Source organism: Petromyzon marinus, chromosome 42 (genome assembly GCF_048934315.1).
Source record: "Petromyzon marinus isolate PM22_M1 ecotype Great Lakes invasive population chromosome 42, UKy_Petmar_22M1.pri1.0, whole genome shotgun sequence".
NCBI classification, from domain to species: Eukaryota; Metazoa; Chordata; class Hyperoartia; order Petromyzontiformes; family Petromyzontidae; genus Petromyzon; species Petromyzon marinus.
This window is the reverse complement of record NC_133708.1, coordinates 12,051,265-12,123,353: the sequence shown is the minus strand read 5'-3', so window position 1 is coordinate 12,123,353 and position 72,089 is coordinate 12,051,265. Positions and strand designations below refer to the sequence as shown.

The window sequence follows — 72,089 nt, the reverse complement described above, 5'->3', positions numbered from 1 at the left end:
CAGAGCCTCCCTTAGGTCAGCTCTGCATTTAATGAGTGCCCTACTGCAGCGTGCGAACATCAGCACTGGGAGACAAAGGTGGCCAGGTCTATTGTATTAAAGCCATGCCGGCTCTAATAGAGTAGGTGCCTGCTAACAGCATTTGCCCCTGCGGTCATTTCACGAATCTTTCACGACCCGAGTTCGATTCCTGCTCACGGCCAACACCAGTGACGATTATCTGAACCGGTCCTGGGCCTCTCCTAGGTCCACTCAGCCTTAAATGGGTTTCTGGTATGGTGTGTAAACATTACCAGTGGGGAGACAAAGGCGGTCGGGCGTGGTACTGTCCACCGACCCCCTCGCGTTGGCCGTGTTGGCCTTAATAGGTTCTCGCTAACAACACTTGCTGCAAGTCAATTAACGGCTATGCGGGGGATTTTATCTTTGCATATGATTGTCCGTACGAAATATGTAAAAGTCGATTGACCTGATGAAAAATGGTGACGAACATGGGGGTACTGTGAGCCTATACGTGCGTGTGTATGCAGGTGTGTGTACACGTGCGTGTATGCAGGTGTGTATACGTGCGTGTGTATGTAGGTGTGTGTATACGTGTGTGTGTATGCAGGTGTGTGTATACGTGCGTGTGTATGCAGGTGTGTGTACGCGCGTGTGTATGTAGGTGTGTACACGCTGGGTCATGTAGCTCGCATGCCCAGCCACCGCATGCCGAAACAGCTTTTGTTCGGCCGGATCGAGGGTGCTAAACGGGCGCGGCACGGGCTAGAGAAGAGATGAAGTGATGTGGTACAAGAGGACGTGGAGCTGAGTGGACTTGCCGATGACTGGTACCAGCGGTGTCAAGATCGGCCTCTGTGGAGGAGGCTCGTGAAGGATGCTACTGGGCAGTTGGAGGCAGTCGCCCTCCAACAACAACGGAGGGCGGAGGAGCGACGCTTACAACAACGAGCGGAGCGCCGGGTGGCTAAAGCACAGCAGGTTGGTACAGTAGGGGGCACAGGTGGTGCATCAGCCAGTCATCTCAGTCATCTTAGTCAGTCGACCTGTGCCAGCGGGCGTTCGACACTTCACGTGGCCTCAAGGTGCACATGGCCTGGCACAAGCGTCGTGGTGACGTCACCGCCACTTAGTGGCGAATTGCGGTTGTTGTTGTGTACACGTGCGTGTGTATGCAGGTGTATGCACGTGCGTGTGTATGTAGGTGTGTATACGTGCGTGTGTATGTAGGAGATTGAATATCTACCCTCGGGGCTCCTCCAAAAACAGAACGCTCACTGTGGAGGAGAGGCTGCCACTCCTCTGTCGGGAGCTGGACCGGTACCGCCTGGATCTATGTGGCATTCAGGAGGTCCGGTGGACCAGCTCTGGCTCCTGCCACCATGAGGGGTGGACAGTCCTCTACTCGGGGCAGCAGACTGCCAAACAACAGGGTGTGGCTCTTCTTTTGAACAAAAGAATGAAGGGGGCTTGGGAGCGTGGCGGTGAGGTGTGGGAAGCTGTAAGCCCCAGGCTAATTTGGGCTCGCCTTCCCATCAACCGGAGGCAAGGAATGGTGGTCGTGGTTACTTATGCCCCCACCGAAGATGAACATCCGTGGAGGGATGCAGGCAAAGCCGATGAGTCAGATGCCTTCTATGACCTCCTGTCACAGGTGCTGGCTAAAGTGGCCCTCGGGATAGAGTCATCATGTTGGGTGACTTCAATGCCCGAGTTGGTCATGATACTGACACCTGGTCTGGAGTGATTGGAGGGCATGGGCCAGATCAGCTCAATAACAACGGTAGGAGGCTGCTAGATTTTTGTGCAGCCCATGGGCTTGTAATTACTAACACGCTGTTCCGGCATCGGCGCATCCACACAGCATCATGGATGCATGCCGGGTCCAAGCAAGAACATCTGCTGGACTACATAGTGACGGACCAGCGGATGCGAGCCCATGTCCTTGACAACAGGACCTACCGTGGAGCTGATCTGCCCTCTGACCATCGAATAGTCATCTGTAAGATGCGCCTGCCATTCTTCCACTCCGGTGGTGGGTGTACACCCAGGACCCCATTCCAACCTAAAATGGCCTGATCTCAGTTATCTGATGAAAGTTGCAAGCGAGAATTTCATCATCGCTTGCGGCTGGGATTGGCATCGTCCCCAACTCCTCCTGATGTCGAGGGTAAATGGGCGAGGTTTAGGACTGTGATTCATGCAGCTGCAATGGCTGCTTTGGGTACGCGGTCCAGACCTCCCCAGAGACCCTGGCTGACAGAGGAGGTGTTCAGGATGGTTGAGAAAAAGCGACAGGCCCACTGTCATTGGCTACAGAATCCCACGTCAGAGAATGAGGAGGCTTACCGCAGCCTTCGCTCGGAGGTTCGGAGAGCCGTGAGGCGCTGCAAGGATGGGTGGTGGTCGCGGGTTGCTGAGGAGATGGAGTCTGCCTCAGTGGCCCGTGATCACAAATCTCTATTTAACTCCATCAAAAAAGTAATCTGCAGCGCCACACCTATTACCATCATTAGGGGAAAAAACGGTGACCCAATCTCCAACCCCCAGGAACAGGTTTGCAGATTTGCTGAGCATTTCTGTGAGGTCCTGCGGGAGGGAAAATCCCTCAGCCAGGAAAACATCGTGGCACAAAGTGAGGATGACCCTACTGAGGCTGTGGTGCCTCAAATATTGGAAGAAGTCACCCCCTGTGAGTGGCTGGCTGAGGTGCCATCTGTTGAGGAAGTACTGAAGGCGATCCGGAGCCTGAGACCAGGAAAGGCAGCGGGCAGAGATGATCTCCCAAGCGAAATGCTGAGGGAGGGCGGCGTTTGTGCACAGACTGCCCTATATGACATCATAACAACAGTCTGGACCACTGGACGGGTTCCGCAGGATTGGAAAGATGCCCTGGTGGTCCCCCTTTTTAAGAAGGGGGACCGCACAGACTGTAACAACTACAGGGGCATCTCACTCCACGGTGTGCCGGGAAAGGTCCTGGCAAGGATTATTCAACATCGCCTTGCCAGGCACGCTGAGGATAGGCTTGTGGAGCCCCAATGCGGTTTCAGGAAAGGGCGGTCCTGCACAGATGCCATATTTTCTGTCCGTCTGCTACAGCAGAGGTATAGGGAATTCCAACAAGACCTACATCTCTGCTTTATTGACCTGGTCAAGGCCTATGATACCATCAGTAGGCCTGGGCTCTGGGTTGTTCTTCGTGCTTTTGGAGTACCTGACCCTCTGCTCACGATCATTAAGGACCTTCATGATGGTGAGCGGGCCTGGGTAAAACTACGTGGCCGGGAGTCAGAGCCATTCCCTGTACACCTTGGGGTGCGACAGGGATATCCTCTGGCTCCCACATTATTTAACATCTATTTTGACCACGTAGTTTGTGAAGCCTTCAATAGCTGTACCGGGGGAATCTCCATATGGTACAGATATAATGGGAGGCTGATCGATGCCCGGGTGCGGTCAAGGGATAGCTCCCTATTGCTCAACCACGTTATGTATGCTGATGATTTGGTAATAGCTGCTCATTCAGAGGAGGAGTTGGAGACGCTGCTGCTGAGACTGGAGCGTGCCACTAAGAGGTGGGACCTTACCATCAGCCCCACCAAAACTAAGCACCTGCCTGGGTATTTTGTACCATCGGACACTCCACCCCCACAACTCCCAATCGGTGATGGGGCAGTTGTGGAGAGAGTGGAGAGTTTCCCATACCTGGGCAGTGTGCTTATGACTGGCTCCAGTTTAACAGCAGAGGTCTCACTCCGAATCAGTCGAGCGGTAATATCTTTTCATCGGTTGCGTAACGCTGTGTGGAAGCTACCTGGTCTGTCGCTCCGCACTAAGCTTCAGGTCTTCTCGGCCACGGTCATTCCCTCCCTTCTCTACGCTTGCGAAACGTGGACCCCCCTAATGGACCATCTTCGCCGGTTAGAAACATTTAGGCTGGCCTGCCTACGATCCATCCTGGGTTTAACCAGACTGGATTGTGTGAGGAGCTCACAAATCCTTGAAAGATCTGGGCAAGGTCCCATCGGTGAGCTCCTCCGGCGGGGAAGGCTGCGATGGCTGGGTCATGTAGCCCGCATGCCCAGCCACCGCATGCCGAAACAGCTTTTGTTAGGCCGGATTGAGGGGGCTAAGCGGGCGCGGCACGGGCTAGAGAAGAGATGGAGTGATGTGGTAAAGGAGGACGTGGAGCTGAGTGGACTTGCCGATGACTGGTACCAGCGGTGTCAAGATCGGCCTCTGTGGAGGAGGCTCGTGAAGGACGCTACTGGGCAGTTGGAGACAGTCGCCCTCCAACAACAACGGAGGGCGGAGGAGCAACGCTCACAACAACGAGCGGAGCGCCAGGTGGCTAAAGCACAGCAGATTGCCATAGTAGGGGGCACAGGTGGTGCATCAGCCAGTCATCTCAGTCAGTCGACCCGTGGCACCTGGGTCTGCCCCGTGACCTCCTGCCAGCGGGCGTTCGACACTTCACGTGGCCTCAGGGTGCACATAGCCTGGCACAAGCGTCGTGGTGACGTCACCGCCACTTAGTGGCGAATGGCGGTTGTTGTTGTTGTACACGTGCGTGTGTATGCATGTGTGTGTACGTGCATGTGGATGTAGGTGTGTGTACGTGCGTGTGTATGCAGGTGTGTGTACGCATGTGTATGTAGGTGTGTGTGTACTGCGTGTCTATGCAGGTGTGTGTACGTGCGTGTGCATGCAGGTGTGTACACGTGCGTGTGTATGCAGGTGTGTGTGTACGTGCGTGTGTATGTAGGTGTGTATACGTGCGTGTGTATGTAGGTGTGTATACGTGCGTGTGTATGTAGGTGTGTGTACGCGCGTGTGTATGTAGGTGTGCATACGTGCGTGTGTATGTAGGTGTGTATACGTGCGTGTGTATGCAGGTGTGTGTACGCGCGTGTGTATGTAGGTGTGTATACGTGCGTGTGTATGTAGGTGTGTTTGTACGTGCGTGTGTATGCAGGTGTGTGTGTATACGTGCGTGTGTATGCAGGTGTGTGTACGCGCGTGTGTATGTAGGTGTGTGTATACGTGCGTGTGTATGTAGGTGTGTGTTTACGCGCGTGTGTATGTAGGTGTGTGTATACGTGCGTATGTATGCAGGTGTGTGTGTATACGTGCGTGTGTACGCGACCGTTTAGTGCGCACGCGCACGCGAAGCTCGCGTGCGGCCTCTCCTCTCGTGCCAAATGAACGATTGTCACGCTGCCCTGTAACGCGCACGCGACTGATTCAATGAACGCCTGGGCCTTCGGGCAGACTTTCCTCTGGTGACACGTGCGCGGATTTTACGACTGATCGCCACGCCCCTGCTGTTAACACATTTCATGCATGACCTTCTAACTGGGAGATTTCTTGTTTTAATGTATTATAGTGTTTTAGTAATTCATAGCCCATGGAGAAAATGTAATTCTGAAAAGTCACGCCCACGTATGGTAATTTCCAATGGCTCGCCCTCGAAAGGACAAATCTTTCGACATATCTGAGCACTGTGCAGGAAAAACAAGAGACCCTGGGAAGGTTTAATACTCATGCTAATCTTACGGTAATGAGTTTATAGTATCTACCTACAATCCCTCTGGGATATCAATAGCAGGAGCGCCACTTTGTGAAACACCCGGCCGAGGTAATTATTTTCGAGGAAAATCACAACACGTTCATCAATAGCACTGTGGACTTTAAAATCCAATACTGCGCATATAATGCACGACGGTTCAGGAAACGGCCCTTTTTCATAGCATTGTCAGAAACGCATGCATGGAATTCGTGTTTTTTTGTGTGCTCATTGTGCACCACTGCCAATGCAGCAGCAGTAGCAACAACACCACGAAATAACCTGTCGTTCTACAGATAGACGATCGCCGGCATGGGAATGTGGAATGTCCACCGTTGACTCGGGGACAATTAATTGCACCGGGCCATTTGGCTCGTGGCTCTCGGTGTGATTTCCTGTGCGGGAGGAAACCAGAGGTGCCCCGGAGAAAATCCACGCGTGTGAGTGGACGTAACCTCAAAGCCGCCCGTCGCAAATAGGTCGGCAACCTACTTGCTGTACTGTCACAATTCGCAGGATATGATGCATTTGGGGGGTGTGGGGGAGTTGGAAGGGGATGTGTGTATGTGTGGGAAGGGGGGGGGGTAATGGTTCTGTATACCCCCACCCCCCAACTCGAAAGATCTGCGGTATATTAAGCACGCAATGCGATATAAATTGCTAACGTTTAAGAACGGCCATCGATCAATGGAGGGGCGGATTCCAACCCAGGTCATTTGTATTATACGTTAAGCTGTCGCGTGTCCTTTATCCCCTTCGGCTACAGCTCCAATGTAACTTCGGCCGCCTTGCATCGGCCCCTTACACAGCGGTCCCAAGCCCCCTCCTCCTACCTCACCGAGTGCTCCTCCCCACTCGTACAACTGTGGCGCTGCAGTCGAATCAAGAACGGTTGGCATACAACACTCCTGGCAATGTTTCTAAACACAACGTTTCAAATATGAACTTTTTTTTTCATTCCATTTGCCCTCTCGGATCTTCGCACATCATTTCGGAAAAGCTGTGCACTCCTGCGGTGGCTTTTGGCTCAAAATGCCAATTGCGCAGATGGATTCGAGAAACACGTGAAGGGGGGTTGTGTGCGTGGGGAGGATTGGGGGGGGGGGTGAGGAAGATTTCAACAACACAACAAAAGCGGCTATGAAATGCTGACCAAACAGCACCCGGATGTTTCCGTGTGCTACAAATTTCTGTAGCAGTGAACAGAGCCCCAGGACTCAACCGTGAATCTTCTCCGTCCCCTGCATCGCAGATGGCCTCCCGATGTGAATTATGGCCCGCAACCCTACAAGCCTTAAGCCACACACACACACTACCCTGTTTCTCAAGATCGCGTCTATTTATCAAGATCGTATCGTTCTGGTGTCATCTTCGGTCCAGAGAGGACGTGTGCAATTGCACAACCGCAGTTGGAAGTCGCTGCTTCCAGTGAGCGAATTGTCGGGAAGAGGTTATCGCTGAGAAACGGCACAGCATGTCAAGCCGTCAGCCACCCCTTTAAAATAGTTAACGTTTAGTTAATTTATATTTGGTGATTTTTTTTACCCTTCCTATACATGGCACACCTGTCGTTTTGTTGTTGTTGTTGTTGCGTTGTTTGTTATTGTTGTTGTAACTTTCTGACCCGCCCCTAACTGTACATCTGTGAAAAAAAGAGCTTCATGGGCTAATCGGATTTCTCCAGGGTAGCGAAATATTCATGACTCTGATTATCCACGGACTACGACCAAAACACCCTGAATGTGCCCGTGTCTATTCATCTCACGAAGGCCCGGCGGCGTTTAGCCTGGTTAGTGTTTGGTGTTGGTAACTGCCCGGGGATAACTAGGCGCTGTAGGCTTGAGCTGCAAGGCGGCCAGGGGATACACAGTACAGCATGGCATTTTTTAAATATAACTGTGTGGAGCTTTGAGTGTTGCTTCTTCATACGTGTGATCGATTTTCTCAAGGATTTCTGGTTTCCTAAACACACAAAGCCAAACATTCGGTTTTGGAATCGGCCAAATATCCACATTTAGCAGCATTCTAAACATGAATGTTCATCCATAATAGAGGGTTATATCGCGTAAATATATAAATGTGTCGTTAAAACCCACCACAGCCATATAGTAAGGGTTGTCACGTAAACAGAACGTGGCCAATTCGTCACTAGTACAGCACACCGGTGTGTTGGAGAGCCAAGCCACAACAGTTACATTTTAAAATGGATGTTCATGTTTTTCCTGGATGAAGGGCATCATTAAATAAAAGGGCATTATTATTATAATCAATGTACAGTTCTCAGCAGAATACATTAAATGCCTGTCGGCATAAACAACACCTTTCAACCCCTCACTGTCTATACTCTTTGATGCTTTCGGTAAAGGCACGTAGGTGGAACATTAATAGATCACGACGTTTCGATCGCAACACAAGCAACCATTATCAGGCTCTCCTACGTCAGCAGTTCTCCTGCTATGTTTGTTTCACCTGATGATGGTTGCTTGTGTTGCGATCGAAACGTCGTGATCTATTAATGTTCCACCTACCGGACTTTACCGAAAGAACCAAAGTGTATGGATTCCTGCAAGTCACGAAAGCTTCAAATCAAGATTTAACTCCCACTGTCTGTTATAATCACCAGCTGTGCCATCCGTTAGAATTTTAGGTGAATAGAATTGTCAGTTGAAGTACAATGTAGCTGCCATCACAGCAACGGTATTGTTATGAATACAAAACAGCTTCATCAAGTCCTTATTTATCTCGGAAAACACACGCTTATTTCACGAAACATTTTTTTTAATTGGAGGGTCCTGCATTCGGTATGTTTGTCCATTTCCATTTCACGAGGAACGCGGAGAACCTGGAGAAAGGCCGCACGTGTAAGGCAGTGGCGGAGTAACGGCACAATCAGCTCAGGGGGTGTGGCAATCGATCAGGTGGAGCCCCAATGCTGCTAAAAACACATCTCATAGCGGCTGTCAAGGGCACCCTAACTCGTGGCTTTGGCCACCAGTGGGGGGGGAGAGGGGTCAAAGCACCCCCTGCCCCACGCTTGTCAGGCTTACTGGTACGAGGAAATAACAATCACAACTCCACACACGTGGATTCAAGAATCAATTCCCATGTTGCATCTCCTCTCTCCACCTCACAGCCCCAAGCCTACATGTAACACGTGATATGCCATCCATACACTAACCAGGCTCAACCTGCTTAACTTCTGAAGAGATCGGTGGTCATTCAAGGGTGATTTCGCCACGTGCAAAATCGCTTCAAACAATTGTTCTCTCGTGGGTGTTTTGGTTGTACCCCAAACTTTTTCGAAACTTCAGTTCCTGAAGAAGCTCCCAGTGCGTAAAACTAAACTCAACAATGTTTTCTTTAGCCACGTAAGTACCCACTGGGCTATTAGCTCATTTTCAGAAGCTATCTGACCAACAATGACAGTACAACGGAGAGGCTTATCACGTGCACGTTCATAGCAGCCACATACTCTGAACACACGTTGATTCTAAATGTGGAGGGTAAAAACTGGAGGAACTGGAGAAAAATGCACGTGACCACGGGGAGAACACGCAATCCCCAATACGTAGACAGTCGGCGTCAAGATTAACGTCGAACCCGTCTGGGCTTTTGCAAAATGACTTTTTTTTACGTGGGTGTGGTAAAGGTGATTTTTTTTATTAAGTTGTCAATTATAGCTCTAACTTGCTCATTACAACCTGTCCATTATAACTGATGGCACGTACGTCTGGCCGGGTGGTAATGTGGTGAGTAGAGGGATAAGGATGCATTGAGTAATTGTCGGATGTCCGTCGCTCTCAAGCTCACAGCGCATGCATCGAAATCGCGCGTCCAAGAATCAACGTGTCAGTTCAGTTATAGATATTGTATGTAATGGGTTTACTCATAGGGAGGGTGATAACCTGCCAAGGTTTGACCGGGGCAGTCCAGGAATTGGTCTCTGTGCTCGGTTGCCAGGATTTGGTTCGCACTGAGATCTTGATACCGTTATTGCGTTGAACTTCATTACCATAGACTGCGCATGGTTCACAGAGCCGGTGCTGACTGGGGAAATGTACTTTGGGTTCGCTTTTGTGAGAAATGTGGCAATGCCGTCCGCTTGAGTGCTGAATCCACTGGAGGGCCCGCTACAACAACCGCAGCGTTTATTGATTTGTGGATTGCTGGAAGAGCGTGGCCGCTGGAAATCGTTGTTGCAAATCTCACGTCTCGGGTTTATAGGGCGGAGCGCGCAATGAGTTCAATGCCTGGTCCGTGGTCAACTCAACCCATCATGCAGGTTTTTGGGTTCGCTCGCGTAAAAATATAATTAAATATGCATTTGTATTATGGGTGATATTGGTCGCGAAAGCCTACGTGTTAAACTCAACCCATCATCATCATTAGCCCTAGAAAATTGATAAAATGAGTACAACGTTGTGGAAGGGAAACGTGTTTATTATTTTTTAAAAAATAATTATTGCCGAAACGTCGTACTCTTAAACGCGCCAGTGTGCTGTACCAGTGTAGTGACTCAACGTGGACATAGTAAGACTTGGAGGCACTTACTTTAAGTAACGAGCACCATCGGGATAATACACAGCACCACGTGGTACACATTATTACTGTTGCTAGCCTTTACACAACTCTACGTGGGTACACACTATTACTGTTGCTAGCCTATACACAACACCACGTGGGTACACACTATCACTGTTGCTAGCCTATACACAGCACCACGTGGGTACACACTATTACTGTTGCTAGCCTACATACAACACTATGTGGGTACACAATATTACTGTTATATTCTTGGTTCTTTCGGTAAAGTCACGTAGAAGGGAAACAATAAAATATTAAAAATATATAAACAAAAAAAATCTCACGACGTTTCGACTGCAACACAAGCAATCATCATCAGGTGTGAAAACCACAGCAAGAAAATTTGAAAAAGTGGCGGTTTTTTAACGTTAGCACCACGGAGAGCGATTTGACAGTTTGTTCAGATGGACGAGTCCATCTATGTTCGAAAAAGAGGAGGGGGGAGACGAAAATAATGGATGCGGTCTGAAAGCCACCATAAGCGTGAACAATCAATTAAGACCCGAAATGGTTTATCAAATCCTTCCAATGATTGTTAAGCCACAATCCATCTTCTCGGTTGAAATTGTCTCTGTGTTTGTATATGTTGATAGCCTCATGAACGAATCTCTCATGGTAGCCAGATGGCTTGCAAAGAACCTCTGTCTTGAAAAGTCAATGTCATGTGAACCTACTGAATTATAACAGTGATCTGCCACGGCCGAGGTTTTGGTCCTACCGTGTTTTAGGTCTGCTTCGTGTTCACGAATGCGGTCCGAGACATGTTGTTTGGTTTCTCCAATGTAACTACTACCACAGAGGCATCTTAGTTTATAGACGCCAGGGTACTGTATGTCCGGAATCACATATTTTACAGACGGAACCAGATCACGGATTTTATGTAATGTGTTGAATCGGACCTGGATCTTGTGTTTATTCAAGATTTTGGAGATATTTTTTTGTGATCCCCGCAATGTAGGGTAAAGTGATGGTTTTGAAAGGCTCCTCAAGAGGGTCCTTCTTCATGGTTGGAGTGATAGCTTTGCGGATTGTGTAGTCGGAGTAACCATTAGCCCTAAGAGCTTGGTGTACGTGCTTGAGTTCACTGGCTATGTGTTCCTGGTCGGATATGCATTGGGCTCTATGGTGCAGGTGCCTTCTACACCGCGGTGCAGGAGATCCGGGAGTGAAAGGACCACGTGAGCAAAGACGTGTGCAAGAAGAAGAAGAAAATAAATCGAAGAGAAAGTGCATCCTCATGTAAATTAATGATGAGGGGATTCTTCTGGGATGGAAGCACCCATACGGATGCTTACCTGAAACCGGATTGCCACCACCAATCATCCCAGAAGAATTCCCCCGTCAAGACTCTGCACCATAGAGCCCGATGCATATCCGACCAGGAACACATAGCCAGTGAACTCAGGCACGTACACCAAGCTCTTAAGGCTAATGGTTACTCCGACTATACAATCCGCAAAGCTATCACTCCAACCATGAAGAAGGACCCTCTTGAGGAGCCATTCAAAACCATCACTTTACCCTACATTGCGGGGATCACAAAAAAGATCTCCAAAATCTTGAATGAACACAAGATCCAGGTCCGATTCAACACATTACATAAAATCCGTGATCTGGTTCTGTCTGTAAAAAGATGTGATTCTGGACATACAGTACCCTGGCGTCTACAAACTAAGTTGCGTTTGTGGAAGTAGTTACATTGGAGAAACCAAACGACATGTCTCGGACCGCATTCGTGAACACAAAGCAGACCTAAAACACGGTAGGACCAACACCTCGGCCGTGGCAGATCACTGTTATAATTCAGTAGGCTCACATGACATTGACTTCTCCAAGACAGAGGTTCTTTGTAAGCCATCTGGCTACCATGAGAGATTCGTTCATGCGGCTATCCACATATACAAACACAGAGACAATTTCCACCGAGAAAATGAATTCTGCCTTAGCAATCATTGGAAGGATTTGATAAACCATTTGGGGTCTTAATTGATTGTTCACGCTTATGGTGGCTTTCAGACCGCATCCATTATTTTCGTCTCACCCCTCCTCTTTTCCGAACATAGATGGACTCGTCCACCTGAACAAACTGCTAAATCGCTCTCCGTGGTGCTAACGTTAAAAACCGCCACTTTTTCAAATTTTCTTGCTGTGGTTTTCACACCTGATGATGATTGCTTGTGTTGTAGTCGAAACGTCGTGAGAATTTTATTGTTTTATATTTTTATTATTTTATTGTTTCCCTTCTACGTGACTTTACCGAAAGAACCAATAATTTGAATCCCTGCAGTCACGAAAGCTTTAAATCAAAACTATTACTGTTGCTAGCCTACACACAACACCAACCGTCTAACATTGACGGCGCTGAACGGAGACGGCCAACAACTATTAGCAGCGCAATATCGAGCAACGACGGTAGCGACGATGGCGACGAGACGGTAACGACGACGATCTTGAACGGCACGACGGGGATCCCACATCCAGCCACAGCCACGAGGTCCCGCACAGGGGCCCCTCTCACACTCCCAGCGTGGCCTCGCTCCGCCCGGGCCACGCCCCCTTTCTAGAACCTACTAGCGGGTTCCCGAGGCTTCCCGATGGGTCCCCCTCTGTGACCTTTACCCCCTAGATGTCCCCCTCTCGTGTCTGTCGTGGCCTGCTGACGTGGGTACTGCCATACATCGCGGTTACCCTTTTCTGTCAGCAGCCAGTGCTATGCCACTACACGAGTGACGAATTTGCACGTTTTGCTTACGTGATAAACCTTACTAATTGGCTGTGTCGGGAGGTGGCGGGCTTAACGACACATTTATATTTACGCGATCTAACCTAAAAACCTTTTATTATGGATAATATTGTTCGCGAGAGACTGTGTGCTATACTGTAAAAAAAATTTATAATTGACATCCCTTCGCATAAAGCCTCCTAAATTGTCCACGTCTGACCATACTTCACCAACCCGGGCAGTGCCGGTTGGTGAAATCGGGGGGGGAGGGGATTGAGGGGGGGGAGCTGTCCATTATCGTTTGCAACATCAGTGGGCAGTGATGTTCGCCGTGTTTGGGAATCGAATTCAGATCTCTTGGGCTCACAGCACAGCACGCTAACCATTGGGCCACCGCTCCACCCGGACGCGTGTGTGTGCGTAAACACGTGCGTGTGTGTGTGTGTAAATACGCGCGTGTGGGTTAGCGAATAAACGCATTCATTGTTTCGGTCATTTTCATTTGCAACGCTCTTCCTCCGTGCAGCGCGACGCTGGCTGGGAATGAATATCAATGGTTAGAAGAGTCCTCAGCTGCCCACAAAGGTGCGCTTCGCGTTTTAAGACTCTCAGCCTGCCTCTTGAGTCGTCCAACATCAAGAAGAGGGCTCCTTTCACCGTTCCCGTGGCTTGCATTTCAATTGCGCTCATGTTTAATGAATGTCACAATTATTCCAGAATTTAGGTCCATCACGCCGCGTAAAAATAAAGCTAAAGATGACTCGTATAGCCGCATGGACTGCAGGGTCAAAGTGCCCTTAGCTATCCAGCGTCAGTCGAGGCCGGAACTGCACGAGAGGGTGGTGTGGTCCGTATCACGCCTCGCCGCCTTTGTCTCCCCAATAAATGCTGATGTTCGCAGACTGCAAGGGGAGTTTAAATCTTTAAGGCTGAGTCAATTTGGCGGAGGCACAAAGCGGGGTCAGATGTCGCTCGTGACTGACATTGAGCGTAGCGGGGAAATCGAACTCGGGCTGCCGAGATTTCAGGGAACTTCCATACCACTGCTGAAAACATGCACATACGGGCATGCTTTTTCGTGTAGATATCAGCAGCAGGCATGGTCAATCTTCTGCTGGATGAAGCACCCACCCCCAATCCATCACCACCCTCTCATGGTTCTGCGATGCAAATAATCTGATCCACCCAGCGCCTACGCACCAACTTGATTCATCACTCCATCTCCTTCGTAGATATCCTCTCGGTCCCGTTCCGTTCCTCGGCTACCGCTCCAGTATTATTCTTGACCCATCGTTCGTTTTAGCCGTCATGCGTCCTGCCTAAGCCCCCTTACTTGTAGATGACGTCATTTCGCCACAGTGTTAACTCCCTTGCCTGGTATGCATGACGTCGTGGGTTCAATCCCGGCGCTGACACCCGCTGTATATTTTGGGTTTGCATGTCTCTCTCTCTCGCCCCGTGGTCGCGTGGAGTTTTCTCCGGGTCCTCCGATTTTTCCCTCCACATTAAGAATCAACGTCACGCGTTTAGAGTTTTTGGCTGCTATAAATGTCCACGTGACAAGCCACTTCGTTGAGCTATCATCTGTGATAGCCAGGTCACTTCTACAAGAGAGCTGTATAGCTCAGTGGGCCTTACCTGGTAAAATAAAATAAAATCTTTTTTTTTCACAGATTAAGCTGCGTGTGTTCTCCAATCCACCTGCTCCTCTTTCTGTTTATCGATGTTAATTCCAAGGGTGCATCTCTCCATGCTTTTTTGCACACATTTCAATATTCGTTTAATTATTTTCGATATATCTCAAGAGAACCATCTCGAAAAAACATTCAGCACCTATATTTCGAGAGAGTGCTGCGTTGGGATATTTGGTCAATCACTTCTTTTTTAATGAGATTTTGTTTTTAATCTGAAATGGGATTCCATCCCGACATGTAATCAGTCGCGATTGTTCAAATCCATCTCAGGAGTCTCGCTGGAACCCTTGCATCCACAACAGCTGCATAATGCATCTTAACGAGCAGAATTAAAAATCCGGAAGAAATGGATGAGGAGGAGGAGGAGGAATAGAACATCAACAATCGAGCTTGTTACGGTGGTTGATTACATCGTGAGAATAATGAATGTCTGTACTTTTGTTTATAAGCACAGTTGCCGAGCACAGCCTCAAGGGGCCCTGAAATGCCAAGCGGCCCAGCAACAAACAGCACAATGGAAGGCGTCGTAGATGAGAGTTAATTCAGTTCTGTGACGTGAGCGAGGTTGTTTTAGTGTAAGAACCGCTGGGAGGGAATTCCAAATTCGGCCAACACCAGTGACGATGATCTGAACCGGTCCTGGGCCTCTCCTTCGACTCAACCTCAAATGAGTACCCAGTGCAGTGGGTAAACATCACCGCTGGGCGGATAAAGGCGGTCGGGCATGGCGCTGGCCAACCACCCCCTCGTGTGCTGTGCCGGCCTTCATAGGTACTCGCTAACAGCACTTTCCTCAACAGTATTTTAAGGCTATACGGGAGGGAATCTTTGTCTTTGTGCTGTTTTGACCTGCAGTGTGTTGAACACAGTGTGGACGAGGCGGAGTGGTCTGGTAGACCGGCTCCTTAACACATGGAGCAGAAGACAAGGCCTGGAAGTCCGTGGGAACAGTAAACCATCGTCGTAGCGATAGAAGAGTGATAAGGAGGTGTGTAGCAGTGTGGGACGTGCACACCGAGGGGCTTGGAATCGAGAAGTTAAAACACAAGTTAAACATTTTACATTTGAGGGATGCTGGCAAGAGAGGGAAAGGATATCATTATAAAGCATGATCTTAATTTAACCAGAACAGCTTCATTGTGTCTAAAGACGTTATTTGTTTGCGTGTTGTCATTTGGAGACCCAGGACACTCTTGAAAACAAGACTCCGTCCTGGTCTCTGGAGTTCTGACCGGGTTAGACCTAAATAAACTTGACTTATTTAGGATAGTCCTGCAATTGGGACGTTTGACCCATTAACGAGTGATTATCATGTTGGCATGTTACATGGAAACCGGGGCACCTGCAGGAAACTCATGCATACTCAAACCCCTGCACAGACAGATTCAATAATCTCTTGATGGCCTGCCTATCTCCTGGCCACCACAAAACCCAAGCCTATAACACCTGGTATTCTCTAGGCAGTCTCCCATCCGTGTATGGTACTGCTAAACTCAACCATGATTCAAAGATCTTATAAGAATACGTGGTTTAATGTTGATTAAGTAAATGCATAAGAGATGTGGATGATGATGACGACAATGATCATGATGACGACGACACTGAATTGGGAAGGGAAAGTATATAATTTCGTAGTCACGGTGGCTGTCCCGCAAACTCAGTGCACCAAGTTCCAATCCCCCTCAATTCAGAGTTATTGAATCGACCTCCAAAAAGCGAAAAGTTGTCACAAGCGGGGATAAATTGGAGACGTGGCAATTGCATTGAAGAGCAGCAGAAGCACTCCAGAAAACTGAAGTTTTTTTTACTAGGTAAGTCCCACTAAGCTATATAGCTCTTCTTGAGAAATGACCTGGCCACAAATGAAAGCTCAACCAAGCATGAATGTTGAACTTATTTCTCACCGGACGGAGACAACCGTGCTAATCGGTGCGATGGTGAGCAAACCTACAACATTTACAATTGAGTATGACGTTTCGCTGGTGATTACAACCAGCTTCATCAGGCGATTTGCCAGAAGTGGCTGAAATAATAGCTAATTAGCACATTTTGTTAACGCGACAAACCTTTACCAATTGGCTGTGTCGGGTGGTGGTGGGTTAACGACACATTGATATGTACCCGATCTAACCCTAAATAAAACATTTATTTTGAATAATATTGATCTCGACAGCCTACGCGTTAAATCTGGATTGCAAATCACCGCGGCAGCGCCCCCGTGACTGTCGCGCTATAACATGGGCGACAACCGAAATAAATAAATACAAATATAACAAACGGCCACATCCACGCAGATCCTCTCATTTCCCTCGTCATCCCTCCCTTCAATTCCCCTTTTCGAGGTCAAACTCCGCATTAAAGATCGTCGGCAGGCATTCCCCCCCCACCGCCTCCACCCTCCCGTCGGCGTCTTGAGCCGCCTCGCCAAATTGTTCAACCCTCGCGGAGCGCGAAGGAGCCATTCCCTTGATTAGTGGCGGCGGCGGCAGTGTGGAGAGCCAAACGGCCGGGCAAGGGGACCTGGGTGGCACACAACTCTCTCTCTTTTCTCTCTCTCTCTCTCTTCCCGGGACCTGGCCCACCTACCGGACACAAAATGGAGAGAGCATGTCTCTCCCCTCATTGTGGCCGCCCCCCAGTGGAAACAAATGTACAAGTCACCCGTAGCCAAACGCTGCGGTGACCTCCAGTGGAGGTTGGCACACTGCACGTTGCCATCGGCCGTGTGGCTCAGCCGAATCTCGCCGGGGGTAACAGACTTGGTGCATCTCCTGCGGTGCCAGGGAGGATCTGCCCCACCGGTACTTACACTGCCAGCGGCTCAAACCAAGGTTCTGCCTTTTGGGGGACATATTCAGGAAACTGGGGGTGCCCTTCTACAACAGCAGCTTCGTATATGGGGTGGTGCCTTACCTGGCTAACAAGCGCCATGACCTCGCCAAATTCGCCTGTGCTCAGGCGAAGTTGGCGGTGTAAAGAACGAGGAAAAAGATGCTGGAAGGTGACACTGGCGGCTGCTCTGTGCTGCTTCCAGTGTTCAAGGGCCTGTTCAAGGCGCGGCTCCGGCTGGAGCACGCATACCACACATATGTCGGTGATGTGCACGTCTTCGAACGCTGGTGGGCCGGACAAGCCCTCTGTACCAGCGTGGACGGCACCCTCATGTTCACCTTCTGAAGCACTTGCTCGTCGCCGTGGCGCGCGCGATGACCACCACCACGTGATTTTTATTTTGTGTTGTGCGCAGTGCATTTTTCAGTTCAGTTCTGTTCCATTTATTTGGTATAGCCCTGTGAGCCATTCGGCTCTTGAATCGGGTGCAACCGCAACAAACAAAAAACAAAAACATGAACAAGAAAACATCTTAAAGTGACTACGTGTGACTGTGCAAACAGAAAATCCAGGAAAAAAACATCAAAATATTCCTGAAAAAGCACCGTACACAAACGCTGTGTGCAAAAATCCCAGTGGGATGCAAGTCAAACAACAACAAGAAAACTTAGATTAAGGCCATCAGTCTAACTCCGTACTACAACAAACAAAAACATGGCCAAACCAAAAAACGTTTTCGAAATCACCAAAAAATAAAGCCATAATTGCAACGTAACAGTGATCATAGGGACTGTGACCAAAATTTACAATAAACTACGTAAATAACATGTAACACCAAACCCTAGAGCCATAGCTGGCTGCATGAGTCACTCGACAACAACAGGAGCATCAGTCGGAGTATCGCATTTTTCAATGCACCTTTAAGATCACCACAGTGCGCGGATTTATAATGTTTGTTATTTGTTTGCTGGTGACTGTATTTCGTATCGGAATCACCTCCAGTGCTGTTGCTGCTGGCGGCAATAAAAGTTGTTTAAGAGTAAAAAATCTCTCTTCTCTCTCTCTCCTCTCTCGCGTGCGCGCCTGGTAATTGGTGGTCGCAGCGAGGTTGTGTTGTGGTTGGCCTGTGGTGTTGGCATGGAGCGGTGGAAGGGGCGGGGGCAAGGTGACTCGCAGGGGTTCACGCTGTGTTGCAGAGTTTCGAACAGACACTGCTGAGGTCCTGAGGTCAAATGCAGGATCCAGCAGCCAATTATTATTATCACCACTACTACTACTACCGTGTTCTGACCAAATCAAGATTCGGCCTGTTACCGAAACTTGCAGGAATGACTTGGGGCACCTCACTTGATGCACTGCCCTATCACTGGGGCGCCGTGGTGGCGAGATGTTAACTACCTCGCCCGGTATACAGGAGGTTGTAGGTTCAATGCCGACCCTGATGCCTGCTGTATATTTAGAGTTTGCATGGTCTCTCTCTCTCCCCGTAGTCATGTGGATTTTTCTCCGGGTCCTCCGGTTGTTCCCACGACATTTATTATCAACATGCATTTCGAGTATTTGGCTGCTATACATTTCCACATGATAAGCCACTTCGTTGCTTATTAATTATCACTTGTTTTCAGGTCGTTTCTGAAAAAGAGCTAAAGAGCTTAATGGGCCTTACCTGGCAAATGAAATAGATAGTTACTCAGTGGCAAAGTACTGCTCGCTTGAACCTGGTCCTGGAGCACGTACACCAAACAGCGAGATGCACAGCTGAATTAAAACTCGAGGAGCTTCATCAGCGGCACATTCAAAATGACACCAATCATCCGGACTCCCTGTTCTCGCGAACATTCTGTCACCAAATATCCAGGGAGACATCGCGCACACCGCAGAATAATTTACATATTTTCTTGCCAACGACAACCTACTCATCCGACAAGAGCCCAGGCAATGTTAAAGCCAATTTAAGCTCTACTCTAGTCTGTGCCATTACATCCAAAATAAATGCATTAAAAAAATGTGTTTTCCAATGTCGCACAATTCTTAACTCCCCCGGTCGTCTCGTCCACCGGGCGGTTTAAATCTGGTTCATAACGGCGCGATGATTGGCAAGCCGTGTGTGGTGTGGGTAAAAGTGCGGGTTGCTCCACATCTTCAAAGACGTCTGGCCAGCAGGAGGAAAGAGTAGACCAAGGTACCCACGTAGAGGGACTACCTCTAGAGCTCCCTCTGGCGGAGACCCTTCTTGCCAGTAGAGGCGTGAGCAGGTTTTACAGTGTTGCGTGTGTACGAATAGTATTCGTTACAAATACATCTGGCCACTTGCAAGGAAAATTATATATTTAAAGAAGACTCCAGCGACGTGTGGTAATGTGCTATTGTGTGTGATATGGGTGGGCGAAGCAAAAAAATATATGCAGGCGTTAATAGAACTTGAATGCAAGTGCAAAATCTGCCAAATGAGAAATATAATTGGAGGGAAAAATACAATGTTTTCCGTAATAATATGCAGAGATCTCAGTCACAAATCTTACGGGAACATTGTGATTATGAGAATATAAGTATTGCAATTACGTGCAATGTATGCGTTTATTGAGAATGACCTTTTGGCATAGGAATGTTCCGTTTCCACTGGTAGCATAGCAGAATCATTGGAAGTAAGCCACAATAATTATTTTGTGATAATCTATTTATTTTCTTACTGCTGCGCTGACCTACGCAGTTGTGTTGTGCAGCTCTCACATTCATTTATCGGTTATACAAGAACAAGTTCCCAGGATATGGAGCGAAACGTCGCACATCCTTCCCACCAACAACGCGTGGTGTAACCTGAACCACACATCGGAAATGATGAATTCGTCATCACTCTCATACGAAATGGGCTTTTGCAGTAATTGAATAAAATGCAGGTATTTCCATTGCAAGTTCGCTCACAGCAGCAGGCAGTGAGTCATTCGTGACGGTGTCACGAATTTTTATTTGTATTTATTTATCTAGCCTGGAGTCACTGCATAGTGGACTCTTATCCACACTTGGTGGGGTTTCGGTTTTGGTTCATGTTTCCCGGTATGGCAAATCCAACCGTTGTTGAGAGCCAGGTTTCATCGTCAAGTAGCTGGTTTTGGAGCCCAGCCTCTCGGCAGTGCTGGACGCAGCGTCTCTGACGGGGCAATTACGAGCCTTCGAAAGCCACTTGGCCAGCTGTTCTTCTTCCTCTTCTTTCTCTTCTTCTTCTTATTCAACCTCACCCCCCGTCACCGCTCCCACGAACTGCCCTATTAATTCGAGCGCAGTGGATTGTATTTGTCTCCGACAATCTACAAAAAAAGTTTGGGTGGTGGCGCACAAAAAAAGCATTTTTCAGGACTCACCGTTCACCGTGGTGGGCAACTCCCCCCCCATCGCCCCCAATCCCTCCCACACCCCCCACCTCAATCCCACCCGCAGAACATAAAACCGCGGGCGTTTTTTTTTAATCTACTCTCCAACAGCCCCCGTTGCCCTTTAAATCGCCGTTTCCAACTGTTGTGTTCGTTTCTTTTTGTGTGTGTGTGTGTACGTTTCTTCTCCCTTTTACAGAGGAGAGAATGTGTGGAGTACGGGGTGAGGTGGAGGGGGGGGGGGGTAGGGGAGAAATGGAGGGGGGGGGGGTGCCCAGGACATTTGTTGCAACGGTTCGGTTGTGAGAGCTACTGAGAGCAGAGCGGCGTGTTTGACATTCGCATTGACGACTTCTCGTGCCTCGCATCTCCCGTGGGGAACGCACGAGGAGGGGGGGGGGGGTGGTGGGAGTTCGGGAAGGGCGGGGGGGGGGGGGTCGGGGGGGGGCTCCCTCCACGGGAACGGGCGGGGGGGGGGGTCGGGGGGGGGCTCCCTCCACGCGTGCTTCGAGCGGTGCCCCCGCGTGTCGATTTCGGCCGGCGGACGGACAGCCCGGCGGACAGCCCGGCGGATGAAGGCGGTCGCTAAGTGCGGCGGGGGGGGGGGGGGGGAAAGGATCATTCGTGCAAATTGAATTCTGTCACGGATAGATATTCTTCACCCTCCTTTTATTTTATTTTCATTTGATTCATTTTTGTTTCTTTTGCCCTTTTAGTTTATTTTCCCCCTTTTCTTTTTCCACTTTTCCTTTTTCTGAATTTCCTTACTCATTTTCTTATCTTTTTAAAATCGTATTTTCTTTACGTTTATCCCCTTTTAATTTTTCCCCCTTTTCTTCATTTTTTCTTTCAGTTTTGCTTCCGTTTTTTCTTTCCTTTTGATTTTTTTTTCCAAATTTCTCCTTGTTTTTTCTTCCCCCCCCCCCCTTTTCTTCTTCCTGTTTCTCATCTATTTCTTTGTTTCTTTCCTTTTGCCTCTTTTTAGTTTTTCCCTTGTTTATTCATCGTTTGCCCCCTTTTTTCCCCCCTCTTCTTTTTTTTAAATCTTTTTCACAAACAAGAAATGCTGCGGTCGCTGCAGTCGCCGGAACCCATCGCTCACTGCCACCCGCGAAGGCGGCGGTTCGATCCCCGTGAAGGCGCATTTCAGAAGGCAGATCGTAACTTGTGTATCCGAACGGAGGACGCGTTGACATGAAACGACCACGGCGATCGAGAGGTTCTACAGCAGCCTGTGCCGATTCCGTAGGATCACTCCGCGATCCGCTTTCTTCCCACGCGCAAGGGTGCTCGGCACGGAATTGGCCAGACGTCAAAAGCGGGGACACCCTCCAGGGGTGGGGGGGGGGTGAAAACCCAAGTCACCCGTAACTCAATTATCTCAGCCAATTATGTGAATAGCGAGGAAGCCACGTGCACCGCAGGACCGACCTTCACCAATCTCTCTTTTATTGCGATTCCAAGCGGCCGCGCTTCGTGCGGCCAAAACGATCGCGGGGGGCGGGGGGGGGGGCGGGGGGGGGCGGGGGGGGGGGCGGGGGGGGGCGGGGGGGGGCGGGGGGGGGGGCGGGATTCCGCACTCGAAGCGCGCGCGGCACGGTAGCGGCGGAGCGCCGATGTGGATGTCATCCGGAAAAACAACAACAACAACGATGGTCGCGACTCGGCGCGTGTAAGGAAAGCGAATCGTAAACGACGATCGCGACTGTAACGCCGCGATGGGAAACAACTCAGAGGCTCGCGGGGAGGAAGCACAGCCAAAGCGGAAAAGGCAGCCAAATTCTAACCCTCCCCCGCCCCCCAGCCAACCCCAAGCCCACCCCCCCCCCACACACACTCACTCCCCCCCAGCTCTGTGGTCCTCTCTATATTAAGGCGTTCTCGGCCTATCGATTCACGTGTATACTCCGAATGTATAACGACATACAATTCCAACTCCCAACGCTCGCGCAGCCTGTTGAGTCTCGTAGCGAGGGAACGACTCGGAGCCGCGAGGAACCGCGGGCAAGCGAAGAAGACGCCGACCACTGCCCAAGGCTCTGCGGTCCTCGTGCGTGCCGAGTTATCGGCCAATTGATGAGTGAGGACATGCGGGAGGTGACTGGGGCACCTGGATAAAACCCCACGCACGTGAGGGAGTAACACTCTATCCCACATATGGAACAGGTGGAGTCCACATTTTACATCGGCACCTTCTCCTGGCGAGACGGGGCATGGCGCCTCCTCAACGCCCACGGGAAGGGAGTTTCACAACAGCGGTGTGATCCACCAACCCCCGCCTCCAGTGCTGGATTACAAGATGTGCGCTGGCTGTTAACGCGATTACTGCGGCGAGTTATTTCCTTGACTGCCGCGTTATAGGCTCTCACGAAATAAACCGGTCGTCAAACAGTGATTGCGTGAAGGAAATCCGCTGTGCATACCTACAATGTCAAAAAAAAATGAAGAGACTGCAAGAATAACGTTGGACTGCTTTCCACTTGAGAGTGGCAGTGCGTTTTTTGTGTCGCCAGACACCAAATAGGCTGCCATTAAAGGAACTTGCCTTCGCTGTGCCGGAAGACTGACCACGTGAAACGTTTCACCGGTGACCGAAGCACGCGAGTTCGACTCGTGAGTGGCGAGTAATACACGAAGCGTTCCTCGACAGCCCCGTTTGCAACCAACCCCCACCACCGATGACCACGCGGACAACTTAGATTTTTGTTTGTCCGTGTCAGGCGGAGGAGGGTGCACAAACACCGTTTGTTGTCCTTCCCCCGCACACCTCCGATTAGCACGGTTGGCGATGTACGGTGCGACGGAAGTTCAACGTACGTACGTGCGCACCATTTGCCTCGACCCCCTGGAAACTTGACGTACGAATCGCGGTGTTTGTTGGCGGATAAACCGACGCGTTAAGACGGACAGGGTTATAACGCGTGCGGAAAGTGCGGCGTGTGTGTGTGTGTGTTGCAGGCACAGTGCGAACGACACGGAGCTCGATGAATAACAAACCAACATTGCGCACCCCAGACACACAAACACCCCACTTGCTCCTCTCGGAAATGCATTTCGCGAAGCGTTATTGCGATTTGCTGGAAACCCCTTGTTAAATAAACCATGGCAATGGCATTGCAGCTCAGAAGCCCCCCCCCCCCCCCCCCTCCACGGGGGCGTCCTCTGTCCGCAGAGAATTGTTTCGTCCCATTCGGAGAGACCGACCGCTGCCTCACGACGATTGCTCGTCGTTACCTTCGGCCGGATTCTGCAATTGTTGCACGCTTGACGCCCGAGCTTCAGGGGCCACTCTTATTATTATTATTATTATACCTCTCTCCTTTTTCCACTGCGCACCCAGAGCCGCGTCGGAGCTGCGCCCCATGCCAACTCGGCGGCGGCGGCGGCGGCTCAGGAGGCACCAGGTTGTTTATTTTCCACTGTGAAAGCCGAGCCGAGCCGTGCCGCCGACTTCACGCGAAATGGACGACGGGTTGAGACGCGAGCAGACGACACACAAAGGTCCGCCCTGTCGTCCCGACGAACGAGTCATTCATAAGCCCTGCTCCTGGCCCAGATGTCTTTGGAGGCCAGCGTATCACGGGTTCGTTCTGGCTCGGCACGGTACTAAAGCCACCGCGCTGGCACAGCTGGAATGCGCCAGCGGAGGAGACGTATCTGCAATCCAACACAATCCGCCTTTTAGCCTTCCTCTTGGTCACCGACCTCTTGGGGCCCACTCCGATGACCGTCTCGGTTGCCTGCCCTCCTCCATCGCTGCCCGCTATCTATCGACTTCAGTGTCGCACTCCACGAGAGGTGAATTACTTTGCCTCACCGATAATAGAGGTCGTATTTTTGTCGGTTGCGTATCGTGACATTTTCAGCGGCTTCCTACATTGGTTTGAGTCTCTAGGCCATGCTTTGGGGCGGCCAAATTCAAGTATCACAATTTAAAACATTCTCTGGTTGTTAGCATAAACTCTGCTATATTTGTGCCAAAATGTCGCTCTCTCGCCCTTCCAGATCACAGTTCTAGTTTCCACCGGTTACTGGCTTAGTCACAATCGTCTGCATGCGTCCGATAAGGGCGGACTGAGAGCAAGTGTCGTTCTCCTGATGGAACATGTATTTTTTTAACCATTGCCATGTTTATCGTTCAAGTAAAAATACGAAAGCCAGATATAAACACGCACAAAAAACAAAGCTTACCATACAACATGCCACGAAATAATGTACACATCAATAATAGAATTATTATGAAAGTTCAAATAGAGATTATACCAATTATTCACAGAAATTCAGGATAATATTGCATTCAACAAACATCTTCCCCTCTTTTTATGTAATCATCTGCGACTTCCATTCAGTCCAAAATTTCAAAGTGTAAAAAAAAAGTACGTCAGACTCAAATGGAACAGTGACGAAGAAATAATTACTTAAAATACTGACTGAATTGAGTTTTTAACAATGAGGTTTATCACCTCTTTGGAATATCCAGATGGATATTGAATGACATTTTATGAGAACTTACCTGGCCACGTAATGAACGTTTCCATTACGTGGCCAAAATTCCTGACCAAGGTTCACGTTCTCATTCCCAGATTGCTATTCCCAACCATTCATTCACATCATCTCTCGTTGCAAAACGTTAATTCCCTTTCCCAGTCATTAATTCATCCAGTCAATACCGTCATTCTCCAAAAAACTCATTTGCTGATCCACAACTTTCATTCCTATCCATTCACAACCAATCTGTCATTCCCAACTTTTCATCGCATTCATCCCGGACGTCTCACTTTCATATCCATTCATTGATCTCCCCAATCTCTCAATATCCCGGTGTCGCCCATTCCTTAATTCCCAACCCGTGGGACTCCAAGGCGGCCCTCTCAAGCTGAACGCTGCTGGCCCAGAGGACTTTCAATGGCTCAAGACAAATGTGGCTCTGTGCTTTAGTATGTTGGACCATATATTATTTGTTTCGTCCAAAGGTATTTCCTATATATTTCCCAATCTCCCATCGCAAACCCCTATTCAATCTTCTCCATGTCGTCTTAACACGTCGGCTTTCGCGACCAATATTTTCCATAAGATATTTTTTTGGGTGAGATTGCGTAAATATAAATGTGTGAACTAATTGGCTGTGCTGGGTCGTGGCGGTTTTAATGACAAATCTCATATTTACGCGATCTAACGCAAAAAAAAAACATTTATGGTCATGTAATCTTTCCAAACCATTCATTAAAATCAATGTGTTCCAAATACCTCGATCCAAATATCCACTAACCTTCATTCCCTACCATTTTCTTCCAACGAGTGTGAATTTAGTCACGTTATTTTCTTATTTGAGTCATAGTCTGAGGTTCTCTAATAACGTTACTAAATTATCTTAATCTGCATCTTCATTTAGACGCGTTAATGTCGCCTGGACACAGTCAGTCATGCCTACGTATGTTGTGGGCAATGGTAGTCATAGCCATGCTTGAATACTTTATGCCGGTCATAGTCAAGTCACGTAGAATGGGAATAAAATAATAAATAATGAAACTATAAAATTTCTCACGACATTTCGGCCACAACACAAGTGGCCTTCTTCAGGTGCAGACAGGTCAAGCTCTGTCTTCCGGACAGACCTGTCTCTTCACCTGAAGAAGGCCACTTGTGTTGTGGCCGAAACGTCGTGAGAAATTTTATAGTTTTATTTTTTATTATTTTATTCCCATTCTACGTGACTTTACCGAAAGAACCAAGAAGATGAATCCTTGCAGTCAAGAAAGCTTTAAATCGATATCTATATATATTTTTTTTACAATGATGAATATTTTCACCCATGATCACGTAAAAAAGAAATATCACTGCTTCCAACCTCTCTATTCCTCATCCACTGACCTCTTCTGCTTGGCGATTCCCCATCCACTTATCGTGATCATTGACTAAAATAAAAAAATATATATGTAATAATAAAAACACACCCAATACATTTTCATCGCCAATTCCGTTCACATAACAGCACTGCTGTTAACCCCTCCCGGCAATCACGACCTTCGACCTCTCCCGCATGCTCCCGACCCTGACCCACAACACCGGTCCCTCCCATCCGCCGCCTCTCGAGGGCCCGCCAGCACCCCCCCCCCCCACCCGCTCATCAGAACTTCGTATCCACGTCCTCATAGATCTTCTCTCCGGCCGGAGCGGACGGCGCTTTGCTGTTCACAATGCGCTCGTACTCAGCCTTCCCTCCCTTATAGCGGCCGTCGCGGCGGTGGCTGACCAGGGGCCGCAGGCCAAGGTAGCTGTAGACGAGCGGCACCAGGAAGACGAGGTAGGCGATGTGGAGGCCTGAGTCGCGCAGCAGCATCTCGTTGCAGTGCGGAGGGGCCTTGGCACACACACCCGGAAACTCGTTTCCTGTCAGATAATTCACGTCTTTCTGCGTGTCCAGGTACCTGCAATTTGCTCCGTTGATTATTAATTTGTCTTGCGCAAGCCTCTTCAGGTACATTGTGTTGCAGTCGCACGTTAAATTCATCTCGATGGTTAGCTCCTTGAGACCGCCTAACAGTCTGTCGAGAGAGCCCACGGGGACGTTGGTTAGGCTGCTGTTGCGCAGAGTCAGGTGCGTGACAGTTTCGGGCAGCTCTGAGAGGTATGAGAACTCTGTGCAGGTGGCAGTGTTGCCTTTTGGTCCAAGTGTGCAGCCAGTTGGTAGGGCACCGACTGCCGTCGCGCAGCAAACGAGCAGTGCCAGGGCGAGCGACGGCTTCACCGACGCCATCGCGGCAAGACAAAGCGGTCGTCTGAAGGGTACAAGAGAAGAGAAAGGTCACAGTTATGGGCTACGGATGGCCTGAAATGAAACTAAAACAAGGACACGCCCGGGTCTCGAGCCTCGCCAGGAGTTGCGCTTTCCTTTCGTTGCGTCGCCGGCAACTGAAAGATCAAACGAACGTTGTCATGGAGCGGTGTTTCTTCACTCACTTTTTAGAACGGGGTGGGGGGTACTTTCGCCGATAGGACATCAGTGTGAGGGCAGCCACACATTTGAAACCATTGGGGTTTGACAGCAGCACGATGATTGGGGGTGTTGTTGTCACGTGTTGTGTATTGTCCATCTTGGCCTTTAGTGCGTCAGGAGCCGCACTAAAGGCCAAGATGGGCCACCAGTGGCAAGTGGGCCTCTTGCAGTGAAGAACACCATCACAGAGTATATGGCTAAAAACGTTGTTTTATAACAGAGATAAGAGTGAAAATAAATGCACATTGAGTTCACGCAGATACATTCGACAAGGTTCTCGGGCGCATTTTATCTCGTAAACAAAGCAGATTAATGGCGGCTGCCTGGCGATGCTGGTTGCAACTAGTGCACTTGCGGGGCATCCGTAACCAACTGTGATGGCTCTCCAACAACACCGGCTGGCCCTGCAGCTGATGCCGTAATAAGTTGGCCACGTTTGTACATCGCGTGACGGCTTCGTTCATTGGCTGCGTCGGGTGGCGGAGGGGTTCACGACACGCGTATTACATACGTGGCGATGTGACCCAAAAAAAACAATATCACGAATCATAAATACAGCCCATCGCGTAAAGTGATATACATTAACAAAACAATCTGGGGGAAAGACAACAAAACGTTGTGATGAACGGTGGGATGGTGGCAGAGTGTGGATATAAACAGTGAAGTCTAGGAACGACAGAGGAGAAGGAGCAATCACCCATTGACTGGTCGTGTCAAAAGGGGGTCTTCATATATATCATTAAATATACATAAAGAAAACTATGTAAAACTAAACTTTGTTTGTATTTTCGATTTAAAGCTTTCGTGACTGCAAGGATTAATCTTCTTTGGTTCTTTCGGTAAAGTCACGTAGAATGAGAATAAAATAATAAATTGATAAAATAAAATAACACAATAAAATTCTCACGACGTTTCGGCCACAACACAAGCGGCCTTCATCAGGTGAAGGGACGAGACTGTCTGGAGGACTCCAAATGCACGTTGATTCGCTCCAGCGCTGTCCTCCAGACAGTATCGTCCCTTTACCTGATGAAGGCCGCTTGTGTTGTGGCCGAAACGTCGTGAGATTTTTATTGTGTTATTTATTTTATCAATTTATTATTTTATTCTCATTGTACGTGACTTTACCGAAAGAACCAAAGAAGATTTGTTTGTATTTACCATGTAAAGCCCACTGAGCTACACAGCTCTTTTCAGAAGCGACATGGCTATCACGAATTATAGCTCAACGAAGTGGCTTGTCACGTGGATATTTATAGCAGCTAAATACTCCAAATGCACGTTGATTCTAAATGTGGAGGCAAAAACCGGAGGACCCGCAGAAAAATCCACACAACCATGCAACATCCAAATATACAGCAGCAGCAGGCGTCAGGGTCGCGATCGAACCCACGACCTCCTGTATACCAGGCGAGGTAGTTGACATCTCCTAGCCACCGTGGCACATATACAGGGTGCATAAAAAAATCTGTGAACGCCTCTTGAGAATTTGCAACAACACCGCAAGAAATGTGCCCCTCCGGGCTCTGGAGACCACCTGGAGAAGATTCCAGGCCACGTGTTGACAACGATGGCGCACAAGTGGGAGACTCTTTGACTTTTTGAAGCTATTAACATTACATTTGTGATCGTGTCGCAGTGTATTATCCGTTCTTTTTCGATTAAAAACGAAAGCCCTATACAAGTGTTAACATTTGTTTTGAAGTACCCTGTACAGATGGTGTGTATATATGTGATAGCTTCGCTGAATGAAGACGGAACGCTCGCAGGTGGGTTGGGGTGGGGGGGGCCTGGATACGTTTCTGGATTCGGCGCGGCAACAGCTGAACAACCCCGGGGCCCGGTGGCACGGCGAGCGGGATCTTTTTTTTTTAATCGGGGCAGCTTTACTTACTTCGCGCGCGGCGTACAAGTGGACAGGGTGGTCCGGATGTCTTGTGACCCCCCCCCCCACCACCGTTTAATTCTCTGAAACGTGTGTTTTTTGTCTTGTTGCAAACCGATGGGTGTGCAAACGTAAATGCACGTGTGTTGAACTTCGTTCGCACAGTACGTGGCCAACCGTGCGAATGAGAGGCGCGTAATTAGCAAAGGAAACAAATGTTAGCGGTCCTGATGTCTTGTGACACCCATTGATCTCTCTAAAACTTAAGATTTTTTTTATACCAGCGGGACGTGAAAACAGAAATGAATAAGCTAAGGGGGGGGGGGGGGGTGGGGTGGAAACATGGTAGGGGGCAATTAATTGGGGGAAGGGAGGGGTCACAAGACATCTGGACCACCCTGTACACGTGTACAGCTACTCTCGTCAGTCCACTGGGAGATGAGGGGCGCCACGAGCCATGCGGGAGTTGCTTGAGAAGGTGTAAAGTATAAATAGGAAAGGTCCACAACCATCATCATAAAGGATCTATCCACTGCTGGATGAAGACCTCCACAAGCCGTCACCATGCCACGTTGTCACGTGATGCAACAATCCATCTCGCCCCCTGCTATTTTTTTTATTTACTATTAAAATGTTTTTTTTATTTTACCAGGCAAGACCCACTAAGCTACGTAGCTCGTTTTCAGAAGCGACTTGGCCACAAACGAAGTGGCTTATTATCACGTGGACATTTACAGCAGCCAAATACTCTAAAACGCACGTTGAGTCTAATGCGGAGGGAAAATCTGCAGAAAAAACCACGAGACCACGGGGAGAGAGAGAGACGCAAACTCCAAATATACAGCAGCAGGCGTCAGGGTCTGGAACGAACCTACGACCTCCTGTATACCGGGCGAGGTAGTTAACATATCCTAGCCACCATGATGATGACGAGAGAGACACGCAAACTCCAAATATACAGCAGCAGGCGTCAGGGTCTGGATCGAACCCACAACCTCCTGTATACCGGGCGAGGTAATTAACATCTCCTAGCCACCATGATGATGATGAGAGAGACACGCAAACTCCAAATATACAGCAGCAGGCGTCAGGGTCTGGAACGAACCTACGACCTCCTGTATACCGGGCGAGGTAGTTAACATCTCCTAGCCACCATGATGATGATGAGAGAGACACGCAAACTCAAAATATACAGCAGCAGGCGTCAGGGTCTGGATCGAATCCACTAATTCCTCTATACCGGGCGAGGTAGTTAACATCTCCTAGCCACCATGATGATGATGAGAGAGACACGCAAACTCCAAATATACAGCAGCAGGCGTCAGGGTCTGGATCGAATCCACTAATTCCTCTATACCGGGCGAGGTAGTTAACATCTCCTAGCCACCATGATGATGATGAGAGAGACACGCAAACTCCAAATATACAGCAGCAGGCGTCAGGGTCTGGAACGAACCCACGACCTCCTGTATACCTGGCGAGGTAGTTAACATATCCTAGCCACTATGATGATGATGAGAGAGACACGCAAACTCCAAATATACAGCAGCAGGCGTCAGGGTCTAGATCGAATCCACGAATTCCTGTATAACGGGCGAGGTAGTTAACATCTCCTAGCCACTATGATGATGATGAGAGAGACACGCAAACTCGAAATATTCAGCAGCAGGCGTCAGGGTCTGGATCGAATCCACGAATTCCTGTATATCGGGCGAGGTAGTTAACATCTCCTAGCCACCATGATGATGATGATGAGAGAGACACGAAAACTACAAATATACAGCAGCAGGCGTCAGAGTCTGGATCGAACGCACGACCTCCTGTATACAGGGCGAGGTAGTTAACATCTCCTAGCCACCGCGGCGCTCTGCACACCATCACGTCCCCGTTGTGCTCTTCGACGAGGGAATATTTCCCCACTTTAACTGCCATTCCGTCATTAGCCTCTACCAGCAGCCATCATCCCTTCCGACAATGCGTCCTGTCCAAGGCCACTTGACTGTTCTTAACATCAATACGATGTTACTAGGGGCCAGTAGCTACGGAAAATGCCATCATTGGTGACGATCACCCATTGTGCATTCAGCCTTTGGAGGTGGGGGGATTGGTGGATCATGCAGAGACTCCCAGCTGCTGAGCCGCGAGGCTCCCAGCAGACAGCAGCACAGCAAGTAGGCCATCGACCTGTGTGTGGGTATTCTTGGGCATTGCTCTCTCGTACGTGTGCGGTTCTCTCCATCCAGCAAGGATTAACTTCCTCAATTAGTGTCGGCTCAAACAAAGCAACCTGGTGAAACTTTCTAAGCAGGACCCTCCTGAGAGCGAATAATGAGAATTGGTCACGTTTTCTCGGGGTAACAAAGGACAATGTAGTTCCTAAGATGCAGTTCATTCTTTTTTTTTCCCCCGAGTCGTTTGGGCAGAGTATATTCCACAAAGACGCAACGTGCATTTGGCGTCTCAATTTGTCCCACCCATAATCACCTTCTCGGGCCCGATCTCATCCCCAATGCTTTGCTCGTCACGTTCTCTGCAAAACCTCCCAAGTTGCTTAACCTAACACCACCGCTCTGAAGTCTCGTAGCTTCCTCCGCGCCGCGCGTAAACTTCGCGACGCCATCGGCCAAAACGATGCCCGGCGTTCATTGAAGTGACATTTCCCGCTTAGTTCGCACCGATTCACATCGCAAACTAATGTAGACATTTCACTTCGGTAATTGTCATAGAGCCGACTACAGACGCAAACCGGTGCAATAACTGGGGGGGCAGGGGTGGGGGCAAGCTCATGGGCGGACGTGAATACCGATGCAACGTAAATCCTCGTCGTGGATTTCTGAAACAAATTTTGACGTCCGCGCGATAGAAGGAGCGCCGTTTTAAAAAAATGTTTTATATATATCGAGAGCGTCGGCGCCTTTGGAACGCACGTCTCGTTTAACGGTCGCGTCCCTCATCCGGATCGCAAGCAAATGAAAGAATCGTGGAGTTGCAAGACGTCGCAATAGCTCAAACGACGCGGTTATTTACGCGGCGGCTCTCAAAATATTCACAACGGCCGCGTCCGCGCGCTAACTCAATCGGAGCCCTTGGAGGGAAAAAAGAGAGAGCCGAGAGCCCGTCCTCTTAAAAAATGATAAAATTGCTGTTTGTGGTGCGGAGCCGTTGTTCAGGGTTGTCCGGTTGTGACATTTAATTTAGACGCTGACGAAAGACGGAGAGAGAACGGGGGGGGGGATGGGGGGGGTGCATAAAAAAGAGAAAAGAAGAAGACACGCTAAATAATTCTAACCGCGAGCCTTAGCGCGGTGCAGGTTCACCGATAATGCAGCACAACGAAAGTGTCAAGCGCGATAAGGCGGCGAGTCGGTATTAGTTTGCACGCTACGTGGATTTCAATGCGGATATCTAATGAGATTTCTGGGAGCTTTCCCGGTGTCTGTGTGTCCCCCCCCCCCCTCCCCCGTTGCAGCACATGCTGAGAACACCTTCACCAGCATTGCCATTGATAATGAACGCCGCCTCGTAATTGACACATAAATATTAAACTAAGAGTTGCGGGCGTAAGGACCCCCTTCTTTTTTTCTCACATCGCAAAGGATGAGAAATTGCGCACACGTAATGGGCTAACGCGTTCGGCAAACACCAATTCGATTGTTACTTTGATGTTCGCTTTTTTTTCACTTTCATAAATATCTCTCTCTTTCTTTTCGCGGGGAAGTCAGCAAGTGCTCGTTTTAAGTAGACGCGTTCCTACCAGTGGAATGTGGAATTTCCACCACTGGCCCAAGCCCACAAGCGATGATGAGTGCCGCCCCCAATGCTCATTTGGGCAGGGAGACAAGTAGTTTTGGTTAAACGTAACCGACAATAAAATAATCATTAAAAAAACTAACTGACAAATGTTGGTCCAGTACCTGGCGTCGATCAGTGGAAAAGTGGTCACATACTACTCCCCAAAAGGTTATTTGGCCGTACCACGTTTCGTTCGGCAAAGGTGTCAGACGTTTCGCTCCACGTGCTGGGACCTACTTCAGGAACTGAATTGAGCAGCTCACTTTGTCAACTCGGTTATGCATAGCACTGAAACGTCGGACATTACGCTGTCGGACACGAGGCACCACCCGGAATCCCATCGGATAGCCTGTAGAGCACGGCCCAGAATAACCTATGCATTAGTATTCATAATGCCAGCTAAAAATAAATACATATGGATTTTCAAAACGTCACGGTGTAAAACATAGTAAAGTAAATATATCTCGTGCTTTTCTGCATTCTATCTCTGGCTCTGAAGACGAGTCGAGCCGGCACTCCAACATTTAACCGAATGGAGGAGCACCCCTTTTGTCTGTGCCCCTATCATCCACATGTCTTGTTACACGCAGCTGAAATGTATCAGTGGAAACTCCTGTAATCTTAGATATTTTAACTACTTCGCCTGGTATACAGGAGTTCGTGGGTTCGATCCCGACCATGCCGCCTGCTGTATATTTGGAGTTTGCACGTTTCTCTCTCTCTCCCCGTGGTTGTGTGGATTTTTCTCCGGGTCCTCCGGTTTTTTCCCTCCATATTTAGAAACATGCGTTTGGAGTATTTGGCTGCTACTATAACTTTCGTTGAGCTATCGTTTGTGGCCAGATCGCTTCTGAAAAAGAGATACATCGCTCAGTGGGTCTTTCCTGGTAAAAAAAAATTAAAAATGTTTTTATAGTTTAATTTAAGACACGTCCCTATTATCCGCAGCTATTTAACGCACAAGCAGAGTCACATCTATTATCCGCATTTATCCATGTGCAGTTTCGTGTGGAAGAGAGTTTTTTTTTTACAGATAGTCACGGATAATAGGATCCGTGAATGGCACCTCCAACATCATTGCGGATACTGGGAGTATGTTTTGTTCTGTTAAGGGGGAGGGCAGTGTACGTTGCAGTGGCGTTATATTTTCAAATGGCATAAGAAAGCAGAAAGCCAACAACTAGCCTTCCGTGTTCATAAAAAATATATCTACATGGATTTTGTTAACTTACAACTATTTATCCTTTCAGTACACATGTTTGTTCAACCTATATTCACTGATAAATGTGCACTATATTTATAGATTGAATCACACACAAACACAACTTTGCCAATTATGTTGTAAATATGTCGCATTTGTGTGCAGTACACGTCATGGATGTGTACACATTTTAACATAAAATAACATGTTTAATCAACACAAATTCTAGTTATATCTTACAAGACACACTCTTTGCTTTTGCTACAGCTTCAAAGTACTTTGAATACATTTCTTTTTTTTTACGAACTCTTATTACGTGTTAAAGCAGCTACTCAACACACTGTAAATTAAGAATAAAAAACACACTACACAAGCAAAATCGATCCACACACAACAACAACAAAAACATTCTTACCTGAAACCTTAACAAAATTCCTCCTTTAAAAAAACTAGGGAACTCATTTAAAAGCCTCCTCGCTACAAAATCCGGCCCCACCGATCCATTCAGGGCGATCAAACGAACAAAAAAAACGAAACTCAAAACGTCGACGTTCGTTTGGCGAGCATAGAGCAACAAAGAAACGTCCCCGCACTCCCGTCCCCTCCTGTCGCTCACTCGCACCCTCGTCCTCAGCAATGTTTGGCGGTTGTGCGACTTTTTACCCACAGCTGATAGCAGTCGCCATCCACCCACCCCCCTGCACAACCCCGCCACCCATTATGGTCCCTTTTTCTTATCTGGGCTCGGCGTATGTTCAGGGGGGCCGTGCTTACCCAATGCTCGCCAGAGTCCGCTGCGGCTGCTGGTGTTTGACGATATTGGTGGCGGTGTTAAAGGAAGGGAGGAGAATAAGTGGTGTGGTGGTGGTGGGGGTATAGGGTGGTGGGTGGAGGCGGGTAGCCCCGTTCTGCCACCGTGTTCCCCCACTGTAATGGAAGGGGTGTGTGTGGTTTTGGGTGGCTGTGTTGGCACCCAAATTGTGGTTTCGGTGACCGTGGCGGCAATGAGCCGGGGCTGTTGCGTTGGGAACCTCTGAGCAAACAAATTTTCTGGTCAAATTAAGCTTGCGGGAATTTTGTTGCGATGGTAATTTATTTGCCAGGGTTCGTTTCTTTAAAAATTGTTTAAAGTACTCTACTGTATAGATTGTTCAACTCTAAAAGAATGCAGACGGACATGTGTGGTGAAAGTTTAACACATAGGCTTTCGCAAACAATGTTATCCACAATAAAAAAAAATTGTGGGGCGAGGGAGCTTAGATTGTGGAAATATAAATGCGTCGTTAAACCCGCCACCACCCGACACAGCCAATTAGTAAGGTTTGTGACGTAAACAAAAGGTGCCCATTAGTTACTAGTTCGGCACACCGGTGTGTTGAAATGTTGTGGGTTTACTCTCCTACACACCGGTGTGCTGAAGGAGTAACTCATTGATACGTTTTGTTTACGTGAAAAAACTTACTAATTGGCTGTGTCGGGTGGTGGCGTTTCACGACACATTTATATTTACACGATTTAACCCACAAATATACATTAATTTGTGACAAAAGTTGGTGATTTTAGTTTGCAGTTATGGTCTGGTAAAATGAGGGATCTTGATTTGAAGCTTTCGTGACTGCAGGAATACATACTCTTTGATATTTTGGTAAAGTCATCACGTAGGTAGAAAACATACTAGATCACGACATTTTGATCGCAACACAAGCAATCGTCAACTGCTGAAGTAGTTTTTTTCTTGCTGTGGTTGTCCCATCTGATGACGATTGCTTGTGATTTGTGATCTATTATTTTGTGACTTTACCGAAATAACCAAAGAGTATAAAATGAGGGATGTTTAACCTGGGCGAGACTAGCAAGTTGTGACGGTAATTTTGCCAGGATTAATTCCTTAAAAAGTTATAGATTTGTTCAACTCTTAAGAAATGCAGACTTAAATTCGCGACTTCAATTGGTGTTTTTAAAAAAATATATACACTAATTTTGTACATATTATACACAGTTAAATCGCAACTGGTTGCAACTGGTTGCAACTGGTTGCCTGACATTGACTCCCAAGGTCTCGGCAGCTCACTCACAGCCAATGTGTTCCCTTACATTTTTTTCACTGTTAAATTGCACACTGTTAGTCCATACAATTTCGTTGCATCAGCTAATTTACAACATCCAAACAAATGCCAAAATGACTGGCCTTTTGTTAAGATAATTAATGAGTATGGCACCAAAAAATATTATTTCCTCTTTTTTTCTTTCAGTGCCATCGTTGATGCCATGAACATGTTTTGTCAGATATAATTTAATTTTGCCAACCGCATCAGATAGATTCAACTGCAAACCTTTTTTTATTAAGGGGATTAATGTCGGGGTCGTTCCCTTTTGTGAAACATGAGGCTCAACCGACTGCGATGTAGAAGGAACATTTGTTCGGCCTTGTAACAAATTAAAGTGGCCATCGTGACTAATGCTAAAACACCTCACCAATGCTTCTCTCTTCTTTGTAAAATCGACATTCGACCTTCAAGAAGCCCTTCTGCAGCCTCCTACAATCAGACTTGGTATTACGTACGCACCTACAGTTCCACGGCTTATACCAACTCTGTTATGCACAGTGGTTATCTGCCTGAGCACTTTCCAGGCTCAAACCGGCTTAGCTTATGGGATCCAGAGAGATTGGGTAAATTCCGGGTAGTTTTATCAGAGGAAATGGGGTTATACTGGTGATAAAATCTGAGAAAGAAAAAAAAAACTCCGGCGAAAGAAATCAGTAAAAAATTTTTTAAAAGTAACACGTGAAGAGACTAGCAACGGCAGCAGTGCACATGCACAAACCATGGCATACACCACCGGTATCATTAACATCCGCTCATGATCAGAAATCTGTTTTACATAGCATATCCTCCGAATTATGAGACGCTCCGGAAAGTAAAATGCAGTACAAATTTTGGGGTCATTTTGAAAACAAGCGTATTGTAAACGGTAACTGGTTAGTATGGAGATTCCTTAAAGAGGAGATGATTGTGAACGCGTCGTTTTAAAATGGGGAGAAACGCCCACTGCAAGATTGTTGCGAACAAATAGATTAAAGCACGTCACGTTGAAGACAATGTATTATTGCCGGAGAGCCATCTTTTAGGAAGATGATTACGGAGCGAGCTCTTTCAAAAAGCGGAGACATGTCTTGTAGCAGAAGATGATCCGGAGAGCTGCTGATTTTCTTCTGCCCTCTGGGTGGTCATCGATCACTGTGGAGAATATGGGAACACGTCTTCCGCAAGGCAATGCAATCTGTGGAATATAAGACGTACACCCACCACCCCCAATTTTATCTTTAAAATACAGGTAAAAGAAGAGTGCGTCTTACGATCGGAAGACTTATCGTTGGCAGAGGCAGAGAGAGGTCAAAATGATACAGTGGCTTACAGTTTGGAGTCTGCAGTTTACAGCGTGATGCATTAAACGCACCGGCAAGTTTGAAAGAAGCTGTCGTGCAATCAGTTTGAATTGACGTCGATCATCTCAGCACATGTGGAGTTGCGCGGCATACAAATGACTGACTTGGCTCGTAAAAAAGCACAGGGCCGGCTTAAATTGAAAATATTTCTCTCACTTTGCGACTTGCAGAATCGCATCACAGGGGAGCTCAACAGATAACATCAATGACACATTGGCGTTTAATTCACAGAAAGTTGTTTGGCGAGATTCGTTTCGTGTTTTTAAGCCGAGACAAAAGCTCTGGCACAGCAGGTGATGGCACACTAAAAAAAAAAATCAAGAAAACTGCCCTCGAGATCATCACACATTTCAGCCACTCTTCCAGTAACCTCACGAGCCCTTTCCCTCGCTCCAGTCACCTTAACTCTCATCCACAACCACCCACGTCAAGTCACAATCACACACACACAGCCTCTCAATAGCCATCACAGCCTGGCGTGCATGGGTGAGCACCGAGCGATGAAGTGAAAGGACGCAATAGCTCTCAGAAGCGTCTCCTCTACGCTCAAGGGAGCGTGGCACAGCACTCTTCTGCTTTGGCAGCCCCGAAGGTCAAGCCAGCAAATGGCCATTCCACATTCCTGGATTGGGGCTCGGTATCGCCGTAAAACGACTTTGTTGCAAATTGGTGGTCGCCGGCAAAAAAATATTGCGCGGGCAGAGAGCAGTAACGGTGGGTGTGGATTAAACCTGCCAAGTGTTGGATAAGCCCAAAATAACGATGGTCATTCCACATTCTTGGGTTGGAGCCCAGTATCGCTGTACGACAATCACTTGACTCGTTGCAAATTGGTGGTCGCCGGCAAAAAATAGAGCTTGGCAGAGAGAGGTAGCGGTGGGTGTGGGTTAAACCGGCAGCGTCCGTATCTGCTAAATCCCAAGAGGCGGCTGGTGTATTTTTGGCGGCTGTTTAGATTGCGATAAGACGACAGGACCAACTTTCTGAGACAGCTCGTGGGCCCCCCAGATGAATACATCCGCAGGAGCATTAAACTACAGCATCTAGCCAACACCATTTAGAGTTTGGAGGTGATCAAATGTTGGTGTCCATCGGGGCAAAAACATGGCAAAAAAATACATTTCAAATGATGCCATTTGTGATATGGGGTGGCCAAGTGGAAATACAGAATTGGATTCGTGAACCTATCTGTGTGGAGCTTTGAGTGTTGCGTCCTCGTATGCCACGGGTTTTCTCCCAAGTCCTTTAGTTTCTTCCTACATGCCAAACACTAAGTAATGGAATTTGTCCAAACATCCCAATGCATTACTCTCCTGAAAAGGATCTTGAAACTAAGTGAGAAATTCCTCGATAAATGAAGTGCATTATGATGATTATTATGTAAGATTATCTATAAAATGTAGATTGTGTTTATAAACCGTATAAATGTGGCTGCATTTTAAGATGCTTTACAACTGTGGGGGAAACACTCCCGCCGTATATGTTTGGTCGAATTATCTGTTTGCATATTTAATTTTAAACCAATAATTTCTGGAACACTTCAAACATATTTGAAAGGTTAAAGGTGCAGCCCTGCAATTGCTTGCTTGCTCACGCCACGGCTGGAGGGATGAAGGAGGTCTAGAAGGCACCTCTAAGAGGCCATTGTGTATGCATGTCGTACTTTTTGCACGTCATACGTAGCCAACCGTGCTAATGAGAGATGCGGGGGAAATAGAACAAACTAAACACAACAAGCAGTTAGAAAGAAATTAGTTTTCAATCTAGATTTAAAACTGCGTAGCTTCCTATGTCAGAAGAGCATTCCAGATGGCCGCAGAAGCGCATCTGAAAGCGCGCGATGCGGTGGACGTCTTTGTTTGATGATTAGCCAAAAGCCGTTGAGAATGATCACTTATTTTACGCCAGGCACTAATTGATATGACAGCCAACGTGCAGATCAGCGACATCACATCGGCGAGTTAGGATAAACGCAGATCCCAAACAAACTCAACACATTTGTAAAAATAAATAAACTCTGAATTAAAAGTATATAATAGACCTTTCACGCAAATGGCCCATCTTCTGAGCACGTTCAAGGATCGATGCCCGAAACGTCGCCTAACTTTTAAGTTCACAGCGTCCTTGACGATTGTTTTGAGTTGTTTTTTTTTTGGTGCTTGAAGAGCACTGCCAACACAGTAAAAATCCCCAAAATGTTTTCATCACTTTGAAGTTAAGGAACATTGGTTAGCCTGGGCCAGAACACATCGCCAGAAGAGATGATGGCTGATGAACGACAATGATAATAGTATCACAAAACAAAAAACCCCCCGTATAGCCTGAAAAGACTGTTGAGGCAAGTGCTGTTAGCGAGCACCTATGAAAGCTGGCACAGCACACGAGGGGGTGGGTGGCCAACACCACGTCGGGCTGCCTTTGTCTTCCCAGTGGCGATGTTTACACATCACACCAGGTACTTATTTGAGGCTGAGTCGACCTAGGGGAGACCCAGGACCGGTTCAGATAATCGTCACTGGTGTTGGCCCGGAGCGGGAATCAAACTCGGGTCGCCGGGTTCGTAGCGCAGGGCGCTAACCGCCACACTGTATAACAGCCAAAGCAGGGACACGTGCCTGAGATGATGACCACTGAGTAGAGGTCGGAGCAGAGAGGTCAGCTGATGTGCAGGAGCGTTGCACCGCAGGACCGCGAGGGATGCTGACAATACGGGGAGACCTCTGTTCAACAGTGGATAGATCACGGCTGATGATCATTCATACGTTTTAATTGGAGCGCATGGTAACTTGTGCAGTATTAATACAGGATCAAGACTGAGCAAATGTTGGTATATATCTTTTCATTTCTTTTAATTTCCTAATTGTGTATCTCAAGGTTTGCCTCCTGTGCATGTTTAATGATTAAGTGTTGTGCATTCATGAAAACAAGTTTTGGCACTTGGAAAATGTCAAAATACATAACGTCCAACAGTAGGGATTTCTTCTTGACTTAAAGCTATCGTGACTGCAGGAATTCATATTCTTTGGGTCTTTCGGTAAAGTCACGTAGATAGAAAAAATAATACCAATAAAATAATAAAAATGAAAATAAAGTGAATACATTTTTAAAAATCACGACGTTTTGATCGCAACACAAGCAATCGTCATCAGGAGAAAAAAGAGCGGGGAAGCTGCTGAGGCAGGCTGTTTTAAAATGTTTGAAATGGGTGTAGCCCAAGGGTCATAAACGAAGTAGGCGGGGCTAGTGACGTTACAGTGAGAAATTTGCATGTCAATGTAAGGTCGGAGAGCTACCTCCATGACGAGGGCGCGGAGGTGGCCATTGTATTGTGAGAGATTAGCATGTCAATGTAAGATCGCAGAGCCACCGCCACATCGAGGACACGAGCGACGGTGGCTGTGTTAGTGTGAGACATTTAACCTGTTAATGTAAAATCAGAGATTAGCATGTCAATGTAAGATCGCAGAGCCACCGCCACATCGAGGACACGAGCGACGGTGGCTGTGTTAGTGTGAGACGTTTAACCTGTTAATGTAAAATCAGAGATTAGCATGTCAATGTAAGATCCCAGAGCCACCGCCACATCGAGGACACGAGCGACGGTGGCTGTGTTAGTGTGAGACATTTAACCTGTTAATGTAAAATCAGAGATTAGCATGTCAATGTAAGATCGCAGAGCCACCGCCACATCGAGGACACGAGCGACGGTGGCTGTGTTAGTGTGAGACGTTTAACCTGTTAATGTAAAATCAGAGATTAGCATGTCAATGTAAGATCCCAGAGCCACCGCCACATCGAGGACACGAGCGACGGTGTCTGTGTTAGTGTGAGACATTTAACCTGTTAATGTAAAATCAGAGATTAGCATGTCAATGTAAGATCTCAGAGCCGCCGCCACATAGGGGACACGAGTGACGGTGGCTGTGTTAGTGTGAGACATTTAACCTGTTAATGTAAAATCAGAGATTAGCATGTCAATGTAAGATCTCAGAGCCACCGCCACATTGAGGACACGAGCGACGGTGGCTGTGTTAGTGTGAGACATTTAACCTGTTAATGTAAAATCAGAGATTAGCATGTCAATGTAAGATCTCAGAGCCACCACCACATCGAGGACACGCGCTACGGTGGCTGTGTTAGTGTGAGACATTTATCCTGTTAATGTAAAATCAGAAATTAGCATGTCAATGTAAGATCACAGAGCCGCCGCCACATCGAGGACACGAGCGACGGTGGCTGTGTTAGTGTGAGACGTTTAACCTGTTAATGTAAAATCAGAGATTAGCATGTCAATGTAAGATCTCAGAGCCACCGCCACATCGAGGACACGAGTGACGGTGGCTGTGTTAGTGTGAGACATTTAACCTGTTAATGTAAAATCAGAGATCAGCATGTCAATGTAAGATCTCAGAGCCACCGCTACATCGAGGACACGAGTGACGGTGGCTGTGTTAGTGTGAGACATTTAACCTGTTAATGTAAAATCAGAGATTAGCATGTCAATGTAAGATCTCAGAGCCACCGCCACATCGAGGACATGAGCGACGGTGGCTGTGTTAGTGTGAGACATTTAACCTGTTAATGTAAAATCAGAGATTAGCATGTCAATGTAAGATCTCAGAGCCACCGCCACATTGAGGACATGAGCGACGGTGGCTGTGTTAGTGTGAGACATTTAACCTGTTAATGTAAAATCAGAGATTAGCATGTCAATGTAAGATCCCAGAGCCACCGTCACATTGAGGACATGAGCGACGGTGGCTGTGTTAGTGTGAGACATTTAACCTGTTAATGTAAAATCAGAGATTAGCATGTCAATGTAAGATCCCAGAGCCACCGCCACATTGAAGACATGAGCGACGGTGGCTGTGTTAGTGTGAGACATTTAACCTGTTAATGTAAAATCAGAGATTAGCATGTCAATGTAAGATCTCAGAGCCGCCGCCACATAGGGGACACGAGTGACGGTGGCTGTGTTAGTGTGAGACATTTAACCTGTTAATGTAAAATCAGAGATTAGCATGTCAATGTAAGATCTCAGAGCCACCGCCACATTGAGGACACGAGCGACGGTGGCTGTGTTAGTGTGAGACATTTAACCTGTTAATGTAAAATCAGAGATTAGCATGTCAATGTAAGATCTCAGAGCCACCACCACATCGAGGACACGCGCTACGGTGGCTGTGTTAGTGTGAGACATTTAACCTGTTAATGTAAAATCAGAAATTAGCATGTCAATGTAAGATCACAGAGCCGCCGCCACATCGAGGACACGAGCGACGGTGGCTGTGTTAGTGTGAGACGTTTAACCTGTTAATGTAAAATCAGAGATTAGCATGTCAATGTAAGATCTCAGAGCCACCGCCACATCGAGGACACGAGTGACGGTGGCTGTGTTAGTGTGAGACATTTAACCTGTTAATGTAAAATCAGAGATCAGCATGTCAATGTAAGATCTCAGAGCCACCGCTACATCGAGGACACGAGTGACGGTGGCTGTGTTAGTGTGAGACATTTAACCTGTTAATGTAAAATCAGAGATTAGCATGTCAATGTAAGATCTCAGAGCCACCGCCACATCGAGGACATGAGCGACGGTGGCTGTGTTAGTGTGAGACATTTAACCTGTTAATGTAAAATCAGAGATTAGCATGTCAATGTAAGATCTCAGAGCCACCGCCACATTGAGGACATGAGCGACGGTGGCTGTGTTAGTGTGAGACATTTAACCTGTTAATGTAAAATCAGAGATTAGCATGTCAATGTAAGATCCCAGAGCCACCGTCACATTGAGGACATGAGCGACGGTGGCTGTGTTAGTGTGAGACATTTAACCTGTTAATGTAAAATCAGAGATTAGCATGTCAATGTAAGATCCCAGAGCCACCGCCACATTGAAGACATGAGCGACGGTGGCTGTGTTAGTGTGAGACATTTAACCTGTTAATGTAAAATCAGAGATTAGCATGTCAATGTAAGATCCCAGAGCCACCGCCACATCGAGGACACGAGTGACGGTGGCTGTGTTAGTGTGAGACATTTAACCTGTTAATGTAAAATCAGAGATTAGCATGTCAATGTAAGATCACAGAGCCACCGCCACATCGAGGACATGAGCGACGGTGTCTGTGTTAGTTTGAGACATTTAACCTGTTAATGTAAAATCAGAGATTAGCATGTCAATGTAAGATCTCAGAGCCACCGCCACATCGAGGACACGAGCGACGGTGGCTGTGTTAGTGTGAGATATTTAACCTGTTAATGTAAAATCAGAGATTAGCATGTCAATGTAAGATCACAGAGCCACCGCCACATCGAGGACATGAGCGACGGTGGCTGTGTTAGTGCTTGTGTTGCGATCGAAACGTCCGTGATATTTTGATTTTATAATTTTTTATTCACTTTATTTCATTTTTATTATTTAATTGTTATTATTTTTTTCTATCTACGTGACTTTACCAAAAGACCCAAAGAATAGAAAGAGATTTCTACATATGAAATGAACGTAGACACTACGTGCACAAAAAACACCGATAAGTGTTTGGCATCTGAAATCATCATTTAAAAAAAATCTACTTTGTTGGAACAGCATCGTAAACATTTCCAATGACCTTCGCAAAAAACCCCTTTTAACATTTCTATGAGAATGACGTTTATTTTTCATTTACTTCACACGCTTGCACTATTATTTCCAAAAGGGATGAGGAAATAGTACATTGCTCCAGAATCTTTTATCACTATTAACAGAAATGCGTTTTTTTTTTAATAAATTGGAGGGGTGGGGGGAGTGACTACAGCATTGGTCAAATTGCGCCACATTTAGCAATCTCGCCCATCTGAATAGCGTTCGATGTTAAAAACCTCGCCGTGGAATTGCCATTCGTTCGAATACAAATAAATGCACAAGAAGAAATGTAGACAAATCTTCTTCAGTACCATAATAAAAGAGCAAAACAGCAATCGCTTTGTGAATTTGACAGTTAGAAAAGTCAAGGTGAGTTCCCGCTCAAATGTTTGTACGTATGTTTAACTTCTTTCGCACCGTACGTAGCCGACCGTGCTAATCGGAGGTGCTCATCTATTGTTTACAGCCTTGAGTCAGTGGCGGCCGTTCCACATTCCTATGACGTGCCGAGACTATTAATGAAATAACTGCTGATGACGTCTCCATGAAAAAGTGGTACTGAACCGATTTCACCAACCTCGGAGGGATGATGGGTTCAAACAAACCCTAACTAGGGCCTCACAGATAGAGCCTCACATTGTTGTTATATTCAGGGCACCATTTGCTAAAAAGAAATTACTTTATATATGAGCAATTTGTGTAAGGTACAGACCAATACAATTAATGGTAATTGCTTTGTAACTGCAGGACATTACATAAATTATATAAATGTGTCCAACACTGGCAAATGATGGTCTTCTCGTCAAAATATGACGTTCCTCTTGGTGTTAATTTCCCATTGCGATTGTTTGGCCTGATAGTATTCTTGTGTGAAATTAACAGGCATGGATCATAATCATTGCCTACGTGATATTCACGGATTCAATTTAATCCCGATCAATTGGATTCAATGTACCACCTTGGAAAAAAAATGCTTGCTATAAACTAGTCTATAGATCATATATATAAAACACAAAAAACACAACATATTATATAACAATGGTTCCAGAAAACAACGAAATTAAGACACGTGTATCCATAGTCAAACCAGTGCAGTACATTTCTCATCTTCAGTGGTCATGAGCCAGTGGTAGAAATTACACATTCCTATGGTTGGGGCCAAATTACCGCATGAAAACCGCTGGTGACATCACACGCAGAACAGTACTCATATTCTTTGGGTCTTTCGGTAAAGTCACGTAGATAGGTTCAAAGAAAATAACCAAAAACAAAAACTACAACGTTTCATACGCAACACAAGCGGTCGTCTTGTGCTGCGATCGAAACGTCGTAGTTTGGTTTTGGTTATTTTCGTTGAACCTATCTACGTGACTTTACCGAAAGACCCAAAGAATATGAATTCCTGCAGTCACGAACGCTTTAAGTCAAGATCTAGTACTCATGTTGTCGACCACAGAGGAATGATGGGTTCAAACCCCTCACCAGGGTTTGAACGTGCACAATTTCAACTCTAAACACAGCACCACCTTGTCAGACACTTTGGAATAAAACACGAAGCAGGATATATTCAACGTGACTTTACCGAAAGAGCTAAGAATATGAATATAAAAATGAAAACCGGTTGAAAGAACGCATGGGCACGGCACACAGTGACCTCGAGTATTTTTAGTGCCTTTCGGGGGGGGTCGAGCCTGTACAAAATAACGGCGGCTGTTATTTCCCTCGGCTGGTCAAACGTTACCTCTGGGGTTTTTGGATGTCTCCTCCTAAAGGCACTCTCAACGTGCCTCGACAATGGCCCGCGCACGTACGCCGACTTGGCCGACATGTCCTGCTCAAGCGACGTCGAAGATGTAACCGGCGCGTTCCACGAGGGGACGGTGTGGGAGGGGGGGGGGGAGCGGAAAGGAACACAAATTACCGCGCCTCTCCGCGCCATCAATTAACCGAGAGCAAAAGTCGAATCCAGCGCCAGCGCGTCAATAATAACAAAAAAAACTAATTGAACACCGAGCATCCCCAAGCCTCGTTTGAAAGTTGCCGTTTCTCTCTCTCTCTTGAGTACAACATTGATACACGTACGTTACATCCCGGATTGTTAGTATGTGGTGCGCGTCTGAGGTGCTCGTCTTAAGTTTGCCGGGACTGCTACAACACAGAGAGCGTGTTGTAAGCACGGTTATCCAGACCAACAAGGCTGACGTTTAATCGACCTTGTTTTCTTACATATATCACTGCATTAATTCATCTACTCGCCAGGCTTGGTGGAAGACTCAGTTAATCCAGCAGTTTGGAGATGAGTGTTGGTGGATTAAACTCACATTTGTGAAAGGAATTAACCGTCTGCACCGCTTAGAGCAAAAAAGTGTTACTGAATCTGCCTCTGTAAGACCTCGGGTGTGGAATTTTTTTTCTCAGTTTCGCAGTCTCCCATCATACCCCTACCACTCGTTAATAGCAGTGCCAAACATCTCAGCGCGTCAACCTTCCCAAAGTCCGGAGGCTCACTAAAACTTTAATGGACAAATTATATTTTAATCCCAAGCCGAAGGACGAAAACATTTGTCCGGACTTGGCCCATCGTTAGGAATTACCCCTGCCGTTTGCAATTGCTCGAGCCTGTGTAAGGATTAATGGACACATTTTAAGAGTCGAGTGTTAAAACATAAAATACAACAATGGGAGCATTGTAGTACAGTACAACTTTGGATATTTCTGAACTTCCCGCTGCTGCCAACCACGCAGCCCCAAGGTTATCCAGGGATACAATTTTTGAGGGGGGAAAAATAAAAACATTAAAAGCAGAGAAACAAATCCAGACAACTCTTTTTTTTAACCTAAGTAAGCCAACTCTGTGAATAGGTACAGGTAGAATGCAGCCCTGCAATGACTTGTTGACACCACGACTGGCAGAAGGGTCTCCACTCGCAGGGAACCAGAGGCTATTTGGCAAACTCTTTCACGCTGGCGAGGGGTGCTGCAGTTGGCTAGGAGATGTTAACTACCTCACCTGGTATACAGGAGGTCGTGGGTTCGATTCCGACTACCTGACGCCTGTTGTGTATTTAAAGTTCGCGTGTTCTCCCCGTGGTCGCGTGGATTTTTTTCTCCGGGTCCTCCGGTTTTTTCCCTCCACACTTAGAATCAACGTCACGCGTTTGGAGTTTTTGTCTGCTCTAAATTTACGCACCATGAGCCACTTCGTTGGACTCTCATTCGTGGCAAGGTCGCTTCTGATAAAGATGCTATATAGCTCAGTGGGCCTTAGCTGGTAAAAAAAAAGTAACTTTTTGTAACAGTTTAGTTAAGGTCTCTTCAAGGATGCGTGAGTCCCCACACTTGACCCCACCACACGCGACCTGCCGACCTACGACTAGCCGAGGTGTACGGGTGGATAGAGGTGGAAGCATTTAAGAAACTTGATCATTGTTTCAACGGCCGCGCCCGGAGATCGAATTACAAGTCCAGTGTGCTGATCGTTACTCCGTGACAGCGTGCCCGGTCTGTAAAGCAGAGCCGGAACGAAAGAGGAACGGGGGCCCAGGTCTGCTGCAAATACGGCTAATATTAAGACGTTATTAGTCGTACGATGGACTGCATTTGACTCACTTTCTTTTATATATTTCTGAACAAATGCGCTACACTTGGATGCAATGTGTCCATGATGCAATTCTACCCGTCAAGTTGACAACGGAGAGTGGTGCAATTGAGGTAGTAGACTTGAGGTCAGTGCATATACAATTCCATTGCAAGTATATCATGCTTGTACACTTCCTGCCAAAATGTCATTTGGACCCTCAGACAATCGCAAGTGAGCTGAGTAAAAATGACTGCATCGTTTCCAATAAACTACTGCAAGAGTCGTTTTCTTTTTGTTTACAGGAATCTTACCGTTTCAAATACAATTTAGCACTGGAAGGAATGCCAGCATTGGTAAGCATTCAGTTAAGGATGCAGCGGACTGTGTGGGATGCTGTCAGAGAGGGAGCGGTCGTGTACCTGGAGACCCGAGTTCAATTCCCGCTCACGGCCAACACCGGTAACGATTATCTGAACCGGTCCTGGGCCTCTCTAGGTCGACTCAGCCACAAATCAGTACCTGGTGCGATGTGTAAACATCGCCACTTGAGAGACAAAGCCGGACGGGCGTATGTTTATGCTATAGGGGGGATTTTTCTGAGGTGCAAATCATCAGGGTCATACCAATGTCTGCCGAGTACAACACGCGTACTCTGGTGGAACAAGCGGACTACTCCACTCAGCTACCCCAATACAACACGTGTACTCTGGTGGAACAAGCGGACTACTCCACTCACCTACCCCGATACAACACGCGTACTCTGGTGGAACAAGCGGACTACTCCACTCAGCTACCCCAATACAACACGCGTACTCTGGTGGAACAAGTGGACTACTCCACTCAGCTACCCCAATACAACACGCGTACTCTGGTGGAACAAGTGGATTACTCCACTCAGCTACCCCAATACAACACGCATACTCTGGTGGAACAAGCGGACTACTCCACTCACCTACCCCAATACAACACGCGTACTCTGGTGGAACAAGCGGACTACTCCATTCAGCTACCCCAATGCAACACGTGTACTCTGGTGGAACAAGCGGACTACTCCATTCAGCTACCCAATACAACACGCGTACTCTGGTGGAACACGATATTTAGCAAAGCAGATACAACTTACCGTGGAATTTATATCATAGCATTGCCACATTGCAGTGTGCAACGTGATCGTGCTTAGGAATAAAAACTAATCCATACATCAATAACACTGTCACCTTAAAAAAACGTATATTGTATAAAAGGCAGCATTTCGGGCTATGGTCCGTATTCATAGCACACATGAAGACGGGCTATTTCCCATATGTATGTTGAACTTCTTTCGTACCGTACGTAGCCCACCGTACCAATCGGAGGTGCGACAATCCATCACCAAACGCGTTTTTTAGGACATCCGCGGTGTCTCCATATCCACGGGTTTCCTTCGTCACAACAATTTGCTAACCGCAGTACGAAGTTTTGTGTATCCGCGGTTTAGCAGCGCGACCGGCACACGTGTAACTTCCAAGTCACATACCGCATCTCCATTCCCTCCGTTGTATCATCGTCCCACGTGGCAGCTCCCGCCACGTTGTCGTCATTGCCAGACCCCGCTTGATTGCCCATCGCCACGTAAATAACCTCCTTGTTGTTGTAGCTGCTCTCTCGCTGGTTCACCAGTTCCACTGCTCGATTATATTTTTTTCGTGTGAGGACGACCGCTTGTTGTGTTGCGATCGAAATCGTCGTGATTTGTTTGATTTTATATCTACGTGACTTTACCGAAACCAAAGAGTATGAACATTTATAGTTTTTATGTTATTGTGTATTTTATGTTATTTTGTGTTATTGTGCATCTTGTGTGTTTAGTGAAGAAACAGGCAACTTAATTCGGCTTTAACGAGTGCGACTGCGCTTGCCCGAACCCCGTATTTCCCATAAGGCCTTCTAGTATTGCTAACTTCGGTTTTTGCCAACCACGACAGTTTTCAGGAACGCAAACCTGTCACCCCATTCGGTTTACTCCGTATCCTTATACATGGAAATTTAGTAAAACACAGAACAAAATGTCTATTTGTTTGTGTTTCTCCCAAGTGATGGGACTTTGTAGGATGAACCTAGAGATTTATAAGGGTAGGGGGTGACCAATAAGGTCTGAATTGGTCTGTAATAAGGTGATAAGGGGTTGACAGGTATGGGAACCTAACCCCCGCGGTTGGCGAGAGATCATTGTATATTTTTATTTTAAGTCCGTTCTATTGACCCAATGCGTTGAGATTTTTTTTGTTCTCAGTTGCTGTACTGTACACGTCCTTCCACCAAAAGACAAAGATTCCCCGTATTGCCTGTAACAGACTGATGGCGCGAGTGCTGTTAGCGAGCACCTATCAAGGCCGGCACGGCACACGAAGGGCTTGGGTTGGCGAGCACCACGCCCGGTCGCCGTTGTCTCCCCAGTGGCGATGTTTACACACAGCACCAGATACTCATTTGAGGCTGAGTCGACCTAGAGGAGGCCCAGATAATCGTCACCGGTGTTGGTGGCCGTGAGCGAGAATTGAACTCGGGTCGCTGGGTCCGTAGCGCAGCGCGCTGACCGCTACACTACCGTTTCCGCCACCATCAAGTGCATCAACAAATGTCCCCAGGAATGCCGAACCTTGTGCAACACTGCCGCCTGCTGGCCTTCGTGCGTGCTCGTTCGCATCGAATCGCTCCTTTGGGCACAACTGATAACACGATGCGACACGATTTTTGTCCCTGGGTAGTGTTATTTTTTTATTGCTTATGCCTAACAAGTATAGAAAATGGCTATTATTCTCCACAAACTTTGCTTTTGTGACCAGGACTTTATGTGAAGGAATGACACAAATGCACACCACGTTTTCTCATTGAAAATAGGTACATTTCCTAATTGAAAATAGGTACATTTCAAAATATCACTGTCCTTGTCACAAAAGCAAAGTTTGTGGGGAATAGCCATTTTCTGTACTTTTGAGGCATAAGCAATTAGGAATTAACATTTAATACCCAGGAACAAAAAACTAAATTATTACACTATTAATGGAATGGATTATTAACTTTGCTTTTGTGTCCTGGGAATAACAGCCATTTTCTGTACTTTTGAGGCATAAGCAATTGGGAAATAACACTTAATACCCAGGGACAAATATATATTTTTTGTTAGTGTGATTATCCGCACCTCCGATTAGTGCGATTGACTACGTACGGTGCGAAAGAAGTTCAACGTAATACAACTGCCAAACTTGTATATAATCAATGTATTCTGCAATTCGCTCCGCCTCCCGTATTTATTGCCTCCAATATAAGCAACCGACGCTTTGGCATCATCTCATCACCGTAGAAGATAACGCGGATCATCCTTGCGCTTTATATGGATCTGGTCGAAATCGGAATTTGCCCACTCTCCAGGACAGGTCAATTTAAAAAAAAAACTTATTTTTTTTTAAGAAAGCTATATATTTTAAAAACTATTCACCCACAAGTAACTTTTAGTTTCTCGGGTTACAAGTGGAATTATATTTCAAACAACCGTTGAATATTGGTAACTTTCATTTATAGCCATCAAGTGTCTCTGCCGATGGCCTTTCATACGAACACTTTCATACGAATACTTCCAGTTTTGCACATTTACAATATTCAATAATGATGGACTGGAGACAGAAACGAAATAAAATTAATCATTGGCCTTGGTTGGCAAGGGGAAAGGGTTGAAAAGTGGAAACCTATCAGAGGCAGATAGTAATTATGCAATAAAATATATTTTTGTTTCCCTTCTACGTAACTTTACCGAAAGAACCGAGAATATGAATCCCTGCAGTCACGAAAGCTTTAAATAAAAAAGTAATTATGCAAACAAAAGCACGTTTTTTTGCAAACTACCCTCAGTGGGGAAAAATATTTTAAGAACATTCGGCATTTATCATGCATCGATAAATTGAACTGTTTGAAGGCAGACGATATGTCCTGAATCATGCGCATTATTTTTTTTATAAAAAAAATTAACACAAACATGACATGCAAATGCTGTGGAGGAAAACTGTACAACGGTGCAGGAAACTGAAAAATGCGACAGTAAATGGGGGAGTTCTAATCAATATTGGTCGCGAAAGCCTACGTGTTAAACCGAGTTCTAAATTGTCTACGCTTGAATCACGACCTGGAACTGACAAACTCTTTGATTTTGCTTGAATGCCTCAGGCAAGGGGTTCGGCAACCAAAATAACAAGGGGCATTTATTTTTTAGAATTCGGTAAAACTCAATAGAGCCGCAATGCAAGGTGAATAGAAGACCGTGGTACTTAATAACGTCACGAAGCAGTCCTTAAAAAGCCGTGAGCTGCAGGTTGCTGACCTCTGGGCCTAAGGGCATCCAATGTGTCAAGAGTACAATTCGCCAATGGACTATAGACACCAAAGGTAGCCAAATCATTTGCAAACTTTGATTTTGAAAGCACCACACTGGTACTTATTTCCGCAGCCCGAAATGTGTCACGGAAAATTTGAACCGCGGATAAACAGGAGCACCTGTATTTATACGCTGCTCATTTGCCACGATTCTCGTGGAACATTTTCATCTGGGTTGATACCTCCAGGCGAAACATCCGTGGCCCATGAGATTCAAGCTGACGCCGCTCACAAAAACAGACAACGCAAAAAGAGTGTACAACGTATTAAGATGTTTATTGACGCACACACCATCCAAGACACAAACCCGTCCCTTGCGTTGGAACCCACGACAGCGTGGTGCAATCGAGTCCATGTTTAATTGCAAGAACGCAGGCAAGAGCAAAGCAGCATCGACGCCGCACCGCCTGCCCGTCCCACAATGTGCGCGCCCCCCCGTTCACTTCTTGGCGGGTGCGGGAGCTGGGGCGGCCGCTGCCACCTTTGCTTCTGCGTGCTTCTGGTTGTTGATCAGCATCTTTTTCCTGCCCTTGATGTTGTGTTTCTTTGCGAAGCGCAGGTTGCGCATGAATTTGGGGTCCACCTGGGCAAAGACGCAAGGCACGGATTGGTTTAAGACAAACTTAGCGCAAGTCACGGCCGAGCAGGCTACATTTAGCAAATGCTTTGGAGCAATGAGCCGGTGCTGCTGAGACCTCCTGGGTCCAGATCTTGGGCCCCCATTCAAATTAAAAACACAGGGCCTCTCGAATGTATGATTAAACAGGGCTCTGGAATGTGGCAAGTTGTTCGTCTCTGGCCGATCATAAATGACCATATTGTACGAAGTGTAATTTTGTATTTGACAGAGACCCAGCTTTAACGATTACTTCATGAGATGGGTACAAAGATGATCCCTTTCTCGGGTGGACAAACGAAGGTGCTGTCAGTGGCTGCTTAAAATTTCCCACTGGAGAGCTTCTGGGTCAGGATTGAGTTGCCTGTCCCAAGCTGTTAATGCAGCTTTCACATGTTGAGGTTAGATAATGAAAAGTGAGTTAAAGGCAATTTTCATAGTAGAATATTGGGCCATACATGTCCAAAACAAATGCCAAAAAAATAAACAATGTAAATTAGAATGAAAACAAATACAAATGTATGACTTTAGGATTTTTTTCAAGGATAAAAGACATAAGTTACATGATAAATTTCGATTTAAAGCTTTCGTGACTGCAATGATTCATCTTCTTTGGTTCTTTCGGTAAAGTCACGTAGAATGATAATAAAATAATAAATTGATAAAATAAAATAACACAATAATATTCTCACGACGTTTCGGCCACAACACAAGCAGCCTTCATCAGGTGAAGGGGGCGAGACTGTCTGGTAGGACAGCGATAAAGCAATGCAGATTCCCAGCAAGAAAGATACAACATTCAAGCAGGACAACGGAGAAAATAATACCAACACAAAGATGACCCTGCAGCATTACAGAAACACTGCCATCCTTACATAACCCAGGGGGCTTTAAGAGAATTTCAGCTCATTGCACCAAAGAGCAAATGTGTCGGTCGCATTAACATTCTCATCAGAGAACAGCAGCGACGAGCAACGAGCCACTCACCCCCTTGAATGACTCGAAACGGTTTGTCTTTGGTTTCTTGATGCCATTACGGTGCCACTTGCGTGCTGTGTGCGGTAAAGAAGAACACGTTAGTTTTATCATTCATCAACTGCATTCATTTGTCATCGATTGTTGAAGCAATTTAATTTCAGGAATGAGTCGGAAGTCTCAGCCAAAAGGAAGCAGTCTGTACTAACAATGTAAAGGGAATGTTTAAAAAGTGTCATTAAAGCACTTTGCCACCCAAATTCACGTGGGCTTTATCAGCACAAATTTAAATGAAATTGTTATTTTTGTCTCTTAAAGTTCCTTCATAATATAGTTTGTCATTATTATCTATTGATTACGACCTGCAAACTTCACATTTCGATGAAAGCGATATTTATTTACATGTAAGTTAACCACTGTTTATTTTGCGTTAAAGCTTTCGTGACTGCAGGGAGTCATATTCTTGGTTCTTTCGGTAAAGTCACGTAGAAGGGAAACAATAAAATAATAATATAAAACAATAAAATTCTCAAGACGTTTCCACTGCAACACAAGCAATCATCATCAGGTGTGAAAACCACAACAGCCCATTTTTACATGACCATATTTCATGCTGGTGACTGTGGGTTGAAGGTGGGGGAGGTTCGAAATGTATTGTTGCACTGCTCTTATGAGTGCAATTATTATCTACAACACACCATTACACAATTTTACAAATGTCTGCTTTCATGACCAACATGATTAATAATTAGTTTATACTGGGTAAGATCGTGTAGGAATGCGAATTTTTTACCATAAGCTACTACCACCACCTGACAGAGGCAATAAAATCAAGTTATCATGTATATTCCAATTGATTCGGTAGACCAAATGATGATGAAAATTAATATTTTGAAAAATGTGTACGTTTTGCAGTATATTACAACGAGCATCATCAGGTGCAAACGAAATCTCAGCTCTCACATGAAAGAGCTTCCTGATCTGGGTTCTAAAGGTAGGTGCAATGTCATGAGTACAGCCGTGCAAGTGAACCAATTTCATAATTATAGTTGCCTGCTGGTTGATTTGGTTGTTATTGGCAGGTAGGATTAGTTCAATAAAGTGAATCTAATTATATGAAGGCAAGCCCATTATATATGTAACACCAACCTTTTCAATCAACCTGCACGAATTTCTCATAATTTAACTCATGGCTATTAACCAATCAATGCTGAAGTAGAATCACATTAGCATTGCAACGCCAGCTTTATTACGAACAGAACACAACATAAAACACATGTAATGCCTAATTTCACTGACGAATACATAGCTTCACAATCAATCAAGCAGCAAGTTGACTTGCACAGATGTTCTGGTGACATCATGGCACGCGACTTAAGGACCCGGATCAGCCTATTGCTGAGTTCTATGAACATATAACGGGGATATTCAATAAGATTTAACAATACAACCGTAAAAATGTGTGGAAACTTACTCTGTGGGGCCTAAGAGAAGCGGGGCTGACTCGAGAAGAGAACATTTGAAGCACTTTCATACAGCAGCCAAAAAAAACATTAAGTACGTGGCGGAATCAGTAACCCACCCCCACTCCCATACTCAATGGCTGTATTCATTAGGGCCCAATCTCAGCACTGGAGCATCTGAGCTATGAGCTCAGTGGCAAGGAAGAAGAACGCAGCACGTGCATGGGGTCCATTCCTAAACCTTAGAACAATCTTAAATACCCGAGCCCAGAACGGCGATGACTTGGCCAATCCCCCACCCAAAGAAAATCCCTTCCTCCACCTGCTCTGATAAAATAGTCCGGTGTGCCTCATACTGTCGATGCCCCTGGTAAATGCCATCCATAATGTCAGGATGTTGCAATGTGATTGCGAGGGTGTGGGAATAAAAACTATCTTACATATATAAAAAAGTGCGGATCAGAAAAAGCAATTTTACCGATGAACCAATCAATCGGCGCTATCAGCCAATGTGACCACTTGATGATTGGCTCTGCCTGACGGTGAACAGTTGTGGTAATAAATTAACGATATAACCCAAAATAAACCAATTATGAATCACCTCTTTATATAACCTGTCTTTGTGCTCATTGTGGCCACCCATCCAGGCACTTTCGAGGCACAAGCCCGGAGCATGCCAACTTAACTTCCCATGCGGCGCACATTCTGCGCGATTTGGTCATCGGCAACGTATTAATATGTATGCAACAAAAAATGTGTCTTTGAAGACAAAAACACGTCCATTGCTCTTCATGGAGATGTGCAGAAGGACACTTACACTGGTTGTGGTTGGTGTGGTTCTTTGACTTGGCCATGCTGGATTCTTCGAAGCCAAAGGCTCAGAAGTCTAAGCAAACAAGCATTGCAGGCGATTTCAGTTCAGCGAATTGCTCACGTTAACAAATCAGCTTGTGGTGGGTAGTTACCCACCTTTGATGTGTTCATTAAACATGGTGGGAACACTCACTTTTAACTGTGGAATTGCCGTTAACTTTGTAACGTTACAGGTAAGGCATCTATGCCAATAAAGGGCCATTGCCCGAAACGTCGCCTCTTGGATATCTCCTCTTCTAACGGCAGCAAGTTTTCCTTCGTACCTGTATGGGCCTTTTCAACATAAAAAAAGACGCGATTCCCTATGGTGTATTAGCAAGCACCCATAGGCAAGCAAAGATCCCCCATGTAGCCTTTAAATAATGTTGGGGCAAGTTCTGCGGGCGAGGAACAGCACCTACGAAGGCCACCACGGCGCACGAGGGGGTGAGGTGGCGATGTTTTTTACTCCTCCACCACACCGCACCGGGTACTCGTTTCAAGGCAGAGCCGACCTAGGGGAGGCCCAGGACCGGCTCAGATAATCGCCCCCCGGTGATGGCCGTGAGCGACCCCGCTACGTCAACTACCGCAAAACGCGATCGCGCCTTCTCCACGGCGCGAGACGGGAGGAGGGAGGGTTGGTGGTGGTGTGGAAGTCGCGGCGATGACGAAGACTGCCAAAGGAGGGGAAATGTTTCGCTGTAAAGGCTTCGATGCCGGTGGATTGCAACGCGCCGAGGTGGTTGGGAGCGCAACGAGGACGCCACTCACCGTGCTCGCAAGCCGGAAGAGAAAGGAGAGGCCGCCGCGGTGCACTGTGGGGCGGTTCGGGAAGGCTACGGCGAGCGACGTGGTGGTTGGGTGGAGAGAAAGATACATTTAAAAACGCGATTTAAAAAATAGCGACTCTAGTGGCGCAATATATAAATGTGAAATGTACCTGGTTGTCAAACCCGTGCGGTTTACACCCAGTATTTCCTGTACTGTGGGAAATTGAATTTTCAGGTCCATTCGTCGTACAGCCGTTTGAATAGGGGAAACAAAAAAACGTATTGTTTATTTGTTTGTGTTTCTCCCTTGTGATGGGACTTTGTAGGCTGAACGTTGAGATTTATAAGGGGCACGGGGTGACCCAATAAGGTCTTAATTGGTGTGTAATAAGCTCGGCATGGATAAGGGGTTGATAGGTATGAATTGTATCAAAATAATATTTTCAATTTATAGGTCGTAGTTCATGCAATTTCATCCCGCAATGCTGCACATCAATTAGGCAATCCCCTACACAGATTATATAAAAAGAAAACCCCCACAATACTTAGCAAATAAAAGAAAATGATCATCACAGAGAGAAGATAAGTGGAAGTAAATAAATCCGTTCGGTCTCCATACCCCATACCATATCGATACTTAATATATATTATTGGGAGTGCATAATTCCAGCAGCTGGATTAATTTCGGGATGTAGATATGTGTGAGTGTGTGTAAGCGTAGATTGAAAACTGATTTCTTTAGAACTGCTTTTTATGTTAAGTTAGCTGTCATTCCCACGCACCTCCGATAAGCACGGTTTTTTCTAACGTACGATGCGAAATAAGTTCTACATCATACACATGCAAAAAAGCCTTATGACAATCAATAGTCACTCAATACAGCTGTAATTCCACTGCTCTGTGAGAGGGCTTCCCCATCCCGTTCTGCTAAGCAGACGTGTGAGGCTATTTCGCCATACTTCCCCACGCCGGTCAGCGAGAGCAAGGTGGCTGGTGTAGGTTGGTGGATGCTCAGCAGAGGGAGGGCAGTGATCCCCCGCCTTCACCATCCTGCACTAACCAGCCCGGTGAAGCATGGTCAAATTAACCACCACTTTCCCCTATGGCGTGGGGGAGGGCCTCGTCCAGCATAGGATTGGTATTAGATCAGAATCATGGACATTGACGGAGGAAGGTGCCTGCTGTAAAACAGACGCTGACAAGTGCGCAAAGAACCGTGGGAAGTAAATGCGAATGCTTGGAATTACACTGAGAGCCAGAGAGAGGAATACGTGGATTAGAGAAGACACGCAAGTTATAGAGACATCGTTCGCTGTTTAAGAATAATACATCGGGCTGGATAGGGCATTGACACGCCGCTAGATGGGAGGATGAACTTTTGTGTTTTAGCTTCTCCTTCCACCGTACCTCGGACTGGCGCGGTTGGTTACGTACGACGCGAAAGAAGTTCAACATACACACAGCACGGTTGGCTACGTACGGTGTGAAAGAAGTTCAACACACACGTACACGGCAGACGATCGAGACGACCAGCAGTGGAATTGGAGCAAATGGATAAATTCAAGTGCGGCACTGGACCGTGAGAGACGGTGACGACGTGGGGAGGCCTTCATCCAGCAGTGGATAGACAGTGGCTGATGATATTGAATTTGTGAAAGTGTGCTTTGCTTGTGGTGATCAAGCCTCATCTATTGCATGCAGCTCTCACAGTCGGACAGCAGGTGGCACTATCACATAATTTGAAGCATGATCATTTAAATTTTGAGTTGGCGCCTTACAATTACGATCGCATTTTACTCTCATAATGATGGCCCATTCATGAATATCAGACCTAAGAAGCGAGCTTACAATTAGATTTATATATGCTTACTGGTAATTTGTAACTCTCATGCAACGTTTTCACGAACAAATGCATACACAAACTCATGAATCTGGCCAATTTACTGCCACATTACAGAATCATATCTAGAATAAGGCAGAATCAGAAAAGTTACATTTAAATCAGTTACTAATATGCTGCATCAACATTATCAGCCCCTCCCAATCCAAAAGTGATAGCATGAAGCAAATGTCAGCATTTAGAATGTAACTTATATGATTTGTGAAATCGCATTGGCAGTGGTGCACATTGCTTTTAAGAGGGGACTTTAGCGATAACGCTACCTATTTTTCCCTTTAAAGGCAATGCCATTCATCAACGTGTCGAGTACGACAACAACAATTTCTACTTAGGAACGTATTTGGCCCCCTAATTTATTCATATCACAGTCGTCTTTAAATTACAGCTTCATTATCAAAAGAAAAAATGCACAAATAGAATTTGACACGGTGGCCTCGCAGTCATTCATTGGCAGATTTACCCATGACTCACGAACCCCGAGCGCTAACCCTGACCTTATCCCAGGCTCACAGTTTGTTTTGGTATCGGTGTTTATAAAGCTCGAGCATTTTACATAGGGTGCAACATTTTCCATAATCCAATCATGGCCAACAATGCCCACACGCACGCCTACTCTCTCAACCCTCCATCGTTCTGCGCACAACGGGAGGTCATTCATTCTCCTGCGCTGCTCCCACCTCTGAAACAGATTTGACGTTACGTTTCATAGCATGATAAAATATAGGCTATTTGCAACCATTTTAATTCAGTCTGGAGACCCTATTATCTTTAATTTTAAGACGAAAGTAAAGGTGCAGCCTAGCAATTGTTTGCTCAACAAAATAATGCTGGTGGAAGAGCCTCTCTACACCTAGAGAGAGGTCTAGAGAGAGGTGGAGAGATGCCCTCTAGATGTAGTGTTGCCTACTCTTCCACACTCGCCAGACGTTGGAGAGTTATCCACACTCTCTCCCACTACACGTGACCTGCCGATTGAATAGCTCTGCTTGTAGCCATTAATACTCCCGAGTGGATAAGAATAAGGGGAGGTGGGGGATGGATATAAGAAACGTGCCAATTATTTGAGACCTCAGGATTATAAGTGCGTGTGGTAATCATTACATCAATGCATCATCCCTTCCAATGTTGTTCATATATAGACAATTGTGATCGAATGCCTGATGTTTATTCCGGAGCCGGCAAGCGTAGACTTGACACAAAGACTTTGTAGTATAGTGCATGCTTACATTTGTAGTGGCCTTATTGACGTCGGAGACTGTTCTTTGGATGCAACACGTATTTATTACAGACACTTCAATTATAGTGGCGAATCTGATACTTGAAGAGGTAACGGCCTCTTCACCCATACTCTATAGAGGGAACGTTCCCCGAGCTTTAGCCCACGCCAGTTCCCCTGGTTCCCTCTATCCTGGTCCTCTCTCAGGAGGCTATCTGACCTGGCCCAGCTTCGGCGCAGGTCACGACCACCAGCCACACGAGTCCGGCCCTCAGAAGGACATCGGGCCTCGGGGCTCTGGTGTCGCACGCTGGCTTGCTTTGCCCGGCCCTCAAAAGGACAGCGGGCCAAAGGAGTTCCAGGGTCTAGCTAGTTGATCTCCTTTCTTAACTGGCTCTTCATCTTGACTGGGTCGAACTCCCTCTCAGCTCTCCGGGTCCCACCTTTTATACTGTCCCTCACTGAGGGGTGGGGCTGGGAGGGATCACAGCGTCCCCCACAGCCCCACAGGGTGGTGGCCGTAGCGGACGTGTTTGTGGCCACCACCCTACAACCGCGTGTCACCCTGCCGTAACACCTCTACACATTTATAACAATCCAAAAACCAAGATTGTCAAATGTGGGCCCAAAAAATTACATCCTAGAAGTTAAATCTTGACTTAAAACTTTCGTGACTGCAGGAATTCATATTATACGTGGCTTTACCGAAAGACCCAAAGAATATCCTAGAAGTTGATTGGTTTTCCAATACTTTTAGGGTATGGTCAGCCTAAAGTTGTTAATTACTTTAAGTGTCGTGCTATTCGCTATCGTATATTTGTGTGATCCCCCATGATATGTGAACTAATTCCCTCACGTGGAGTGTGATTCTGAAGCCCAGAGAAACCGGGCAGAGTTGATCACTTTTACATTACCTTCAATGCTATGTAACAATTTGCACACCTATCGAGCACAATATTTACCAAATACAGTAGATAATCGATTATCCCGCGGCTTCAAAAACACCGGATATGTATTTGTTTTAGTGTTTTTAATTAGTTAACGATATGAAATTGGAATAAAAAAACATACAAATACACAAGAACAAATATACTACTCTAAAAAGTTGCCGTATTTACTGTACCGTACATCCCACTCCAAATCTCGAAGACTGCATGGGGTGATGCACGTTCGACAACTGCTCTTGTTTCAACAATTTGTGTTGGACGATCGACGGCCCGATGCGAACACCAAGCCACACGCACTTATTTTCTGCTTGTATTAGTCATGACAAATGTATACGCGTTGTTTAGGTTGTTGTATGTAGTGTATAATGCACTCCGTACAATATTTGACACTGAAATGAAGCGTGGCTACTTTTTTTGTGTCACGCACGTGGCGCCTATCGCTGGACTGTGTCCCAAGCCCTTGGAGTGGTTTTGCCGGTTTCGCTGGAACCGGCTCAGGACCACCGGATAATGTTTGAAGCATCCGGATAATCGATCATCATCCGTGTAATGTCGCCTTCGTACATTTGAGGAGATGCAATATTTTCTTGTCTCTAATTAACAGAGTATTTCCACCCACATTTTACGATAACCTAACATGGTAATACCGAACGACATCAAAATATGTAACGCCTGAACGTCGATACAATGCATAATTGTATGGTCTACACATATGCAGCACTGATTTAATGGAAAAAAGCACGTTGTGAAATATCATTCATAACACGAGTAACATCTCATTAGCAATTACAAATGAGGAAATATCATCATGCAAATGCATGCAAAGAACAAAAAAAATCATGGAAATAATATGTAATAAATTGCAGCAGCTGTGGGATAATTAACAAAAAGGCAGTGGGTGAATTACAGAAGCCCAGTCGCCCCCGGATTCCTCGATTATAATAATCCTAATTTCACACTCTTCATGCCGAGCGGCAGCACGAAACACCATCCACTCACAGACTGCTGTCCGATGCGCCTGTTAAAGTTTCAGATCTCTTAGTGCATCCGCCAACGCAGTCTACACAACCAGGCCATTGCGAACCAACGCATACTGTACTTTTGGGGGGTTTTTTCAGTAAAGTCACGTAGGTAAAAAAATCAACAAAATAAAATAAATGGAAACAACTAAATTAATTCACGACGTTTCGGGCGCAAGCCGTGTTTGTCCCCAGCTGTGTTTGTCCCCACCTGATGACGGACGCTTGTGTTGCGCCCGAAACGTCGTGATTTAATTTAGTTGTTTTCATTTATTTTATTTTGTTGATTTTTTACCTACGTGACTTTACCGAAAAAAAAAACAAAGAGTATGAATCCTTGCAGTCACGAAAGCTTCAAATCTAGAACGCATACTGTGATTGTCAATAATAATAAGAATGCACAACCCTTCGTAAATCTACTGCTGGATGAAGGCCTCCCTATGTGGTGTTGTTCATGCTCGGGGTTGTTTGATTATACATCGCCATAATGGTCAGTGTGAGTTGTTGAAGGACGAGTTATGTTTCTCTGTTTTATATATAAATATCACTTACCATTGGTGACAGCGGTGCGTAGTGCAGTGCGCTAACCACTGCGCCACCACTCCTCCTTGTGCACTAACGTAGTTAACCCCTCCCAAAAATATAAATATGTCATTTTATACGCATCAATACGTTTACATATGCTACACGTATTAATCGTAAACTGTGTCAAACACTGTGCTGTCATATTTCCTTGATGAGATGAGGAAACATTCTTATGATATTTCCAAAGGCGATAGAACATTGTATCATGTGCCGTGGACCTTACCGAGAAAACCAAACCACGGAACCGCTGCTGGATTCACTCCAAAAGGGCTCCTGCAACACTGCACGACGCTCCTCCGTACTTTGCGAAGATTATTCTTTTTTATTTAATGAATGTCGATCAACCATCATTATGCGATTATAGTTTTGTTTTTTTCACCCCGAAAAACTGGGATATTGAGTAAAATAAAGAAATTAAAATACTGCATTTATACGCTTATTTCAGTAATTATTGACTGGGCTGAGAAAAATTTATGAGCACCTAGTTTAAATATTCGTGTTGAAACCCAGATCCTGGACCAGGATTAATCAGCGCTGGCTGAGTGCTCTGACACAGCAATTATGATTCCCCGTGAGCCACACAGTAAAAGTATAATAATATTTCTTTTGTATAGCGTTCTGTCACAAAAACGAATCAAATACACATTACGATATTATTAGGGGGAGCGCTGGAATTGATTTCTCACGCCACTGAAGGCAGAAGAGCCTCCGCTCGAGGGTGCTTTGGCCTACTCTTCCACGTTGGACAGGCGTCTTGGAAGAGGCCAGAGTGCCCACACTTTACCCCATCACACGCGATCTGCCAATTGACTTAACTGTGCTGCACCAATTGACACTGCTGGATGGACAGAGGTGCGGGGTGGTTTAAGGTGCATGTATGTATGTATGCTGAACTTCTTTCGCACCGTACGTTGCCAACGATGCTAATCGGAGGCGCGGGGCGAAGGACACAACAAACTCAGCACAAAAAGCAGTTCTAAAGAAAGGAGTGTTCAATCTGCACCGTTGTTTTAACTGCCGCGCCGGGAGATCTTATCAAATCGGCGAACTCTGCAGTGCAAGTCCATCAGAACATGTATTCATACTGGAGGAATCCGATGAGCTATTAAGCTCTTTTTCACCATTACACCACGGCGAACCCATTATTGTTTTTGTTGCACATCCATCAGCGTGACCTGTTCCTGAGAACCAACTGTTGTGGATTGAGTGACCACCAACCACCTATGCCTTGAAATCAATCCGTTTATTTAATAAAGTTAATGTAATGGTTAGGATTACGGCCGCAGGTAAAAGCTTTATGAGATGGGATTAGACTAAGTCTTCCTTGCTCGCCTCGAATAATTCAATATAAAAGTGTCAAGAGTTACAATACGTAGTGGGCATTGTTAAGACGCAATGGTTTAAGGATTGTAATAATCTCAATTTTCAGGATTTGTGCTAAAGTTAACCCAACAATGGTGGGTGCTTAATAGCGAGTTCTGCGATGATGTTAGTAAATGAATGGTTCTAAGAGAAACAGGTAAATACATGTTTTTTGTGTGGATTGCTACGGGGTTTTGTTCTTCTTCCATAGACACTGAGTGTACACACGTGGCCTTAACGCCTGCAGCGGCTTGTAAGCATCCGCACACACGTGTTCGTAAACACGCCTGTACCCAATGCACGCGTCGGAGACGACAACTTTTTCTCCAGTTTGTGGTAAAACGTGATGATGATGATCTCCCCGGCACCTCAGCCAACAATGCGGCAAACAGCCAAGGTGACATGTATAAGAATAGGTTTTACCCTTTCTGGCAATAAAACAGTTTGTGCTAAGATGTTAAAACACCAAACTGAAACCTTTTGCAAGGAATCATGTCATATACTTGTGGTGAACATGCAAACAAAAAACACATTAAAAAACATGCTCTGGCAGTATGAGCATTGTCTTTGAAACTGATTGGTCCACACAAGAGACAGCTTTCTTTAGAGCCTCGTCTCAAACTGTTCGACCAGAGGATGCCAAAAGACGAACAGCACAAAGACAACGCCACTATCAGGACATTGAGAGCTCGGGGTGAGCAGCTACATCATGTTCACCACAAGCATTGTGGCTAATGCAGACGTGTTTCCTTGCAAAAGGTTTCAATTTGGTGTTTTAACATCTTACCACCTGTTTTATTGCCAGAAAGGGTAAAACCTATTATTATATTTTGATACTGGCAAGGGAGGTCCCAGAGTGACATGTGTTAGAGATGTCATCAAGATCTGAGTCTGGCAGATCACCGGGTGGATCAGGTCAGAGAAATTGTAGCTGGAGCCTTTGAGTTGCTGAGTTCGAATATGGATTTTTTTCCCTCTCCACATTTACAAACACGCGTTTAGATTGTTTACATTTGTTTGGCTGCTATACATATCCACGTGATAAGACACTGCGTTTAGCTATAATTTGTGGCCAGAGCGCTTCTAAGAAAAAACCTAATAGCTCAGTGGGTTTTACCTGGTAAAAAAAGTTTAATTTTTTTAGTGATTTCCTTCCCTTTGATATACTTTGCGCTCCTATCGTGTTTTTGTGTTGTTTGTTGTTGTTGTAACTTTCTGACCTACCCCTACTGGACATCTATGAAAAAGAGCTTCATAACTCATCGGATTCGTCTAGTATAAATACATATTTTGATTCTGATTATGGGTTGTAGCTGCGATTGATTTAACTTACGTCTCAATTGTCGTGAGTTGTTGTTCTGAGCCAGTCGTAACAACTGCACTTAAAACTATAGCATAATATATTGAGGTTTTAACATAATTTGGACAGATTCCAGCCCTGATCATTAAAATAAAAACATGAGTGACGAACATTTATCTGAAGCAGGGCATTATGGGAAAGTGCAGCACCCTCTAGTGGAGATTAAAAACACTTTTTAAAACGCGAATAGGTCTCAAAAGCAGTTCTGCGATAGCTGCTTCTGTCAGCCGTTCTCTAACAAGGGCAGATTGCACTTCTCTGTTTGAGTTCTGATTGAACACAGAAGTGCTGGACCGTGTTCTAACATCATGGATAGGTCACCCCATTACAGCGTGGAATGTGAGTGTGGGGGGAAATGCAGCACCAAATAAGGAATCTAAACCGACTTTTGTTTTAATAAGGTAGTAAAACAGAACACTGTTGATTTGTTACGGGGCAAAAATATGCCCAATGGGCATCAGGAAACAAACAACACAAGGCCTTAAATTATTGTCATAATTAACATCAATAGCAGCGGCATCATTAAAACACCCGGTATTAAAACAGCTCGCCTTCGAAGGTACAAGATGTTACGCTCTGAATCGTGGATGATTCATCACTGCGCATGCTGATATTTAGAAATCACACTCAGCAGTTGATATACATACACACGTGGTTATTTGCATAGTTGCGTACTGATGACACTTAATTCACACGCACGTTCCTGGTTTATTTACAAATGACACTGTCGCCACAGGTGTGTGTAGAATCTCTCGGTCACCGCTCGACTCGCATTCGCAGGTGCGCCGACGTCGACTTTCCGTCAAGGTGTTTGAAAAACATTGAACAAAAGGCATCGTCGTCCTCCATTTGTCCTTTCACGGGTCAAATAATCGACACAATGAGCACGTGTGCCACGTGCGATCTCGTCAAGGAGCAAAACACCATCACGCAAACGTCGGTCATCCTCGCAGCGTGCGGCCTGTGGCGAGCCGTCAAACCGAGACGCCCACCGCATCCATCATCGCGTGGCGCCTTCGGATGCGCTTCCGCGGCCGTCTGGAACGCTCCTTCCTTCCGATGTTAAGGAGCTACTATAGAGCTATGCACTTGCAATTCATCTAGATTGAAAAGTCACTTGCTCAGAACTGATGTTGGTGTTTAGTTTGTTGTGCTTCCACCCGCACCTCTCATTAGCACAGTTGGCTAATCAGAGGTGCGACAAATGGCTAACCATAAACACTCAGCCGTTCATAAAAGGCAGTACAGTACTATAGTAATAGAGCAAGTGCAGAATCACTGAACCGGAATTCATAGCTTGAAAGCATTTAGCGCGGGGCTCTTTAGAGTGCGGGGCCCGTAGCTACATATGTAGCTACTTGTGCCACGAGGATAATCCGGCACCACACGTTACAAACGATGGTTTCACAAACGATGGTTTCACACGGTCGCTGACAATACTGATGTATTGTCAGCGATCGTGCCCCTCTCTCTTAAAAGAGGGAAGTGCACGCTCTCGAGAGTCCTACACCTTCCATCCTGGCCAGATATCCTGCAAGAGAGTGCAGCACCGTGTGTATGCACGTGAGTGTTTTCAACTTCTTTCGCACGGTATGCAGCCAACCGTGCTAATCGGAGGTACCCACACTTTACCCCACCTCACACGCGACCTGCCGATCGACTAGCTGCGGTTGCACCCATTTGATGCTGCTTGGTGGATAGAGAGGGGGGGGGGTGGAGATTTAACTGCCGCGCCAGGAGATCAAATCAGACCGACGACCTCTGCAGGGCAAGTCCAGTGTGCTGACCATTGCACCACAGGGGTATCCCCCCAGCATCACAAAACAAAACACGACTCAATTAAAGAAGCTTTTCAGGTCTGGTTCCGTCCTTTTTGAATGCTACATGGTTACTGGCCACTTTGACTAATAATGTCTCAGAGCTCTGCTTGGCAACAGTGATTTCAAAGATAAAATTTGGTTATTTTAAAAATGCAATTTAGTAAAACACCAGATTAAATTAAACCAGTGCTCAGCGCGCCAAACAGTTACGTGCTTTATACCACAGGGTTGTGTGGCATTTTGAGAAGATGTTAAGGTTATCTAAGTTTGGAGGTTTCTTTTATATATTGCCTTTTGAAAAGCTTTTAAAGCAGTTTTTTTATGTCACTTAATCCATTATCTCACCGGTCTACGCAATTCTATTCCCAATAGAGGTCAACTTGAGCTCAGAGTCCAGCGTGCACCATTAGTGACTGACCACCACGTCACCCTTCTCGCAGTCATTGATTCTAAAGTGTCTGATTTCAGACGAAGGAATACAATATATATATTTGCGAGTACGAGGGTTTATTTCACATAAACAACCTTCTAAGTCGTTTCATTACGCTTTCATTGTTTCATTATTGAGTTCACATGCAAACAAATAAGACAAAACACACGGCAACGCTCCTCACGACGTGCCGGATTCACACATTCATATTGTACGACATTGACATTCACACTGTAGGGTGGGATGGTGGCCTAGAGGTTAGGGCACCGCGCTATGAAGCTGGCGGCCTGAGTTGGATTGCCGGCCGTGGCTTTACATCAGTGGCGGATTGATATCTGAAGCCTTTCTCAACCCTCAGCGTTATTCACTCACCCACACTGCACCAGTCTGGTCAAACAAACCCCGATGACTGAACCAGCATGAGGGAGGCCTTCGTCCATAATACAGATGGGGGGTTTTTTGGGGGGAGGGAGTTTAGATCGCTAGGCCTTCATCCAGCAGTGGATTGACACATGGTATGTTACGATCACGAAGGAATATGAATGCTCACACTTTTTTACGTCATGAAACCCATGATGTATTGTTTATCTTGGATTAAATAAAAATATTGGCTTGTACGATAAATAGACTGCTTATTTTTTGGAATTTCTGTATCTTTGATATCATTCCATGAAGTGATTCTGAATGAAAATCACGTGGTCATGTTCTTTATGAAAACGTCGGAGGGCTTCTATAGTACTTTATGATAATTATCTAATATTTTATGAGGCAATAAGGCCCCTTTGCTGGACAAAACTGCCCCAAACCAAACAGTTAACACTTTGAAGAATTCCCACGCCCTGCGTAAGCGCTTGAGGTTGTTTATCATTCAGCTGCGGATGGAGAATGGCCGCTGAGGATGACGCCATGCAACATTTTTTTTTACAAACAGCGGCAGAGGACACGATAAATAATTCACCCTTTAATGGATCCCGCTGATTTGTATCTTTCTTTAATCAATATGGGAATTGAATTCTGCATTAACAGATTCAACTGATCACTAAAAACTGTCCTATTGTACAAGCATCCTGCCTCCTCAGAATGCCCGCCCTGAGGGGAGATTGATTGCCTCTCACCGCTCATAAAATATTGAAGGTTCCACTTTCCTGCCACCGTACCCCACAGTAGGAAGATCATGCACTCGCCGTCCATTGACACCGTATTAATATATAAACCAAAGCCACGAATATAAAAGGAACGAGGCTTCCTTTTGGCATACGCACACGCAAACAAGAGACGTTATTCGTTGCACACACACACACAATGCTCCGTGTACTCTTGAAAAACCCCCCAAAACAATGTTCTTGAGACAGTTTGGTGACGATTGCCGAAAGTCGACTTCATTTCTCGTACAAACACCCGAGGAGTTGGCTCGGTGGACAGGTAACATGAATTTAGACGAGGCGAGAGCCCATTAGGGCAGTGTTGTGTACTCATTTTCAGAGAGAGAGAGAGATTGTGGGGGGAGGTTACTTTCGCCGACTAGACATTATGAGTGTGAGGGCCGCCGCGCACTTGAAGACCATTGGGGGTTTAACAGCAGCACGGTGATGGGGAAGGCTGCTGCCACGTGTTGTGTATTGTCGCGGGTGGGTGGGGGGTGGTGCTGCACGCCAGGTCCCGCACTAAAGGCCACCAGGGCCCAACAGTGGCCCGTTGGGCCTTGCAGTGAGGACCGCTGCCTCGGGGCATCGATGGCATTTGGCGTTGGGGTAAAGTAGTGGAGCATTGTTACAAAGACACAACACAACGAAGCGCGCAAGACAAACGAATGTACGACACATTTAGCAGATTATTTTCGTGCGATTTACAGGACCTAATAAGGAATAATTTATGCACGTGTTGTGTTCGCTTCATTATTATAGCGCAGGGCTGTGGTGAAGGCGCTGCGTGTGTGTATATATGTTCAACTTATGTTGCACCATACATAGCCAACCGTGCTAATTGGAGGTGCTGTGTCACAGAGGTTGCCTGCAGTGATTGCACAGTACGGGAGTAATATTTAACGTGTCATCTCAATTGCATAACACGTGTTCATTTTTAGAATTTTGCAAGATGACGCTGGCCGAAATCGTGTCCAATGATATCAGGGGATCGTTATCGTTTTGCTACAAAGCAGATGGCACGTGGTTCACAGATTACCAGGGCTGCTTGTGGGATTCGAACCGTGAACCTCTTCAACAAGGGGCAAAACACGCTATAACTTTGCCCGCGTTAGCCAACCACGCTAATCCGCACCTCCGATTAGCATCGTTTGGTGCGAAATAAGTTCAACATGCAATGGTGTACACTCCGGTTCCATGGTTTAATCCACTGCTGGATAGGAAGCCTCCCCTCACTGTGCGGGTCGAGGGAGTCATTTGACCACACTTCACCACGCCAGGAGGAGAGTTCGGGTTTGGTGACGGTGAGGAACAAAGACGTGGGGGATGTTACAGGACAACAATGGGTATGTGCCGCGCTGCCCTGTCCTGTGCACACAGCCGTCCCTAGAGGTACGACGAATCGGGAGGGCGGGGGGGAGGCGACCGCCACGGGCCCCGCTTTTTGGGGGGCCCCGCGCTCCGACGTCACAGCGTGAGTTGTGACGTTTCCGGTTTAGATTGAAGGCGTCGGGGGGGGGACGCTTGGGCACACGGCGTGTGGTTTGTCCAGAGTCTGTAACACCTGGCATGCCTGGTGGTTGCCTGTCCACGTATCATACCGACATAGCACACCGTTGTATCGAATACAAGAGCAAGTTTCGCCTCAAAGAGCATTGGTGCCGCGGTGGCGAGAGATGTTGACTACCTCTCCTGGTATGCAGGAGGTCGTGCGTTCGATCCCGACCCTGACGCCTGTTGTCCATTTGCAGTTCGCCTGTTCTCCCCGCGGTTGCGGTGGATTTTTCTCTGGGTCCGCCGGTTTTTTTCCTTCCACATTCAGCATCAACATCACGCGTTCAGAATATTTGGCTGCTATAAATGTCCACGTCACGATAAACCTCGTCGCTGAGCTATAATTTGTGATAGCCAGATCGCTGCTATCACTTCTGATAGCCAAGTCGCTTCTTAAAACTAACTACATAGCTCAGTGGGGACTAAACCTGGTAAAATGAAATTAAAAAGTAGTTTAAATTAAATGGAGAGATGATGTCAAGGACTGCGAAGCGAGCTACTGTGGCCCCTTCTGAAGGGATTAGGCGAGCAGTCTAAACATCAGGCGCACTGGAAGCCCTGAAGTTTGTAGACTTGTGATGTTAGGGTGGTGGGGCGAGAGGAGGTGGGGGGGGAGTCCCTATTAGGGGCTGCCGCCGCGGTGATTTAAAAGCCGAGCGGATGTTGGTATACATTACATAAGGCGTTAAATATAGTCTAAGACGCGTTAGAATAGAGCACGCGTGAAGTGCCTGCTGTGGGTGTGGGGTGTCGGAATTTTAGGCATCTGCTGATGGACGCTTCCGGATGGGCCAGGAGCAGCGTAGCCGCCCGTGTGTATAATTAGTGCGATGAACTTAGCGATAGAAGCGACGCTCGCCGAGAGAGAGAGAGAAAGTCGCTGATCGTGATACCACTGAACGCTGTCTGACATTGAACGTCTACAATGTGCGGCGCGGCACGCCGGTCTACTTTGTAACGTGAACAATTATTTTGGCGATGCTTCTTGCCGCGTTGGCCGTGGCGTGCAAAGCACGACTTGCCAAACTAACAAATCAACACACTCGCCAATGATACTGCGGGCCTTAAAAGGGAAAATCTATACTTGGCAACGTGCGGGTCAATACGTGTGCTATGAAGAAGGGAGATTGGCGGCAACGTCGCCTCTCCACAATTGTTTTTCCCTCTTTTTAAGGCTACATTGTTTTTTTTGTTTTGACGATTGGACGTTGGGTCTTTTTTCTTCTTCTTCATATTTTCTATATAAAAAACTGGACACAATTCTTTGCGCATATTTTTTTGCAGAATACGACCGCTTGCGTTGTGATCGAAACGTCGTAGTTTTCGGTTGTTATTTTTTTAAAATAATTTTCTTTGAACCTATCTACGTGA

At 46.5% G+C, this 72,089-nt stretch overlaps 2 protein-coding genes across 3 annotated transcripts; both read right to left on the bottom strand.

The window, feature by feature from the left end:
• Positions 1-22,323: 22,323 nt before the first annotated feature.
• LOC116951289 (uncharacterized) lies at positions 22,324-40,000 on the bottom strand. Of its 2 annotated transcripts, none has more exons than XM_032969809.2 (2): positions 35,419-40,000; positions 22,324-27,548 (listed from the first exon to the last, which is right to left on the bottom strand). In XM_032969809.2, exon 2 carries the CDS (start codon positions 27,524-27,526, stop codon positions 26,897-26,899), a length of 630 nt encoding a protein of 209 aa, XP_032825700.2. In that variant the 5' UTR covers positions 27,527-27,548; positions 35,419-40,000; the 3' UTR covers positions 22,324-26,896. The 2 variants fall into 2 exon arrangements, with proteins under 2 accessions (XP_032825700.2, XP_032825699.2); XM_032969808.2 differs by lacking the exon at positions 35,419-40,000 and adding an exon at positions 35,060-35,377.
• Positions 40,001-52,961: 12,961 nt separating this feature from the next.
• On the bottom strand, positions 52,962-57,487 carry RPL29 (ribosomal protein L29). Its single transcript, XM_032969598.2, has 4 exons — positions 57,385-57,487; positions 56,576-56,644; positions 54,308-54,372; positions 52,962-53,287 (listed from the first exon to the last, which is right to left on the bottom strand). Exons 2-4 carry the CDS (start codon positions 56,610-56,612, stop codon positions 53,144-53,146), a joined length of 246 nt encoding a protein of 81 aa, XP_032825489.1. The 5' UTR covers positions 56,613-56,644; positions 57,385-57,487; the 3' UTR covers positions 52,962-53,143.
• Between the last annotated feature and the right edge of the window lie 14,602 nt (positions 57,488-72,089).

What these genes read in the sequence shown, in the direction of transcription:
- LOC116951289 (XM_032969809.2), bottom strand. Translation starts at nt 27,526, where the DNA reads ATGGCGTCGGTGAAGCCGTCGCTCGCCCTGGCACTGCTCGTTTGCTGC.
- RPL29 (XM_032969598.2), bottom strand. Translation starts at nt 56,612, where the DNA reads ATGGCCAAGTCAAAGAACCACACCAACCACAACCAGT. An exon ending in CCACACCAACCACAACCAGT is followed by an intron (nt 54,373 to 56,575) that starts GTAAGTGTCCTT and finishes TACCGCACACAG; the next exon opens with CACGCAAGTGGCACCGTAAT. An exon ending in GTTTCGAGTCATTCAAGGGG is followed by an intron (nt 53,288 to 54,307) that starts GTGAGTGGCTCG and finishes GTCTTTGCCCAG; the next exon opens with GTGGACCCCAAATTCATGCG.